At 42.6% G+C, this 54,024-nt stretch overlaps 3 protein-coding genes across 5 annotated transcripts; 2 read left to right on the top strand and 1 right to left on the bottom strand.

Moving 5' to 3' along the window:
* The first annotated feature begins 2,834 nt into the window (after positions 1-2,834).
* Positions 2,835-6,598, top strand: donson (DNA replication fork stabilization factor DONSON). Its single transcript, XM_079185418.1, has 12 exons — positions 2,835-3,367; positions 3,554-3,628; positions 3,747-3,947; positions 4,101-4,279; positions 4,430-4,505; positions 4,674-4,776; positions 4,902-4,995; positions 5,175-5,315; positions 5,446-5,644; positions 5,732-5,801; positions 5,910-6,040; positions 6,299-6,598. Exons 1-12 carry the CDS (start codon positions 2,918-2,920, stop codon positions 6,437-6,439), a joined length of 1,860 nt encoding a protein of 619 aa, XP_079041544.1. The 5' UTR covers positions 2,835-2,917; the 3' UTR covers positions 6,440-6,598.
* An 8,793-nt stretch (positions 6,599-15,391) lies between these two features.
* Positions 15,392-24,067, bottom strand: LOC306715514 (caspase recruitment domain-containing protein 8-like). Its single transcript, XM_079185914.1, has 9 exons — positions 24,015-24,067; positions 22,840-22,952; positions 22,179-22,228; positions 21,940-22,022; positions 20,935-21,152; positions 19,517-19,782; positions 18,302-18,418; positions 17,402-17,543; positions 15,392-16,456 (listed from the first exon to the last, which is right to left on the bottom strand). The coding sequence occupies exons 3-9, from the start codon at positions 22,209-22,211 to the stop codon at positions 16,155-16,157; spliced, it is 1,161 nt and encodes a 386-aa protein (XP_079042040.1). The 5' UTR covers positions 22,212-22,228; positions 22,840-22,952; positions 24,015-24,067; the 3' UTR covers positions 15,392-16,154.
* A 2,972-nt stretch (positions 24,068-27,039) lies between these two features.
* Positions 27,040-53,656, top strand: sonb (SON DNA and RNA binding protein b). Of its 3 annotated transcripts, XM_079185464.1 has the most exons (20): positions 27,040-27,146; positions 27,978-28,193; positions 30,346-30,380; positions 30,944-31,143; positions 32,005-32,162; positions 32,579-32,784; positions 33,083-33,371; positions 33,660-33,853; positions 34,407-34,559; positions 35,132-35,301; positions 36,874-37,008; positions 38,387-38,473; positions 39,704-39,922; positions 40,791-40,901; positions 42,698-42,814; positions 48,044-48,191; positions 50,075-50,143; positions 50,594-50,709; positions 51,790-51,891; positions 52,254-53,656. In XM_079185464.1, exons 1-20 carry the CDS (start codon positions 27,064-27,066, stop codon positions 52,329-52,331), a joined length of 2,886 nt encoding a protein of 961 aa, XP_079041590.1. In that variant the 5' UTR covers positions 27,040-27,063; the 3' UTR covers positions 52,332-53,656. The 3 variants fall into 3 exon arrangements, with proteins under 3 accessions (XP_079041590.1, XP_079041591.1, XP_079041592.1); XM_079185465.1 differs by lacking the exon at positions 40,791-40,901; XM_079185466.1 differs by lacking the exons at positions 48,044-48,191; positions 50,075-50,143; positions 50,594-50,709; positions 51,790-51,891; positions 52,254-53,656 and adding an exon at positions 43,101-43,656.
* The last annotated feature ends 368 nt before the right edge of the window (positions 53,657-54,024 follow it).

The following is a 54,024-nucleotide window of genomic DNA, read 5'->3' as shown; positions in this document are numbered from 1 at the left end:
ACACACACACACACACACACAGAAGTTGCCAAATAAGGGTGAAGCGCAGCCAGGCAGTGAGTACACAGTATGAAGAGATGATGTACTGCAGGAGAAGGACAAAGTGGTAGAGCGTTGTCCTTCAATCAGAGGATCAGCGGTTCGATCCCCGGCTCCGCTAGTCGATGTGTCCTTGGGCAAGACACTGAACTCCAAATTGCTCCCGTAGCTGCTTATGGTGTATGAATGGGTATGAATGTTAGATCGTCCTGATGGCACCTTGCATGGTAGCCCCTGTCATCCCATCATCAATGGGTGTGAATGGGTGAATGACATGTCGCGTGAAAGCACTTTGAGTGGTCAGAAGAAAAGCTAATCGCTGTACAAGTTCAATTACCAGTGTGAACTTGGTAATGCCTCACAAACTCAGGTGACAAGCTCCACCAGCAGCAGTTGTGATAAACGTGTTTTGACCCTGCGGACGGCTTCACTTCTTCAGGCAGCCTTGTCAGCAAGGAACGTGAAAAAAGCCCAGGTTGATTTTCACAACTGCTCAACATCTGGAAGTGAACTCCAGTATGCCCCAAACACATCCAAAGGCAAAAGTGTTTATAGATTTTCTGATGGGCTGGACTTCATTGGAGAACAGCCGAGTGATACTCAAAGAATTGTGCAAATGGAAATTACAGTCTCTCTTCTAAGATATTTTCGGTGCTTGAGAGAGACGTTCGAACACGCCTACTTTCACACCTCCTCACAGCTGGCCAATTACCGCGAGACGTGGGCGAGAAGGTTGTCCGTTTCAGATAGTTAAAGTTACTGTGAGAAACTTTTACCGCTAACAAGACCATCAGCGAGAAGATTGCTACTACCGTAGAGTCGCTTGTCATCTGTGTTATCGATGCCACCGCGTAAGATTCTGGTGGAATCAGATGACATCACACAGTTCAGACCCCAGGGGGGCCTTTGACCTGCAGCAGAGCTGTGGTGGGAGGTGGAGAGCTCGTAGCTCGGCAGCAGTGGCTCCTCCGCTGGCCAGGAGCAGAGCTGCGCCTCGCTGGCCCGCTGGGAGCCAACCACGACGGCACACTGCTCAATCACAATCAGCTTTATCGGCCAAGTATGCATGCACACATGCAAGGAATTTTACTCCATTTGTTTTCATCTCTCTCAATGTATTTGCTAGAAACAAGGACAACAAAGCTGCACAGACGAAGGTAATGAGTAGACAAGACTGTTATGTAATCCTGTTATGTATAAAAGTCGAGAAAAAATAGATGTATATAAATAATAAAAAAATGATACAAGTACTGTATTTGAGATTCATAAAGACAACATTCACATCCAGCTTCCTCCTAGGATCAGTGACTCTATGGGGCTGTTAATAAAATACACAGCCTCGCCCTGAGCTGCTTGTTAAGATAAGAGTACCTGTCAACATACAGTCAGAGTTGGTTTGAAACACAACCATAGCTTCCTGTTAGGATAGAGTTACTCTATGCGGCTCTTATTTTTAAAAATACAAGCAGACTTAATGTTCACCATGATAGATCATCTAATTCAAGGCAGTTTCAGGTCTCTGTGCGTTGAGGTACAGTTCACTTGAACCAGAGAGTCGTTCAGCCTTGATGGACCGCTGACATCTAGTGGTCTAAATGCAGTCTGCTTCCACAGTGGATGTGGTCCCAAAAGAGGTTCACGTTCTACACTTGTTTTCTTCAAGGGGTCCCACAGTCGTCGGGACAATGGAAGGTTGTAGGTGGTGTTACTGTTCAGGGGCACATGAGGTGGTAGGGGTCGCTGGGGTTCAATAGATGCCTGAGTACAAAAATCACCATAAATTCAAAACGGACTCACCGTTTTGACGCTTAAAGCATAGTTTTCTCTCCTCTGCCTTACCAACAGATACAATAATTGATTTCTAACAGCAGCCATCATTTGGCGCCTGACTGAGCTTCAGATGTGATTGATGACCCGCAGTAATGACAAACGAGGGACAAATTAACAAGGGACACAACATTTACATAATGTCCTATTAATCACTGTGACAGAGGTGATGATGGAAATGAGAAGGGGGTGGGGGGTGGGGGGGATTTATATATTTATATTTGAGATGTAATACCAAACCATATGCTTGGTGTGCAGCTCTGCTATAACTCAGTGTGTGTGCAGTGGTTTAGTACATCCAAAGTGTGGCGCACTATATCACAAACTTATCTTTGTTAGAAAAAACATTCAAATAATCCACTGCAATAATATGACCGTTTCTGCATTTAAATTGCGTGTTTTGCAATGTCTTTTTCCATTTAGGTGTAAAATGACATAGATGTCAATAGAAAAGTAAAATTACCTATAGTAATAATTGTTATATATAAATATCATACACTTAAATACAAATATATTGAATATTATGTTTAGAGAAGTTCTAAGAGAAGCTTTGCTGTTAATGCGTTTTATTTGTATTCATTCATTGTTAGAATTAAATATTAATGAATAATTGAAATAATGAATTAATTACAAGTGATTAAGAGATACTTGAGAAAACGTTTCTTAGCTTTTCATAGTAATTCTTAACACAAACAACACATTTCTTTATAGTAAACAAGACACACGATTAATTTACATTTTCAATTACAATTCAACAATAATGTGATTTGTTGTCATGGTGTTTTATAATCAAGTCACTTGCGCGGTGAAAACTGCAAATGTCGTATTTGTCATTTGGAAAGTAATAGATTTTCCTCCTAAAAGCGGTGTACCATTTTCCGTTTTTATTTAGTCAAGCAAACGCACCACGCGAGGGAGACTTTACGTCAGCACGCTACGCGCCAAATTTGTAATGTACGGAAAGCGCAAAACGAAAACAGCTGCGGTTCCGGTCTTCTTATCGTTTTGTCGTTGACGTTCGGCTGTTTTTGAGAAACCTATCCTCCTGAGGATGTCTCAACAGGAAGGCTATTCGCCCAGTTTCAAGCGACCGGCTGAAATCATGCGAATGAGGAGGAAGAGAACTCGGAGCGAGGCCGGTGTCTTCTCGAGCCCGAGCGGACGGGGCTCCACGGGCAGCCCGGGACAAAGCGACTCACCGCGGGCATGCGTTCGGCCCTTCTCCCCGGGGCCGCTTTTCAACAACCAGAACCGCCCTGGAGGTGGGATGAAACGCAGAAACCCGTTCGCGAATATCGAGAACACTTTCAGCCCCAAAAAGAAATTTCTCATTTATAACGACGACGGGAATGCCGAAGCTGCGGACAAGATGAGGACACGGACAGAAGAGGAGGGAGACGAGGAGGACATGTCAACAAAGACGGAGTGTCATGGAGGTCTGCCTTTCAGTGCGAGGCTGGCCGAGGCAGAGAAACAGGAACACCAAGATATGTCCAGCAAGGTTGGTTTATAATAAACACATAAATACTTCGACTTTACAACTAAATACACACAGTGAATTAACGTTACGTAGTGAGTCGGGACTAGAGCGTGGTCCCATGTCCCTATAGTTCACGTGGCACATTAGACAGATGTGTCATTTTAATATTATTATCATATATTAACATGTCTCTGTCCTCTCCTGTAGGAGTGTCTCACTTTCTCTGAAGATGACTCTCTATTTGAAGAAGAGGAGGAAGATGTTAAAAGTCCACTGCTGAAGGTTTGTTGTTGTTGTTGTTGTTGTTGTTGTTGTCGTCGTTGTCGTCGTTGTCGTCATGTCCTTGTGTACCACAGCCACTCGTGTTCAACATGTCCCCTCCCGTCTTGCCTCCTCCCAGAGTCCCCAGGCCATTGCTCCGGCCTCCATAGCTCCTCCTGTCTGCACAGAGTACCCAGCGGACTGGAGCCTGAAGACCCGCCTCCTCTTCACCTCCCCGCTCACCCTGTCGTGGGCCGAGCACCCCAAAGCCCAGGAGGAGGCTTCAGGGTTCAGCCATCACTGCAGAGCTCAGTTCAGCACTCTGCCTCACAGTCTACAGGTCGATTATTACACATGACAGCAGATGTTTTGAAGAAGATCTTTTTTTATTTAACTCAGTATTGTGCCGTAAGCATGTTGATCAATAATCAAGCCAAGCAGCAGAAGTATGTACGTAGAAAGAAGTGTTTTGAGCCTCCCCGTGTCCCTGCAGGATCCCAGGTCCTGCTCTGAGCTGCGGGCGGCCTTCCAGCAGAGTCTGGTGTACTGGCAGCACCCCTCCCTGCCCTGGATCCCTCTGTTCCCCAGGATCAACGCTGAGAGGAGCTTCACTGGGAGAAGCACCCCCTGGGCACATGACCGAGCCCTGCAGCAGAGTCTCATGAGTGAATGGTGAGAGACAGAGTAGATTAAGCCACTCTATTAAGGACTCTATTTTCCCATGTTTTTGTCTCTAATTGAGACTAAACATGCACAAAAACATCCAATTCATTGCTGCTCTTGTGTAAATCTCAGCCTTCTCTCTCTGATTGTGGTCTTCAGGTCAGTCAGTCTGTCGTCTCTCTACAGTCTATTGAAGGCCCGACTGTGTCCTTACTTCTATCTCTGCTCCCATCAGGTAGGTGTTGGTGGCGTTCAGGTTTTGGTTGTTTTTGGATCTAATTATGTTTCAGAGGAGGGAGCTGAATGCATGGTGTCTTTCTTTGATACCACCACTGGGGGGGGCCACCTTCACAGCAGCACACTGCAGTCAGTTCCCTTCATGTGACGGGTTCTCTTCTGTCAGTTCACAGTGTTGTTCAGGGCAGCCGGTCTCGGGGGCTCTAGCAGCATCACGGCCTTCATCTCTCCTACGACCAGGGGCCTCAGAGAGGCCATGAAGGCTGACGGTGAGTCCTCACTAAAGTACATGTTTAAATCCTACACTTTCAACTTCCTATCATCAGATACTTTAGTGTGACTGCATCATGCATGCATCACATTGGGAGCTCATTAGTCTTGTGTACCTGTTTAGGTATAGAGTTCAGTCTCCCTCTAGTGGAGGAGAGGAGGAAGAGCAGGGAGCAACAGAACCTGAGCGTGCAGCCGGGAGAGGAGGAAGAGCAGGAGTAAGTGTGTCGTCTCCTCTGTGATTGTATGGATGTGTGTGTGAAAATCATGTCTCAGGAGGATCACACTGACTGTATGGGATCGGGAAGAACACGTGTGCCATGGGTCAAACTGAATTCATTGAGCGGATGATTTTGCTGACGCGTGATGTGATTGTGGATAATAACTTGAATTGTAGGTGTTCTGAGCTGAAAGAGGGCGAGGCGAGTCCGGCGTGCGACGAAGGAGAGAATGATGATGAAGACGGCAGCTTCTCCTGGCTGAAGGAGATGGGTGTCCAGGACAAAATCAAGAAGCCAGACAGCATCACCATGCAACTGTATCCTCCTGCTTCTCTGACACCGACTGTCAGACCACTTAGCTAAACTTAAGCTTTGCTCAGGTTCACAAACACTATGTGTCCCAATGTCATGTCACAACCAGTCAGAGCTCCTTGACCACTGGTGTAGTCGTAAGGAAGGTCCCACTGTGTCTCTGGACCACAAGCCGGAGTCTGTGGTGTGTGTGGAGGGACCGCACACCTTCACCCTCATCAACTTCCTCATCAGCTGTAAGGCTCTGGTGGCTGCAGCGGGCTCCCAGGCTGGGTTACCCCCAACACTCCTGGCTCCCAGCGCCTTCAGGGGAGCTACAATGCACACACTGAAGGTGTGAACACACACACACACACACACACACACACACAGACAGTATACACAGAGTGACAGAGTAAAGGCATCTGTCTGTGTTTTTCAGGCCCGCAGTGTGAATGTGAAGAGCCAGGTTGGTTCGACCTACCAGAACATCAGCAGTCTGGAGATCACAGGTACCTCGGCTAGTGATCCGTTCTGCTATTTGAGGGCGTTGGAGTGTAGAATTTGTGGAGGCATTTTTCGATGTAACGTTGAACTCGTCGTCCCCTCCTCCCTTTTAGGACCTATCCTCCCCTCCTCCCTCCACACCGTCACAACCCTCCTCCGGCCCGCACAGAAGGGGAACTTCTCCGCTGCTCTTTACACACACACACCTACCGCTGTCATGAACACACACGCTGCCAAGCAACAGGTAAGACAGCCATGTATGAACCGATCAAACTTCGTTAATAACTCGATGCACTACAGAATAGAGCTAGTTAGCGTTAGCTGTTAGCAGCCGGTGGGCAGCACAGTCCTGCCTGACTAAATGACAGAGCTAACGGCTAACGTACGGAGGTTCCATTGAGGTTCCATTGATGCGTCCAAGCCTGTCCCGCCACAGAAAGCGTCGTCGGATTAAAGACTGCCGGGTTTCTTTCTTAGTCCAGCTGTCTCTGTGTGTCTGCAGTGTACTGGTGGGTCGGTGGACCTGTCTGCTTGTGGTCTCCATCCTGCTTCCCTCCAGCAGCTCCAGCAGCCCTCCAGCCTGGGCAAGACTGCTCTGACTCACATCAACATGAGCAACTACAGCTACATGTGGAAGAACTGATGGAGCGAAGTGTTCTCTCTAACAACGCTGCACTACTGCTGTGGTGGCAACATGGCTAAAAACATGTTCCACGGTACTTTGAAGAGACCCAACAGACACGTGAAGTTCAACCAGGACTCCATTGTCTTATACAAACATGTCCTCTCTCTTGTGATGATCATACTGTTCTCAATTTGTTTTTAATATTGATAAATACATCATTAGGGTGAAAATGTTTTGAACTACTTTGTTTTGTTTTTCTGTTTTATCAAATTAAAGTCCTGGTGCACCGTCATGTTTTGAGGTTGTAGTCTGAGACATGAGTAGACAAATTAACGCATTCTCTGGAATTTATTAAGTTTGATGAATTTCATTTTGTGTGTGTGTGTGTGTACTTCCTCACTGATGACATCATATTTGTGCTCTAGATGAAGCAGTGATATATAATCGATTCATTTACACATTCACACAGTCAGCAATTTCCTGCCAGCGGTCCTTCCTGCATTTGTCAGTTTGAACTGTTACTTACAGTCTAGATTATGTGTTTAACTTCTTCCTATTTGTCCGATTTAATAGTTTTCTCTTCGTTTTTAAAATGCGTCGCTCTGCTGACAGCAGACTTGTCCATGTGTGCGATTGGTTATATGTTGCAAACCCTTAAAGTTGGGTTGAAACCACTTTCTCTAAAACATTTGATAGTTTAGAAAACCTAAATTGGTGAAGAACAGAGGATAAGATTAGGTTTCGTGTGTTTAGACTGGAATATTAGATTTATTCAGAAACTTTTAGGATTGAAGATGGAACATAAAAGCGCATGAAAGCAGAGATTATACTCCAGATTTATTCATCAAACATTTCATTTTGTTATTGAAGCTGTTTTGACAAAAACGAGAAATAGATTATTTAAAATTTCCTCTCATCTTGTGAGGAAAGAGCCTGGAAGACGTTCAAATCAGGGAGTAAAAAATACAAAATAAATACCCACAACCAAGTCTGCATTTCTGCAGACTTTACCTAAGGGAAATACCCACAATTCATAGCAATGTGACATTAAACCCGGGGCTACAAGAAGGTGAGCAGAGGATGGCACATTGGTGTTTGGCATACATTAAATCAGAAACATTAAGGATAAAGATGGTACATAAAAACACATTCAAGCACAGGAATGCAAGCAGGGACTATATTATACAGCTTTATTCATCAAACATCTTTTAAGTTGATTATTTGACAATTACCTCATCTTGTGAGGAAAGAGCCTGGAAGACGTTCAAATCAGGGAGTGTTTTGATTAAATACAGCTGTCACCATTTAAACAGATGTAAACATTACATAACAAGACTATAGTGTGACCACAGCAATAATACATAGATAGCAGTAGTAAGAACAGCAATAAGAGAAACACAAAACTGATATGCTAAATAAATGTGTTTGATGTGTTCTATTACAGGGGACAGAAGGACTAATTGGTCCTCCAATTGGTTTTGTTGTTTTGGTTAGAAACACCGAATGTAAACTTGGCTTTTGTTTGCAAGAACCGTTGCAATGAATAGAAGAAACCAACACCGATCGAACTGATCATGAGTTTCTTTTTCAGGAAGATCCTTTACATAAATCAGTGCAGACCTGGCCTTGCTCCTCCACGCTCTGGGCAGTTTGACATGGTGTCCATGTGTCGGCTCCCATCTGCATCGAACATCTTTGTGACGTCAAACCTGTAACAACATCCCTGATTTAAATGAAGTGTAGTGGAAGTAAATTGATATTAATCCAGAGCAGTCAGGCGGAATAATTGGAACAGAAAACTGTTGTATATTGTGACATTTATTATCAGTACGAAAATAAGTGTACTGTCTATGATAAAAAAGAGGAAAAAACAACAAGGATTTAATGAAGTATGACTTTATTAGTATTTAGAGGAGGAGGTAATATGGTAATCAGAGGCCAAAAATGAAGAAAAAAACGTTTATTATTGTTCATAAAAGGGAAATGATTTGGACACCGCTGAGAAGAGTGAATTCTTTTTCTCAGCCAAACTATCTTTTCTGAACAGGTGGAGGCTCTGCTTTGTTCACACTCCTCTCCTGAACAAAAGAGATGACGGCGACCAGACTAACACGATTCAACGCTCAGGATTTCCCCTTCAAGGGCCGCTTCAAGCAACCAAATGTCAACACACCGCGTGTTAAAAAGAGGAACGGTTAGTGTGTCTGTGTGAGCCAAAGAGACACCACAAATCGGCAAGGGAAAACTGTCTGGGACGCACAAAGAGAGAATTTTGTACCAAAAAGACTGTCATTTTGGAAGATACCCACCTGATTTGTTGAAATTTCATAATTGGCTATAGAAGTCATTTTTACAAGAGCAAAAACTGTGGATTTTGTCCAATGTCGCCAACATTGTAATTGCTCTAGTAACTGAAAACATTAGACGATCATTTATATCAGTATTTTAAGATTTATATATGTATATATATATACACATATATATACATATACATATATATGGTTACATATAGTTTCATTTCTTTGCCATATTTTAAGGATCATCAGAAATCATTACATTCATAAATTCAAAGATAAACATTCAATCTGGTATCCATAGTAACGATGCCATGAAGGACTCCATGGACAGAACGGTGTCATGATGACATCACGGATTCTCTGCCTTTAATGTTGTCTTTGTGACGTCATTAAGCCCCTCCCACTGGTATTCAGCCCCTACCCTCTACTTCAAGTCTCACACATTTCACAGCAGGCAGTAGGTTGGTAAGTTGGTGCAGTAGGTTGGTAAGTTGGTTCTGAGACACATTTGACGATTCATATAGTTAGCATATAGACAGATATATATACATACGCATATACACCATAGTTAGCTCACATAGATTATTTCATAGATACATATAGACAGATATATATACATACACATATACAAGCAAATTGGTTCAGAGACACATTTGGCAATCGCAATGGAAAGCTCACTGAACAAAAAAACACGACAGGTGCTGAAGGGTCAGCAAAAGGAGATGGAATTCAATTCCAAAGAGGTCGAACCTCCAATGAACTTTTATTTAAGTTCACTGGAGGAACAAGTGAGATGTGAACTGTTGGACAACGAGGCGAGGCTCACCCCTACAAGATCTGAGGGGAGAGTCCTCCTAGAAGTTGATGAAGACTGTCTGCAACATTTTCTAGATGTTCTCCACGAAAACAAAACCACGAAATCCACCGAGTGGGAGATGGAGACATCTAAGAACGTCTGTCAGGAGAAAGCCCCTTCTAAGGCTTTCTGTCAAGTCCAGATGGACAAACAGAAAGCGGAGACAAACAAGATCGCAGCAGCTCTGAAAGAAACACAGGAGCTGCTGGAGTCTGAGCGTCTCAAGTTGAAAAATGGACATCAACAATGGCACGAGGAGAAGTCTTCCCTCGTAGCCCAGAACGAAAGAGGTCGTAAACTTTATCAAAAACAGGGGAAGATCATAGCTGATTTTGATAGAGTACAGAAGGAGGCTAAGCAAAAGCTGCAGAGATTCCAGGCCGCACATGAAGGCCAGTTGGAGGAGCAGAGGGCAGAGACCAACAAGATCAAAGCAGCTCTGAAAGAAACACAGGAGCTGCTGGAGTCTGAGCGTCTCAAGCTGAAAAATGGACATCAACAATGGCACGAGGAGAAGTCTTCCCTCGTAGCCCAGAACGAAAGAGCTCGTAAACTTTATCAAAAACAGGGGAAGATCATAGCTGATTTTGATAGAGTACAGAAGGAGGCTAAGCAAAGGCTGCAGAGATTCCAGGCCGCACATGAAGGCCAGTTGGAGGAGCAGAGGGCAGAGACCAACAAGATCAAAGCAGCTCTGAAAGAAACACAGGAGCTGCTGGAGCACGAGCGTCACGTTCAGCCTAAAACCACCACCAAGGCTGAGATGGAGTTATTTAAGAACCTCTGTCACGCTAGGATTGTTGAACTGGTAGATGTCAACAGTAAGCTCAAGGCAGCTTTTCTTAAAGCTGACCAGGAGCTGAAAAATGGACATCGACAATGGGAAGAGGAGAAGTCTTCCCTTGTAGACCAGAATAAAAAAGCTGGTGAACTTTATCATACACAGGTGAAGATCATAGCTGATATTGGAAAAGCACAGAGGGATGATAAGCAAATGCTGCAGAGATTACTCGCAGCACATAAAGGCCAGCTGGAGGAGCAGAGAGCAGAGACCAACAAGATCATGGCAGTTCTGAAAGATACTGAAGATCTGTTAGCAGCAGAGCGTCTCCGTTTCCAGGAACAGTCATCCATCACGGCACACCTGGAAAAAACCTGCACGGACCTCGAAAATGCCCAGCTGAAGAACGTAGCTACTCATCGAACATTGGAGGAGAAAGCTACGCAGATGATCATAAAAGACCAGAGGTCTCAAGCCAAGTTGGAGAAGCAGAGAGCAGAGATCGGCAACATCTTGGCAGTTCTGAAAAAGACTGAAGATCTGTTAGAAGCCGAGCATCTCCGTTTCCAGGAACAGTCATCCCTCACGGAACACCTGGAAAGCACCTGCAGGGACCTCGAACATGCCCAGCTGAAGAACGTAGCTACTCATCAAACATTGGAGGAGGAAGCTACGCAGATGTTCAAAAGAGACCAGGAGTCCCAAGCCCAGCTGGAGGAGCAGAGACTGGAGACAAACAGGATCAAAGCAGCCCGGAAAAAGACAGAAGATCTGTTAGAAACCGAGCGTCTCCTTTGGCAGCAGGAGAAGTCTTCCCTCCTTCAGGCCACTGAAAAGGATCTTCAGAACCAGAACACCGACAAGGAGAAGAAGAAAAAACGGTTCAAACTCTTCAAAAAGAGTTAATTAATGAACACAAAACCCTAAGAAAAAAATGAAGAAAAGACGAAGAAAAAACAGTTTAAACTCTTCAAAAAGAGTTAATTAATGAACACAAAACCCTAAGAAAAAATGAAGAAAAGACGAAGAAAAAACAGTTTAAACTCTTCAAAAAGAGTTAACTAATGAACACAAAACACGAAGAAAAAATGAAGAAAAGACAGTTCAAACTCTTCAAAAAGAGTTAACTAATGAACACAAAACACGAAGAAAAAATGAAGAAAAGACGAAGAAAAAACAGTTTAAACTCTTCAAAAAGAGTTAACTAATGAACACAAAACACGAAGAAAAGACGAAGAAAAGACGAAGAAAAAACAGTTTAAACTCTTCAAAAAGAGTTAACTAATGAACACAAAACACGAAGAAAAAATGAAGAAAAGACGAAGAAAAAACAGTTTAAACTCTTCAAAAAGAGTTAACTAATGAACACAAAACACGAAGAAAAGACGAAGAAAAAACAGTTTAAACTCTTCAAAAAGAGTTAACTAATGAACACAAAACCCTAATATGAAGGCAAATCACTGTCAAAATCCATAAATGAGATCCGTGCGTGTGTAGAGGTCCCACGTGTGCAAATCAAACAGCCGCGCACGTATTTTACTTTGGCGAGCTCTTTTACATCGCTCTTTTTCATCCACTAATTACTTTTAAGTGAGTTTGGCAAACAGTTCATATACAAACAGTGGGTCCTGACCCTGGCTCCAGATTCTTGACCGGTTTAAGGATCTGGAGCGAGGGTTAGATCCCACTGTTTGTATATTAACTGTTTGCCAAGTAAGTCCTTACTGTTAATATACAAACAGTCGTTCCGAACCCTGGCTCCAGATTCTTGACCGGTTTAGGGATCTGGAGCCAGGTTTAAGATCGCTGTTTGTATATTAACTGTTTGCAAAGTAAGTCCTTACTGTTAATATACAAACAGTCGTTCCGAACCCTGGCTCCAGATTCTTGACCGGTTTAGGGATTTGGAGTCAGGGTTAGGATCACTGTTTGTATATTAACTGTTTGCAAAGTAAGTTCCCAAACTCAAATAACTTACAAGTGATTAGTGGATGAAACATTTTTCAGATCCTTCACTACAGTAAAAGCAATTTTGCTCGTGTGAGCACAGATCTCGCGCACAGATCTCATTTGCGCTCTCCGATTTTGACAGTGATTTGCCCTCAATAATGCCCACTCAACCCACCCATCAACTCTGTTCATTCTGTACACATGACATCTATTGCACTTCTGTCCATCCTGGGAGAGGGATCCCTCCTCTGTTGCTTTCCCACAGGTTTCTTCCTCGTTTCTCCCTGTTAAAGGGGCTTTTGGGGGACTTTTTCCTGTTTCGATGCGAGGGTTCTGGGACAGAGGATGTCGTATGTGTACAGATTGTAAAGCCCTCTGAGACAAATCTTTAATTTGTGATTTAAATTTAAAAAAAAAAAAAAAATGTAATTGAATGTGTTTGTTTGAATTATTTCATGCTTGTAAATCGTTGTTGAAAATTCTAAGTTGTACTGCTGTCATGTTTAATATTTGAATGTGTAAAAATACATTTTGATGTATAAATTCAGGGACAATCACTGATGACTTCTCATTTGCACCCAACAGCCTGAAAATATACAGTAGGTTAGCTCAACTGATTTGACATGTTGGTCCAAATATAGTGTCTTTAGTCTGTTGGTCATCTAAAGAGAATAATTCAATTAAAAACACCTGAACATTACTTTCTGCAACATTTAGATGGTTTAGTACGAGTCTAGTGGCTTGAGAACTTAAGGCAATAAGGTTCATTTAATGTCACAGCGCCTTTCAAACACAGCTGCAATTCAAGGTTTTATGGCAAGGAAATGCATTAGAAAGGTTAATATATCCCGCATCCAGCAGCAGACGTGAGCAGAGGGCTGTAAAGACCCGCTGACGACATTATCAACTGTCTGCAGAGACCTGAGGCCCCGCCCACGCTAATGCACAGAGCGGGGTAAAGAGGCTGTTAGACAAGAATTACATGAATTGTGAACACACAACCTGAAATATACAGCCAAACAAACTAGGGCTTATATCTGTCACAGGACACACCATGTATCTGTATATAACCTTACATGGGAACAAATACAATTACCAGGACAGGACATGTTACAATGGCGCTAAACCGCTGGTGCGCGAATGGCCTCGTTTAGCTAATTATGCTAGCCTTAGTTAGCCGCCCTACGTTTCAGTCTGTCCTGACCTGTAGACTTGTAGGCCTACTATATTGAAGGCCTTTCCTTTACACTGGTGACTCTTTACAGCCATCTGCAGTTATGTTTTATCATGTTTATGAGAATTGACATGTAAATGTGGTGTTACATACATTTTTTTGACACTTCAATCCACATTCCATCTGCTGTGTCTAACTGGAGTGGTGTGGCTCACTGCCATGCCACAATTACGTGAGGCAGATGGGCTGGTTAAAGTGTGTGCAACCAGCATCAGACTGTCGTGAACAACTACAGAACCCCTCCGGGTTTATGTGCACATCAGGATTAGGACGACCTCTGCAGGCATCTTGAATTGGCCGTCTGAGAAGCAGCCAAGCAGGAACCGCACTACGCTCCCCTGCGGAAGAGGAAGGCCGATATCCGCTCGCTGAATAAGCAAGGCCGACATTGAGTTTGTGTGAAGACCCCAATCCTGATCTCCACATTCAAGGACTCACGGACTTTGAGGCGCGTTCCGGTAAAAATCTGAGGGTTTAGGGCTGTCCCACTGTCAAATAGTTTGAGGGCTCTCTCGCAGACATTTTGAAACTTTTATGAAGACTTTCCAGAAGTACACATCCCAAGGGAATTACCCACAATTCATAGCAATGTGGCGTTAAACTAGGGGTTACCAGTGGAAGCATGGAGACTTACAGAAAAGGTAAACAAAGAGGACGGCAGGTGACTTTACAAGAGGTTGGACTACGGCATGGTTAAGAGTGGATGAAATAGTTCTTATTGCTAATGAGCTATTCAAAATCTATAACATACTGGGCCCAAATGAGTCAACTTCTTTAGGAAATGTATTTAGTATATAATCAAGGCTGCGTGTGGTTGATTTCATATGGGAAATAATCTCAGTGGAGTCTGGGAAGGGCAGCAGAGCTGTATGTTAAAATCACCTAAAATGAGAAATGTAGGCTTACAATTGAATTGTGTCATACTTTGATGTAAAATGAGAAAATATGTAGTACAATTACAACTTGGGCCTTCTGTGTGCAGTCCAAGTATATAACCACAATCGTAGAAAGTTAAACGGTAGAATAAAAGTAATTAATTGACGGGTAAAAGAATAGTGGTAAAAGCCGGTGTTTAGCCAAGTGTTGGTGCCGTGTTGGGATTTCCTGAAGGGGAGTCCAGCACAGTACAAAGTGACTAAATAATGCAAGATTGATAAATACTTTACAGTCAGCAGACCTAAATTGGTAAAAATGTCCATCTTTTAGCGGGCTAATATGATGTCAACAGCTGACTGATCAAACCGGTTTAAGAAAGAGGAGCAACTCCAGCCACAGCAGCTGGAAGAGATGTGGAGACAGCAGTGGAAGCTGTTGGCTTTATGTCAGCTATGCTGCTTACAAAGATGGCTTCCCTTTCAGTGGGGGATTTTGACAAAAAGCTACTTGTCATTTTGCCACACTCTATGCTCAGTTAAGACTGTCTATATGTAACGCATAATCCATTTCTTGAGACCAAAAGAGAGAGGGTACACAATCAACCACATCGTCCCCATTCACTTAAACTGCACATGGAGGCACTGGCGAGTCTTCTTACCTAGAGACATAGAGGTGAAATCTGATTGGATAAAAGCTCTACTTGAAACAAGCTGCACTGGAAGCAGAGCAACTGAGGAACACAGTAGCTGTGCAATGAGAAAATAAGATAATGGGAAAAATATTTTTATACATTGTAGTGTATTTAAGAAAAATGATTAAATTATAAAATAGCTATAACTTTGTGATTGTGCCTAGGCCAGCAGAGAAGGCTTTGCCACTGGTACGTGGGCATGGTCCTCTCCGTCCAGTAGACTCGGGGTCACCAATGTAGGAGCGCCAGAATAAACAAGTACAGCAAACTTCTCTTTTTGGCTGCACACCACTGTCGCCGTTTATTTCAACTCCCGAAAACATGACATCCTGAAACACTGACTTCCTCTCACCTTTAACAAACAACCTGATGTTGCGTCACCATGGTTACTCCAATTCCCTTAAAGGGAACCCGTCCCCCTTAACCTGAGCAGCATCAGAGTGCTATTCCGGTGAGCCCTATTACCTAATCACTTAACCCTCCACCACCCGTCCGACTGAATTATGTCCTTAAGTCCACTACAGTGGACTAGAAGTATAAAGTAGCATAAAATGGTAATACTAAAGTAAAATAAGAGTACTTGATTAGCCTAAATGTACTTAGTTTCATTACACCACTGATGGAACAAGAGCACACAGTTCTTCATATATGTAGCTCTTAACTATACACTACAGGTGTGTTGTACTATGGGCAGTGTGGAATGTATTTGTTGGCTGGTGGCAGTCTTTTGAATGTACTGTAGGTATGTGTGTGCGGGTATGTGGACTAGCGACAGTCTGTGTATGTAATGTATGTATGCAATATGTTACTTGTATTGTTTTAACAGCAGACAGTGTATGTATGTTTCCAAGACAAATTTCTCTTCTTATCTATAAGTTCAGATTGATGCATTTTACTTTAAAAAAAACGTACAAACTTTTCTTCCACAGTCCCACACAATCCTGTGGGAAACGCTGTCACTATTATGCACTGTTAAAGACTACAATAAGTCATGTGGGACAACTTTTGAAGACATCATCATCATCATCATCACTCCACAGTTCTTGGTTCATCTTAAGTTCAGCGTTGAGTAAAGATACGGGTCCAGCTCACGGAGAGCAGTGACCACAACTGAGCAGGCTTCGGATCCCTTTTTTGCCACCATGTCCATCACGTCTCGTGCTTTATCGGCTCTGTCTTTTGCTCTGGCCGTCTGCATCTCAGCGTCAGTAATCACTCCGTGCTCAAGAAGTTTTTCCAGCAGCCTGTTCAGGACAGGATAAGACACTCTGACGATAAATTCAGCAGGAGCTGTGAGCAGCTTCTGGCCCATTGCGGCGTCATCTTTCTGTTGAATTCCCGCTCTTACACCTGAAAGATAACCAAGAAAATACTATTATGTGTTATATCATCAACAAACAGACAATATTGTAAAGTTCAAAAGAAATGAAGTCTGTTTTGGACTGCTACAGCAAGCTATTTCTCATATTTCTGCGATGTAAATCACTTAGTGGTGTTAAGGACCATTGTCGATCTTTGATCCATAGAAATGTACAATCAGAACATCAGCATTTATGCTTTCTGTTCTCTGGTAATGTTACATTGTAAACAATAAATCCATGTTGAAATTGAAATGAGGACCGCTAGTTAGCCGCACCGCTAACGGCTAACGTACAGAGGTGCCATTCAGTTATATTGTGATGCATTCAGGCTCTGTTCAGGTGAAATGATGTCGTGATCGTGATGTGTTCAAATGTCTGGATTTCCTAATCATTTGAATTGTGTGAAAGGATCAAATCATTTTTTTTTTGGATGTTTACTCTGACCTCAGAGCGGTTGAATAGATTTTTTTGGACGGTGGATTCTTGTAGACCAGCTGCTATAACAAAACAAAAACTTAAATATTGATCGGCTGCAGCAAATAAATGTGATCAGGGATCTTAAAAGTTACATTTGCTCCTTTTTTCCTGTTGTGCTGATCAGACCCGAACCGTGAGCTTTATGATCCGTTGCACCCTTACGTGTAAGGAAAGTTTATTTATTTAGCAAGAATTTAAAGCACTTAAAACAAAACATCAAAAGCCCAAAATGCAAAAGACATTTAAATATATTAAAGAGCCAAAATAAAAACAAGCTAAAATAGCATAAAACGGGTGTTTAAACAGGAAAGCCTTCAGCCTTCATTTGACAGAAGTGAGAGTTGCAGCTGTTCTGCACTTTGTTCCAGATATACGGAGCATAAACACTGCAGCCTAAATAAAGAATGATATGAGATGTTCTTCTCTCGTCCATCACTGGCTGTCTGATAGTCTTTACCTTCCAGAAACACGTCACTCTTCCAGACTACTTTCCTCTCTTTGTCTTGGACCCACAAAGTCACTTTCTCCGTGTCGGGTTTCACGAAAACTTCAAATGACGGATGGTAATTCGGTCCGTACGACGGGTCAAATTGCTCACCCTGAAAACAAGAACCAGAAGTCAAAATGTGTATCAGCCACCTCCCTGATTGTGAATCTACATGCAGCTTGTATTTGCATCGCTGGGGATCCCTTCATCCAGAAAACACTCTATTTAGTTTTGTTTCTATGACAATATCTTGACAACATTTCACCACTCTAGCCACCATTGTATGATTGACTAGCATCACTATCTATTTGGGCTTCTATCTATTGGTTTGACTTTGTTTCTCATCATGCCCTCATACTTTGTATAGATGAGCTGGAGAATGCTCAATCTGTCAGCCGGAACGTTAAGAGGCAAGGAAGACGATCCGTCGGAGACTCACAAGCTATAATCTGTGTATAAAGTTAGGACAGGCAGCCAAAACAAGCTCCTCTTTCATTTTCTACAGTGACGTCACCAGCATCACCAGTTTAGGGGAGCTGAACCCCAAGCACTCGGCGCAGCCGCACGTCAATTAAAAATGGAGGCTGGCACTATGTGGACACAGGCCACTACACGCTACTCTGAGGCCAGAGACACAGTGGAGGGATAACCGCTGACAGAACTACCAGTACACACACTGCTGAGTACCTTTTGGCTGCCTCTCTAGCTCACTGAAATAGTTTTGGACGGTGTGTTTTGGCTAACAGCTAACAGCTAACAGCTAACAGAACTACCACAGACACTAACTAATGAACAAAAAGATGCTGGCGCTCAGGAAGCAGCCTTGATGTGGACACAGACCCTCAGAAGGGTAGAAGTGACCGGACTCACCTCAGGCTGGATATGGAATCCCTTAGGTTCACAGTGGACACTGTACCTTTGACCAAAGTCCACCAGACAGTCAGGGGGGAGCTCGATGTACGTCGCACGTCGGTGTCTTTTGGAAACCTTCGGTAACGGGACATTTTTACGAGTTTAAGCTCAGATAGTCACGGTCATTTTATGTGTAGAGTACATCTAAACATGAGGATATAGTGTAAATAAATGAATAAAAGCGTAGAATAAATGTTTGGATTAAAAAAAAAACAATGCTAGAGCACTGCAAACAAACAGGTCATGTCTTCATGGTGACTGTTAAAAGGCTAAAGAAAAGAGATGAGTTATCAAATGTTCATCTTCATCATTTCAATTCAGAGTGCTGTTTCCCATTTTTATTTAACCAGAACATCATCGTTATTTAACTTTATGGAAGATTAAAAGTTTTTAATTTGCTCTGAAAGCATCCCCTTTCTTTGGCCTCTCTACAGAACCACTGAACTGTGACCAGATGGAGCACCTCAAGTGTCGGAAGGTCACTCACTAGTATTTCATCATCATACACAATACATCTGCATCTTTGAGCCCATCATTTAAAACAAAGGTTGTCTTGAATAACAACTTGTGTAAGTGGTGAGAAGGGAACGTTTTACTTCATATTTTTTGATGGACTATTATGAGCATTTTCTCACATTTCTTTTCGTCATGCAGGATTAAACAAATCATATTCAATGATGTGAAGCTCAGTTTGCATCCAGGAGGGAGATTCTCATCTTCCAAACAAAGTAAAGTACTGGTTTCAATTGGGACGCCAAATACTGCAAGCCCACAAGCCGATCTCTCTCCGTCTGTATATTCTAAATGTTTCTTTTCATTTTTGGAACAAACCTGGTCCTTTTTTCGAAAAAGGGACTGTGACACAAGCTCATTTTGATAACGTTCACTCTGCCTGTAAAGCCTCTCGGTTGAGTGTTCCATCTCAGCAAATCCTTTACTATTTCTGTGTGTGTTGTGTTTACTATTCATACCATCTGGTAGAAGTATCACGAATGTTACTGGCAGATGGAAATACATGCTGAGAGAGAATCTAAAAAAAAAACTACAAAAAACAAACAGTTCAGATAGATTCGACAGCACGAGGAGCAAAGTGTGAAGCGTCTTTGTGGAAACAGCTGTGGCTTAAAACAAGAGTTTAAGTTGCTGGTGAGCACATATGACAGAAAGCTTTACCTCATCCACATGGACGTTGCCCTGCAGCAGAAACACGTTGAGAATTTGATCCCTGGTGTGCGGGGGTCGGAGGAACAGCATAACCCGGCCCTTTATTGGCAGCGAGATGTCCCGAAACCTCCGGTAGATATTCCAGACCAGGCCACAAACGGAGAGGTTCGGGACCTTCACCACCACGTGAGTATCCGTAATCTCCAGCGGCTCCAGGATTGTCATTCCATCATCAGTGATGTGGACGACAGACATCAGGCCGTTAAAGACCAACGCTGTGGGAGCAAAGAGCTGTTAAACCTTTATTTATTATTGCTGAAACAGGTTCATTCAGTTTGCGTTGTGTTTGGCCTAAAAGGCTAACGAAACTACCAGTACACACACTGCCGAGTACCTCTCTGCAGCTGCTCTGTGGCTTAACTTTACTGTTGTGGATGGTGTATTTGGATACAAACTAAGGGAACTACCAGTACAAACATTGCTGAGTACCTCTGGGAAGCTGCTCTGTGGCTCACTTTCCTTGTTTTAGAAAGTGTGGTTGGCTAACCGTGAACCGCTAACGAAAGATTGTGGAAGATTGCCTGCTTGTTTTTGAGTTTGAATGTGTTAGCTAATTGACTCTGGAGCCTCCCACTTTGCCCCTATCAGTTACATATTATTTTTGAATTAATTATTATTTTCCTGTCCCACATGTGATCTGTCTGGATCTGTGCATTTAGTGTTACCAATCTATTACAATTTATTATTTTTAGGGCTGGGCAAGTTAACGCGTTCATTCATTAATGCCGACAATTATTATTATTATTTTGTATTATTAAGCGGACCATGTACAGCTTCTTATCACCCGCTATGTACCAAATACCACACATATTACGGTAATCAGCGTTGCATATGTGTCTGACCAAAATACCAAAAAAGCAAATAAGAAATGATTCATTTAAGTTTTTTTTGTTTGTTATATGTATAATAAGCATATCATTTAGTCATCACTACTGAGAATTTAACAAACATAAAAAAAAGAAAAAAGCATGAAGTAGATAGGTTTGCAGTTTTCAAGGTGTATATTTCAAATTGCATCTCTTACACACATGAAGTGAACACCTGAATATCTATTATCAGAATCATTATAACTGTATTATAACTGCTACTGTGTGAAGGGAATACTGCTGTTAAAAATAACCTTATTTGTATAAAGTGTTTGAAAACCAAATGTTATTGCACTTTTGTTCATATAGCAGTACTTTTAAAATATAAGTGCACAATACACTACTTTTGAATTTATTATTGAATTTTGCGCATAACAATGCGATTCAATATTTGAATCGTTGCCCAGCACTAATAATTTTGCGTGTCACCAGATGCAGCTAGTTTTACACATTAATACAACTCTTTGTATTCCTTAACACTGAAGACAGCCATGTCCTTACCGTCCTTTGTTTCACAGTGGGGGAGGTGGAGCTGACAGACTGCAGCATCCTCAGAACACTTGATTTCGAACAGCGGTCCTGCAGTCTTCTTGCTAGCTGGTTGGAGGAGGCCGTCATCCCATTGGACAGTCGTGTACAGCAGCTCTGCCTCTTGAGCCATAACAAACACCAGTCCAGTCACAGAACACTGGAACACACCTGGACCAGGACACCTGTACCTGTAGGACACGGAAAGGACAAATTAATATAAGAAGCATCTATTGGCATGTTAGTCACATGATCTGTTTTCACTCACACTTTCACACCGTGTCTGCATGTGGGTCCTAAACCACAACCATCAGCAGCATGTATTGCTTATACTCGCAAGACAAATGTTCTTGAGATGTTCCCACTTCCTTCATCCCTGCCCACCTCCTCACCTGCATCTCATTCCCTCCTCAACCTCTCTCTATTTATATACCGGCCCAGACCCTTTGTTCTTCTGTTAGTTCGTCATCGTTTCAATGTCTCCTTCTGTGTTCAAACCCCCCTGAACCGTGAATGAATGCATGCACCGTTTTATAAATCATCCATCCATCCATTTTCCTCTCTTCACCAAGACGGTCCGGTGCAGCGCCTGCTATGCTGCTGCAGCCGCACCGATCCGCCTGCTCCATCTTACCCTCACTCGTGAACAAGACCCCGAGATACTTAAACTCCTTCACTTGAGGGAGGCACTCCGTCCCCACCTGGAGGGAGCAATCCGCCGGTTTCCGGCAGGGCACCATGGCCTCAGATTTGGAGGTGCTAACTCTCATCCCTGCCGCTTCACACTCGGCTGCAAACCGCCCCAGTGAATATTTTATGAATCAGATTTTTGTTTGTTTATATGGATTCTACACACAGTTTTATAAATAAGGTCCAGGTCCTGTTTTGACTTGCTCCTCACAGACAACAGACCTTCGTTTAGAATCACAACTTGGTGAACCATGAAAGAAGCTGGAATAGTGTATTTCACAGGATTACCTGTATGAAGAGTCATCTGTGTATAAAGATTCAGCTGAGTATGCAGATTGAGGTGTGTTTTCAGGTGTGAAAGATAATGGAGCCTGGAATTAAGAAAGCACAAAGTTAGTTATTTCAATAGAAATCAAGTAACAACACAATTCTCTGCCCTTTGTTCCCCTGGTACACAATAATTACATTTACTCAGTAGTGAAACCTCAATAAATAAACTTCACGCTGTTCAACTGCTGCTCCCTCACCTCTTTGTCGGGCACATTAGTTTTCACATCCATTTTGCTGTCGGCGTCACCTGATGGAGACAAGAAGTGAAAGAGAAACATTAGCAGCCAAAATTCTTCAAACTAGGCCAGCTAGCAGGCTCTGACATGTCAAAGAATACGTCAAACTAAAGATCTGATTGGTTGAACACTATGACAATCAACGATATCTTCCCCATTCACTGGTGAGTCTGCAGGCCTTGGGCCTCTCTTCTTACCTAGAGACACAGGTGAAATCTGATTGGATAAAAGTTCTACTTAAAACAAGCTGCACTGGAAGCAGAGCAACTGAGGAAGACAGTAGCTGTGAAATGAGAAAATAAGATAATGGGAAAAATAATTAGAATACATGTAGTGTATTTATGAAAAATTATTAAATTATAAAATAGCTATAACTTTGTGATTCTGTTTAGGCCAGCAGAGAAGGCTTTGCTGGCCCTGATGTCCCACCACTGCTACCTACTTACCCGTCTATCTAACAACCTGTCTACCTGTCCACCTGTCCCTCATATATGTAAAACCGTTGTGTCTTGTAATCCCATGTGGGCCCTAAATAAAACTAATGAACTAATTAATAAAAATGGTTGAAGCCACATCTCTGAATCATTTCTTGGTGACGCCATGCAGCAGAGAGACATCTTACTTTGAATAGTGCTGGTCTCAATGGCTGTCTGCAGTCCAGATCTTTCTCCACACTGGGGACAGGAGGAGTCTCCCGATGAAGCAGACTGGTCCCAGTAAGAGGTGATGCACTGTCTGCAGAACCAGTGTCCATGAAAATAAGATTACGTATCTTTTCAGCAACCCTCAAATAAAATAATAAAGACACTTCATCTACAATTTAGTTGTATTTTCTCTTTATCTCACGAGCTGCAGGTAACATTTGTATACTTAGTGTGAATATAATTCATTTAATCTCATTTCCACATGTGCAATTTGTATATACGCCTATTTGACATCTTATTTTGAAATCCGGATGTTGTTTCGCGTTAATCTTTCCGTGAACTTTGCCAAAGTCCTTCGCTCGCTCCTGATATGTGCCGTTTGAATGCGTTTACCGTGAATTTCAGCATAAAAGTGACCTAGAATTTAAGTGTTTTCTATATAGCGCCAGATCACAACATAAGTCATTTAAGGTTACTTTCCTATAGAACAGGTATACACCTTGTTCTTTTATTAAACAAACTAAAGAGCCTTATGTTATGTATCTTATCTACACGACGGCATGTCATTTCTGTCTCTACATGGTCGCACGTTTACAATTCTCCTCTGCTCTCTGTATCGCGCACGGCGGAGTTCCGCCCCGATGTGCGAACACACACACACAGACACGTGCGCGCGCACACAGATGAGCACACTCCCACCAGCGGACAGAGAGCGCGCGTCGGAAAATATGTCGCATCAACCATTTGAAAAGAAGATAATATCTGCGTTTTTGAAACTCTCCCAGGGTGGTGAAGATGGCAACACTGACTCTCCTGCGAGTAGCAGCCGGAGTAGCTCTCCTGCTCCGGGTCCAAGTACAGAAAAAACAGAGCCCAAGTGCTGCACGCCTCGCCCTCGCCCCCCCACGCAGCTAAAGTCCAGTCACCACCGGTTGACAGGTTTTGACCCAGCTTGGCTGTCAGAGGGGAAATACTCCCCCTTGCTGACCAAGACTGATCTTGGTAAGTAAGTAAGTAAATAAATACAGAAATTACATACATAAATAAATATCAAGAGGCTCTGGAAATGTTCTTCAACAAACTCCCCCAAAAGTCCCAAAATGTTCAAACTGTCACTTAGCTCGCGTTAGGTGAGAAACTATGAAAAGTTTACCTTGTCGTGGAGCAGCGGGCTGTGTTTGTCTGTCTGTTTCCTGATTCTAACTTCCTGATGGCGGTTTCTCTGGGGGGCGGGGATTACTGCGGCGCCCACTCCACTGATTGGATGAAGGACTGATTTCTTCTTCTTCTTCTTCTTCTTCTTCTTCTTCTTCTTCTTCTTCTTCTTCTTCTTCTTCTTCTTCTTCTTCTTCTTCTTCTTCTTCTTCTTCTTCTTCTTCTTCTTCTTCTTCTTCTTCTTCTTCTTTTCTGGACATTAAAACCGTTCCATTAAAAAATTGACATAAAGCCATTTTAAACTGAACTTGTTTGTCCCCTATCTCTAACAGTTGATGCTCCACTCCCTTCCGCCACTGCGATATATATATATATATATATATATATATATATATATATATATATATATATATATATATATACTGCGATGTATATATATATTTGGCGGGCCATGTGTTTTATATATATATATATATATATATACACTATAAAAACTGAAAGCTTATCTCATGTTTTCCTCAACACTGAATGCAATTGTATGTCATGTTTTTTTGTCCAGTTTGTCACTAATGGCAGCAAAGACACAGGACTCAAAGTTTCTGCCCTGGTGTGTGGTGGATGTCGAAGTCCTCTTGCTGTCTGTACCCCCACTCTGTTGCGTCCACAGCTGTCCATGGCCTACTGATGTGCCCTCCGGTCCCACTGCAGCACATTTCACAGCCGCTCTTCTTCCTGCGCCTCTCTTTTCTCATAGTAGCTGCAGCCATCAGCGCTGCCGGGGTGGCGTGAAAGTGCGTCGGTGTTTCCATGCCCTGCCCCTGGTCTGTGGACCACAGTGAAATCATGCATCTCCCCTGGCATATCACAGTGCTAACTGCACTAGCACTTCACACAGATTTCAGCGGTAATGTCCAAATTACTCTCGTGAAAGCGTTCAGGATTTACAGCCAACAAGCCACAGAAAGCACAACTCCCACACTGCCAAATATTAGCCGTAATATTAACCGTATCATACCTTGAGTCGGGTTTTAGGGCGAAAATGGAGGAATTCTGAATTATTCTGTATTAGAAATGTGTTCGTCTGCTCACTGAGTACGTCTGGAACTTAAAATGGCGTTTCTCCGTTCATCTGAGCCAAGATGGAGGTCAAAATGCCAGCGGCGAATCATACAGGGGCTTGGGGCTTGGGGGCTGATCGCGGCACGGTTTTGGAGTTTTAGTGGCTGAAAACACGGGGGTGTTCCAAATTATCACCCGGTTCTGACGAGTGGTCACATGACAAGATGCGCGTACCACAGGCTGAGCAAGGGCTCCATACACACAGACAGAGACGAGGAAAATGCATGGAGGACAGATATGAGAGGTCAAAATGGGTCAAAATGATGCCAAAATGATGCCAAACAGCTCTGTTAGGATAGATTGTACAATATGAGTGATAAACAAAGTGAAATATAGTGAAATATATAGTTATATAGTATATACAAGTACAATGGAACAGCTGCAAATCCTGGTTCGAATGAGAATTTGGCATGTTTTCTTTTATATAAACACCTATAACTGGGGTGTGCTTCACTTTATTTACACCAGATCTCTTTGTGAGGCAGCTGCACCCTTTGTGCTATGAATTGGGAATGTTTTTAGGCTAGCCAGGGCCTCATTTAATAAATTACAGTGCTTTTTCTTCAGGCGAACCTGGGAATTTTCCCTGTTTGCTGTGTTCAGTCTTCAGCTACTATTAACCAGTAACATATACACAATATTTACTCATCTCATCAAATCTCACAATTCCTAGTGTTATTCAAGCATCAACATTTTTTAAATAGACCTTGTAGTCACAGAATTGTAGTCTCTTTAGTATGGGTTACAATTTTCGAGAAGAGGCCTAAAAAAAGGCTTAGGATTCAAGAGGTTAAGTCTCAAGTGAAAGTCTCACCAGCTTCCAAGAAGGGGAATAAACATAAAAGATTATCTTTTTCTTGTTGTATAAATTAACAAAAGTGACAACTCGTGTCCTGTCCTGACTTGATATCATACAATACACCCAAATATATGTAGCCACAAAAGTTTGACCTGAAATTGATGCATTTTTGCTCAATTTTGCATCCACTTGTTAAGAAAAATGCCTGTCTAACAAAAAAGTTGAATGAAAAACGATCGTCAAACCTCATTCCATGATCACGTTTCTTACAGTTTAATTGAAAATAAATGCAAATATTTTTGAAGCACCAACTTGTAATGCAATTCAATAATTCTATATATTTTTTTAAAGTTTTAAAAAACAATAGTATATTATACTACCATATCATTTTCATTTATTGAATCATTTATTAGATTTTATTTAACAGCCTATAAAGCAAACTGTCAATGAACAAATTTTCATTGTCAATAACAAGCATCAGTAAAAAAAAACAAGCTAGGCCTATGATAGATTATTAAACTGTTAAAAAGCACAGTATAACCGAACTGTTGAATCCACATTATTGCACAGAGGAAATATTGATATTGAACAGTTTCATTGATATTGCATCAGAGAATACACTGAAGCAGTGTTGATTGTTAAGTGTGACAGCAGCAGGAAGGAAGGAGCTCCGGTTTCTATCCTTCACACCTCGAGTGAAGCAGTCTGTCACAGAAAGAGCATTTCATACAGCCTTCATGTTATAAATAATATATTTATTTGGGTCATGTTTTAGTTGCACTTGTTGTAGTCCTTCGTTGTAGGTTTGCCGTAGCATACCTCCGTCAGTGACATACGCCGTTGCATCACAAATACGCTTAGTGAACGTGTAGTGGATTCTCTAAGCACCACGGTTGTCTTTTCCTAACTCCTCATGAATTCTCCTTCACATCTTCTCTTGAACTCATGACGTTTTCCATTGAGGTCAATGGAAAGTGGTTATGAATAGACGTTAGGAGGTAAGTTTTGGACTTTTCGACCGCAGCCACTGAGTAGCCCAGATGACGATGGGGAAACATACTGACACCCGGAACGTAGCGAAGAACGAAATAGTTCCTACCCGGACATACAATGAGGTACACACGTAAACATGGCGGCTAATATAGAGCAAATTTTCCAAGATTTTATATTGAATAAGATAAGAGAAATTGAAGACCAGAATGAAGACAAAACGTATGTGGATGTTGTGTTTTGTTTTATTTTTAGTGATAGTTAAATACTATTAGCTAGCAAGTGGATAGAAGTGAACTAACATGACAGTTTTCCAGCTAACGTTACTGCGGCCGCTTGCTGCTCGGGAATAACAAGCTAATGTCATAGTTTTTCATTTATACAGTTAACCGTAGAGATACAAATAGTAACGGTGTTATAGCTGGCGGGAGTGTATGTAAAATCCCCGTTGTCAGTTGATTCACGAATAGGTTAACGTTAAAGCGGTCCTGTTTGTATTTACGTTAACGTTATTGTGGCAATAACGGTAGTTTCTGTGGAATACACACCTTTTCAGTCGTTAGCTGGTTACATGCATCGCATAAATGCATAAAGTATTCCCGTTAGATCGCTTTCAGAGGAACAAATGCATACTCAGAAGATTCATGTAACGTCATGCTTCTGAGTCTCCACGCACCATTGTAAATAAAGTCCTTTCTCCTTGAGTTCCTGAACAATAAGCACATGATTAACTAAAACTAAATATTGAATCAGACATGGTATTGGTCCAGCATAACTTACCCATTCCTGTGAAACGTAGCTACAGGTTTTGATTCCTGGCAGCTGCATTGAAAATATCATATTTTGACTTATCTGGTAAATTCCCACCAAATGTTTAATGCACCAGAATGTCTGTTCTGGTTTTTACTCAGCAGATGTATTGAGATAACTCGTCCTCTGAATGAATGTTCTCATCGAAGCTCAGGATTCCTGAACTGACATTGAGCTGTGCTGGGCAGTAAGATGAACAAGTGAATAATAACTCTTTATGTTCTGCCTCTGTGTGTCCCTTAGTGCTGCTGAAGGAGTGGTTGATGGCATTGAAATGGTTGGAACAGAAAAAGCCACTTCAGAAAGAAACAAGCAGGAAGACTTAAGGGCCAGCGGTTCACAAAAGAAACACAGGAAGCACAAAAAACACAAAAGTAAGAAGAAGAGGAGGAACCGAGAGAAGGAGAGCAGCTCAGAGTCTGGGCCGGAGCTGGAGGGAGGAGCCAAACATCAGCCAAGGTGAAACTTTGTGAATGGCTGTCAATACTCACTAAATGGTCTTCTTCAAACTACGTAATAACACTGTGGTTCTGCTTCCATACCAGGAAGTAACCTCCTCAGTTCAGCTGATAAATAGTAACTAGTGATAGTAAGCCACATAAGAGCACTAAACTGTGCAATAAACAAAACGGACTAATACAAAAGGCTTTAAACACCACAGCCAGCTCTACGTACATACATAGGCTACTTTAAATCCTACTGCCGAGCACGTCTTATGCAACAGCAGAATACAGCATCACCAAGTCAGATAACACAAAGAAGTAGGCAATGCACACACACACTCTCACTCACTCACTCACTCACTCACTCACACACAACGCTATATTGACAGTGTAGACTATTGAAGAGATGGTTGCTGAATACCAATGGCCCTGCTGTGGCTCAGAGGTACAGCGGGGTCATCCTCGGGGTGACTAACCATCAGCAGTTCAAATGATGAATGTGGCGGCATGGTCATATCAGCGGTTGCTAATTAACGTTAAAATGTGCGAGTATGTTGATACGTTGATATTTAAACTTGCAAGTATCTGCAGTACGCCAGAGATCTTCTGTAGTTCCAAAAACTCCAACAGAGTGATAGGTCGTCCCTCTAACTCAAAGCTCTTTAACGCTACTTGTCATCATTCACCCATTCACACACTGATGACAGGGCTACCATGTAAGGTGCCACCCGCCCATCAGGACAACCTCACATTCATACTACATTCACACACCAGTGGGAGCAATTTGAAATGAAGTGTCTTGCTTAAGGACACATCGACATGGACTAGCGGAGCCGGGGATCGTACTGCTGATCCTCTGTTTGAAGGACGACCCTGCTCTACCACTGAGCCACAGTCGCCCGTTACTCAATAACATAGCACTCTTATCAGGTTTAGAGCCAAAAAAACTCCTGTAACTCTACATAACAGCTATATTTGATCAACTCTCTGTATCCAGTCATCTTTACACCTGCCTGCCCTCTAACCAGATGACTCACTCTCATACTATACTACAAATATACTATTTCATGTACTTTTTTCCTTTTCCTTTTGTTTTCTCTTAACAACAAATAACGTTCTACATATTTACTACACAGGACTTCACTGAAGCCATCTGACGTGTAGTGTTAAAGAGCGTTGAGTGGTTTGAAGACTAGAAAAGAAAGTACAGTCTATGTACCACACTCTTGTTACAGTCGCTCATTCAGTACTTTGATTGACAGAGGGGATGGGGGCAGTAATGACAGCTGTGAAATGAGTATTGGTGATGAGGGCGATAATAACAATTGATATTGTTGATTCAAGGCTCAAACATCCCCAACCATAAATGAATTAAATATGTAATATGTTAAATATGATACAAATAGATACAAATCAAATCAGAAGGTGTTGACTATCTGGATTTCTGTTGAATATATCTTTGACTTTTCTTGTTTCTTACTGGTGGACTGAGACTCTGATATGTACATAGAAACATACATGTACCTTTATGTGACACTTTTAAGATGCTTTCTGTGGTAATACATTCTGAAACATATATGATTTTAAAACTGTCACAAACTATGCATACATAAAAAAACAAACGAATACGATCCAGTAGTTCTCTGAGAGCATTGAGTCTGAACAGGTGTTAACCAGTAAAGAGGTGTAAAAGGGTAAAGATGGAGGCACTGTCACAGATCTTTAAGTGCAGGGTTCTGAACCTTTTGTAACTTCAGGCCCTCATCTGCTTGTTAACCACCTTCCCAAATAAATATGACCATTTTAAAAAGTGTTTAGGCTTATTGTTATTTGGAGCTTTTACCGATGGAGCGGTGACAACAAGTCTGTCTCTACCTGATGATGTGTCCTGATTGGCTGGTTGATCTTAACCGTAACTGATCAGTGAAATAACGCATTGTTTGAATTACTATGTTTTGCATTTATGGGAATTCATAAATTAGTAATAGTTAATAATAGCAGTTTTGTAAATGACCCCCCCAAAACGTATTTGGGGGGTAAGTTTGGCTTGTAAAGTAATGCGAGTGTTGCTTTTATTTTGAAATCTTTCTCTCACTGTTGACAGAAAAAGGTTCCTGACACTTTTCTATTGTTATCCACCTTTCAAATGTTTTATCTTGACTTCACAGAGGAGGAACGCCCACCAAGCCAAATAAGGAGCAAGGTAAGTCTGCCTGTCATTATTACACCCATGTGTTGATCAGCTGTCGGGGAGTCCCTCAGTGTCCCGCAGTGTCACTCAGTGTCCCTCAGTGTCCCTCAGTGTCCCTCAGTGTCCCGCAGTGCGGGACTTCTAAAGGATTATGTAGTTTGATCTTATCCTGTAGAGTTATATGTTCACACTATGAGCGAACAATGCGTGGCCAGCTACACTACAGCTGTTGTTATGTTGTTAAAGGCCTTTTGCATTGTGATGGGACCTGAAGGCCACCTAAAGTAGTGTTATTATGGGAAGGATTTTGTGCTCCTGGCACCGCAGTCTTAGAAAGTGAGGAGTGAGTGGAGTGCTATTCAGCAGCAGCTGGCTATGTCGCTTATAGTGTGAACATAGCAGGAGGGTGTGCTCTCTTAAGGACAGCGCTTTAAACTTCGCCAGCATGTTGTCCGTCTGTTTTTCCATCAAACCCATTTGACCGGCTCCATCACCATACTCCTTAAGATAATTGTCAATACGTCGTCTCTAGTTCTTTCTGTTGAACAAGACATGCTGCTCTGCTGTGTGTCCAGGTGTGGAGGACGAGAGTAAGTCCAGATGCCACAAGCGGCATTCCACAGGAAAGAGGAAGAAGAAGAAGAGAAGGAGGAAAGGCGACGAGAACTCATCAGATTGCGACTCAGAGTTTGTGTCAAAGCAGAGGGAAAGTACGAGCGGTCAGAGCATTTCACCAAGGCGACGAGAGGAGCTGCCTGACATCATCCCAAAACAGGTAAATACACCAAACAGCTAACTGGGACAGAAAGTCAAGGTATGAGGTCTTGATAATGTTGAGTGCATAGTTGACTTTACTTTATTCAGCTGTGTTTCCCTCAATTCTAAGTAAGAGCAACATGTAATCTGGATGTGACGCCGACAGGCTATACGTGGTATTGTCCAATGAGAGATCCGACCTCAAGGATTGTCCTCTTTATTGAACCAAAATGTGCAATGTCGACATCTAATGAATTTGTCTATATGCCTATGAGCAAATTAATAAAATGTCAGACTGTAGCCTATGACAACATATACAATAGAAGAAAGCAGTAACTCACAAAATCAATTGTATTCAAAGTGAAGTGGGATTACTAGTCCTTATTTCATTTGCTATTTTTGGGGTTAATATAATGATAATTAAAAAAATGCTGCATTTGAATACTAATTTGTACATGGACTACCATGGCAGCAGTCAGGGCAGTGCTGTTTGCACAAGCTAACTGCAAACCAGGGCTACGAGGGGAGCCGTGGAGGATGTGTGCACACTGACCCTGCATGTGTTCTTGACAAGTCCTCGGTGCAGCTCTACTTCTGTAACAGTTCACTTTTCGGGGGGGAGGATTGATAACCACAAACTACAATGCATGAAACAATGTGCATCAACACAACATGTTACTAACCTGTAAAGTAACCTCGACATGATGCCTTCTCCATGAACCTGTGGGCTCCATCATGTTAGTGGAAGGTGACCATGTGAACAGACGGGTTGAATGCAAACACCATCATGTACACTGACACAATGATGCCACATATTGCAGCAATGGCATCAAAGACTGTAATACAATGAGGCTTCTCTTTCTTTTTCACTCCCTAACAGGACAGCTCCAATAAAGGAAGAGGAGATGAGCAAAGACTCGGCAGGAGGAGGTTTCGTTCCCGTTCACGGTCACATTCCCATTCTCGTTCACATTCCTGTCTAGTGAGGAGGAACTCTCGGCCTAGACACCACCACCGAAGATCCATGACCCGGTCCAGGTATGAGGGAAAGCATCAGTTGATTGGTTGATTCTTGAGAGAAATGCGCGGCTCAGTGGGGAGAGCGGGTCGCCCTTTAACCACCGGGTTGGCAGTTTGATCCCCGGCTCCTGCTGTCTGCATGTTGAAGTGTCCTTGAGCACTGAGCAGAGGTCAGATTTCATGTATGTACCTGTCAGTAATAGACAATTCAAAAAGCTAAACACTAAAAACCTAGAACACACATTGGTCACACATTAAAACAGTTCTGTAAAGGTGGGTTTTGATAACTGTCATGGCACAACAGACATGGACATGTAGATAATCATGGTGCCCCTTCACATACTGTGAGCGAAGAGTCGGGCTGCTTACATGCTACATAAACGTCACAGTCGTGCCTTTTCTCACTGTGATGGTGCGTTATCCTGCCATGACAGCTCTTCAGAGAAAAGGGGAGCTTTGGATGAATCCACACAGTCCACCCAAAGTCCTTCAAAGGGCCTCCAGCCCCCTCTGCTGGCCTGCAGCCCGACCCGAAGTCACATCGCAGCAGAGGAGCGGCCAGAGTCCAGCACAGAGCCACAGAGCCACGGCCAGAGAGGAAAGCCCCCAGAGAACAAAGAGGACTCAACACAAAGACTAGGTAGGACCTGTTTCATAACCATGCATGTGTGGTAGTAATTCTCTAAGTCTATTGGAAATAATCACATGCTAAAGGCTATTTTTGTGTGAATTAAGTAATTGACAAGTGAAAAGTATTTTCTTAAGTGCAAAACAAACGGTTTCAAGTTCAAATGATGGAGAAAATTCTCATCAATTCAGATTTTGAAAGATGATAAATGATCATATTGAATAATTGCCCAGCCTTACCTTACACACAGTCTTTAAATGTGTTGTCTTCAGGGTGTCCAAGTAATATGTCTTGTGGTCTAATGCCAAAGCTGCAGGTTGTGGCGCACCCCAGTCCATGCTGGATCAGTCCATATCTACTGAACCAGACCAGACCGCTGAGCCCAGCCCCCCTCAGCTCAAAGCATCAAACTGCCCCAGGTCGTCTGACTCTAATGTTAAATCACCAGCAAAGAAGAAGAGGAAATCATCCAAGTCCCCACAGAGGAAAAAAGAAACAAAGTCATCAAAGAGGCCGAAAAGATCCAAGTCACCATGTCGGAGCCACAGGAGGGGATCAAGATCCAGGAGTCCTTCAAAGAAGAAGAGGTCACGGTCCAGGTAGAGTGCGGGTTTTTGTCTTTATTAAGATCTAGTTGGATCTAAATTAACCAATGTTATTGTGAATAATAATAATAATAACAATAACTCTGGGCCATTGTGTTCTTCTGTTTACTGAGTAAAGTTTACAGTTGAGGATTGAGCTGTGAAATACTCTCAAGCTCTTCTGATTCTCTTTACCAAACTCTTCCCAACGAGCAAGTGCAGCGCCAATGATGCCTTCCAGGAGACGCTGTCTGAAAGTGTGCGCTGCTCTGCCCATGATGATGATAGATGTTGTCTGTGCAGGTCAGGGGGCCGTCGCTCGCGGCGATCACGCTCACGGTCGGCGTCACATGGTCGGAGGAGGGCCACATACAGCCAGAGGGACCGCTGGAAACGAGAGCCGAGTCACTCCCCTGTACTCATCCTCCGCAAAAACAGATCCCCTACTCGGAAACTCTGCAGTTTGAGTAACAGCCCTCAACGCATCAGTGAACTGGGTCAGATAATATAAAATCACTCTTCTGAATGTCGTGCACCAGCTCTTTTTCTATTTGCATTATTATATATGAAGACGTTTTTAGTGTCATGAAGTCAATGTGCGCCACAGTCTCAAACTCCACACCTGCTTTTATGTAGTTGTTGTGTTAGGTTGTCTAGTCAGGTACCAGCAACAGTTGCTCAACCTCCCAAAAACAATGCCGGCTATAAACTGATTATGTTGGTTTGTGAACATCGCATCAACACATCCAGTTAAAGAGTAACTGCACACTGACACACTGTAAACTAAATGACATGACGGTACTGTGATACATCACTGCTGGTGTTAATATGAAAAGGCTCAACACAACATCTACTGTTTACACCTGAGCCAATGCTGACATGGAGCCTCCCGGTTGGGACTAATCCATGTCATGAAATGTAGCTAACAGTAAGCACGCATACATCCAAATGATGCTGTGGGTGGAGTTAGGCTCAGAGCCGGGGGTGAAGTTCCACTTTAATTAGTTGATACCGTCATCGTGTTCATGTTTATTCTTTGTGTTTCCTCAGATAAAGACCAGTTGCTGGAAATTGCCAAGGCCAATGCTGCTGCCATGTGTGCCAAAGCAGGTATGCCCATCCCTGCCAGCCTGAGGTCCACAGCGCTTCCCCTGGCTCTGCCAAGTATGGCCATGAATGCTGCTATGGCCAGTATGACGGCTGGTATGATTTTGACTTCTTATGTCCTTTCTGCATGGTTTCGTTTTCTAAAATGTGTCCATCTATCCAGTAATTGGACATCCCGTCTGATTTAGTGATGAATTAGATATAGTATAACATATAGTATATTTTAGAGGTCATCTTAATGGTCCTTCTGAAGGCTGTAGTTTGTGTTAGGCCTGCTAATTAGTCTAGCTCCATTGATTTAATGGACTGGGAAGTCTTGGCAATTGGGCGTGACTATATATATATATTGAGTTTACAGTGGAATACACAGAACCCCAACATACAGAAATACCAGTTCAGTATGATGAGTTTAATATATGATTTTCAGTTGAATTATTATTTGCATGCCCCCTCTAACAGGCTGAGCCATGGGCACGCAGCTTTTCTTGGGTATTACAGATTTTTGTCATGTCGTCGTAGCCTTTGAGTTAAGAATTTGGGGAACTTATATCGTTCAAATAGGCTATTTTCAGTTGTCATGTAGCTCCGCCTCTGAGACAGTTGGAACGAACACTGCTGTCATTGTTTTTCATTTGTTGTCGTTCTCTGCGTCTCTTTCTTCCTTAAAGCCACCATGACAGCGGCATTGTCTAACATGGGCATGTCTTCACTGCTCCCACTGCCATCCATTACCAACAAGCCGCCTCCTGCCTCCTCCCAGCCCAACATTGCTTTGGAGGAAGTCAAGAGGAAAGTAGCGAAGCAGGCCAACAGCATCAGCATCAAGGAGTTTACAGATGTAAGGAAAAGAGCAGTGCATGTGTTATTTACAGTTTCACTGCACATGGAAAGGAATCAAATGATTGTAATAACAATGAATGTGAAAACTCTAATATCTCATCTGTAAAGATACAGGTACAGATACATACACAAATGCAACACAGTCTAGAACAATAATTAGTCTGGGGCGAGTGCTGAGGAGGCCAAACTCAACCCGGGGTTTGCAGCATGTAACCAATCACAAACATGCACAAGTCTGCCGTCAGCAGAGCGGCGCATTTTAGAAACGAAGAGAAAACTATAATATCTGACAAATATGAAGAAGTTAAACACATAATCTAGACTGTAAGTAACAGTTTAAACGGACAAATGCAGGAAGGATCGCTGGCAGGAAATTGCTGACTGTGTGAATGTGTAAATGAATCGATTTATAATATCACTGCTTCATCTCGAGCACGATAGATCTGACTATACGTGTGTGTTCTGTTAAATGAATGTGTTGCTTTAGTGTACTCTTATTTTGAAGCAGTTTGAAACAGACTTTAAAAGACATAAAAACACAATTCTCACTTTGGCTCATAGCAACTCATCCTCCCACAGTAGACTAGATGGGCAAACGGCCCAGCACGGGTTAAGACCTTATCCACTGTTCCATGGCCAGGACGGAATCCACATTGCTCCTTCTGGATATGAGGTGCGACAGTCTGAGAGCCTCCTTTCCAGCACCTAAGAATCCGTTTTCCCAAGGAGGCTGAGCAGTGTGATACCCCGATAATTGGAGCACACCCCGGTCTGCTACTCCACAGGTGCTGTCCCTGACCTCCATGTGACACTGAAGATGTGTGTCAGCCAAGACAGCCCCACAATGTCCACACCTGGTGCCTTAGTGCTGAGGAGCTTCTGACTACCTTAGAGCCCTATGCCAGGGATATGGATGAGGCTTCCCCTGAGACTTCAAACTCTGCCTCCTCTACAGAGGACATGTTGGTCGGGTTCAGGAGTTCCTCAAAGTGCTCTTCCCACGTTCGACAAGATCAGTTGCTCAAAGCCAGTTTCAGATACCATTGCCTTTTGATTGGATGTGAGGACTATGTAAGGGGACAGCGATTGGATGGATTCACATGTTATTTGTCATGATGACATAATAAAGATTGATTGATAAGAACCTCTGTTTAGCTGTGTTGTGGGATTGGCTCTGCGAAGTACCAGCTTTTTTGAGGAGGTCCATGGTGGAGTAGAGTGTTGCCATGGTCCAGTTGGCGAACGCTGGTTCAGACCAAGCGTTAGCGTTTTACCTGGAGCTGTGTTCCTGGGGAAGGAGAATAGATATGAGTTTCATGCAACAAACCTCGACTGACTTGTTGGAAAACACGGACTGGACTTGAATGGACTCGACTGGACTAATGTAACTTGCAGGTAGTTCCTCTGCTCCGTCAGTGCATTGAAATGAATGAGCGGGCAGTGTTTATTCACGTGCTGCTAAAAGACAGGAAGAATTATTATCATGTACTTTTTAAATGCAATTATTTTCCTCGTTTGTGTAAATGCCCGAACTTGACGATTGTACTTCATTTGCTGTGTGTGTTTGTAGAAATGCAAGATGATTGTGGACAGTAAAGGAGAGCTGCCGGTGGCGATGCCTCATGTGTCGGACGAAGAGGATGATGGGAAACCTTTCGGAGGATCAGCTCTTCGGGAGCAAAAAGCCATCAGCTTCAGCATCAACGTAACATCCACACACGGGCTACACGTCTTATATGAGTTCACATTTTACCATGAATGACAGAGAATGCGTGGTAAACCCTACCAAGAATACAGTGCCGTTTATGGGATAGCACTTTACATTACAACTGTAATGTTCCCTTTCTTCACATAACCCCCATTACTACCCCTAACGATGCTTGAGGTATGGTAGATAGAACAAACATTAATGCCATGTTTCCATCACATTTTCCACAATGTTTCCACCAAGGTTTGTCCGGCTCGTTTAATTACATAATCTCTTCTTTTGCAATGGTTTAATGGCAGATGCCTGGAGAATTCACAACCCCCAACCAACTGTTTATCTTGATGCGTTCAAAGTTGGGCCACATATCGTGGATGGAAACCTGGATAAGAAAGATGGAATGCAAATTAGGTGTGTTTCCATCAGCTGGGTTGAGGCAAAGGAAGTGTCTACCTGAGCAAAAGGTTCTAATGTCGGGAAGAAAACGTGGGGACAGAAGAGCTTGGCGGTCTAGACCTTGCAGCCATTGGGTCGTTCTGTTTCAGCTCATATGAGATAATAGCACTTGCTTTCCAAAGCAAGCTGATGCCAGAGAGGAGCCGTCTCTTTATATGTCTTCTCTATAGTGCAGCAGTGTATTAACAGCTCTGGGGGACGTCTGGCTGGAGATCATTTACAGAGTCCTTTTCTGCACAGATTACAATCGTTGTGCAATGTAATGGGACCAAACTGCTGACCTGTCATCTAATATTCCTTATGTATTTGGCAAATGCATTCGCATTACCTATTTGTCATATAAACTCTTCAAAAACACCTGAAGCGAGTGTAAAACGTTTTTTAGAGATCTTGTGGAAGTTTTGTTGAATTTCTTGCTTCAATCCAACTTTTATAATTTGATCATTTGCATAAAATCCTTGGATGGAAACATGGTTTTGTATTTCACCGTTGCATATTTACTTAAAATCAAGTGTCCTCCATGAATTGACTGTCTTGACCCACTTTATAGAGGTACACTATTAGGTCCACAGCACCGCTGTGTGGTATAAAATGAACCACAAAGCATAATTCAATCGTTAATCACAATTATTTGTCAACTATAATTTCATTTTTTACTTTACATACCAATGGGCTTTCCCATGGAAAGTTTCCACCTTGAATATCCCCGGATCTAGGTTGTTGTCTGTTAAGACGACATCATTATTGTGACGGCACAGTCATACGCTGGATACCTACCAAAAGAAGTGTGTAATAGATCTGTTTGGTGCTTTTCAGTCAAGTGAATGAATGAATACCGTATTCATTAAATGTACGTTTCGTACTTGAGCAACCCATTGGATGAAAAGCAGAATAATGAACACGATCCCATCTTCCCCATCAGAACACCACGGTTCGTCCAGCAGTGCGTAGTGACGCAGGCATGGCCAAAGAGTTCCCCGTGTCTTCAGGATGCCAACATCGCAAAAAGGTCTGAATAGCTCTGTGGGGGGTCCAGGGGCATGTTTAGATTCTTAATACAAAGCATTCATCAACTAATAAACTATGATGTATAATTAAGTAGTATATAGCCTGATTGATAGATAGGAGCTACGCCTGAACCAGCTGCAACATTAAAGGTACAATATACTACATTCAAAGCATTAATATCTCATCAATAACTATCATCTATGTTAAGAAGCAGAGGAGTAATGTCTACATGAGCAGAGAAAGAAGTCTCTCTCCCTCTGTGTGCGTTGGTATCAGAGTTTCTCCTCTCTTTGTTCACAAAGCCGGCCCGGCTGTGTGACTTTTAGTGCATGTTAGTGCACGTGAGCGTGCCACGCACGGCTCTCATACGATGGTTACAGCCTGTCGTCATGGACGCATAGCACCCACCCTCCAGTTCCCCCTCAGGGAAACACTGTTAGCTCCGTTAGCTGTAAGCCGCCGGCTCAGGCTTCGCCATGCTGAGAGCCATTGAGCCATTTAAAATGCTCCCAATCTCATATTATGCACATTTAAAGTCATTTTAATCCAAGATATATAATCCGTAAATATATTATTTCAAATGAGCCATTCTGCATAATGAGTATACTTTTGCTTTTTGTACTTTTAAGTCTATTTTGATACTTTTATTGAAGTAACATTTTGAATGCGTCCCAGCACGCTTGCTTTGAAGTGATCCTAACAGACATGGACAGGTGTAATCATGGAAAAGAAGTTATTTTCCCCAGTCATGTGGACATCCATGTTTATCATTTGTCCAGTTTATTAGAAACACATTGGTTGTATTAATATGAATCACACTCACAAAGCGTGGTAAACGAGAGGCTTTCACTCTCACTCTGAACACCGCTGAGGAGGAAAAGCGCCGGGAGAGGGAGTGTAAAGATATTTGTGGGTTATTAAACTGTGGCGGTACAGAATAGACTTTGGCAGGCCGCAACAGTCTAAGTAATAGAAAAGAAAACTACTGTAGAAGTGGCCACTTGATGGAACCAAAGGCCAAATAACTAGAAATGAACTTCCTCACTGAAGCACATGAAGAACTGTCTTTTTGGTCAACCAGTTATGTTCCAAATTACAACCAATGAATCAACTGTTCACAGAGGTGCATCTGTGCAACTGTTACACATGTTACAAATGACATATTTGAAAATACTGTCACGCAATTACATCATAATGCTTTGTTATTAATGGGATGTATTATACTGTCCAGGAGGGCGAGGCTCTGGGTGCCTATGGAGAATGGGTTCCGGTTGACAAAACAGCAGACAAAGCTGCAGCTGCCTCCAGAAAGGCCCTGACCACTGTTCCCATAGCAACAGCCACCTCATCATCAGGTGAAACGATGACGACACCAGTGGTACCAGAGGTCGTTGAACAGCCAGAGGTAGAGCCAGACAATGACAGCGTGTTTCCTGACCCACTACTGCAGGTGAGAAGTGGAGGTACTGTAAGCACTGTGATATCCACTGGTGCCTCTGTAATCCGGAACATCCCGGTAATGCCGATGCAGTGTGAATGTTGCATGTGTACTGTTCCCGACTCTTTAAAGGAAGACATTATGCAGCTATTCGCATGAATGCTGCGCGATATTCTGTAACTTTATCCTGAGTGGAGGCCAAGTAAATGAAACTGCGCCGTAAGAGCAATTCATTATTGAGTCATCACAGTTCATGAGAACATTGTTGGTTGTGACAGATACAAATGATCATTTATGCAAAGCTGACAAAAAGTGCAAGGGTGCAAAAGACCTTGATTTCTGTTTTTCATTTGCATCCTGTTAAAGTCAGTCACAAAACAGCTCCTAGTCCTAAAAGTATGACCAAATATGCCTTTCCACTGATTTTCTACTCTGACATGGGGCAACTGTAGAGCAGGGTCATCCTTCCATCAGAGGATGGGCGGTTCGATCGGCCGTTTGATCCCCGGCGCCGCTAGTCCATGTCGATGTGTCCTTGGGCAAAACACTTAACCCCAGATTGCTCCCGTAGCTGTGCCTGCGGTGTGTGAATGTGTGTGAATGGTTAGTTAGTCCTGATGGGCAGGTGGCACCTTGCCTGGTAGCTCCTGTCATCAGTGAGTGAATGGGTGAATGATGACATGTAGTGTTAAAGAGCTTTGCATTCACTTCACAATCAAAGACAAGTGCTTATATCTGTTGTTTTATTTAGTGAGCTTAATAAATGTGCTTGTGTTTTAAGACGTTTGTCCTGACACATACCTGACTGACTGAAATGTTTAATTGACGGCCTCTCCTCATGTCTGTTTCTCTGTCTCCTGTGTCGTCTCTGTCTCTGCAGCCAGTCGATATCTCTCAGGCCGTAACTGAGAGGATCAAAGCTCAGAGGCGATTGGCTGAGAACCCCTATGACGTTAATGCCATCTGCATGCTCAGCCGGGCACAGGAGCAGGTATAATACACAAGTTTGACGGATTGTTTACACACTCCGAAAAGTGCGTCTCGCTAAATTCTCAGATGTCGCAAAGCTAATGTTGAAGAAATCATTTGGTTAGTACGTCTGGCCACAATGTGTATTCTTCATTACTAACATGCTCACAATGAAAACAACGTGGTCATAAACCAACAGTGGTGGACGTATTCAGATATTTAATTCATTATATTTCCTACCATCCTATCATATATATATAGAATCTACATTTAAGTAAGTAGTTACTACTTACTACGAAGCACTTTTCAGAAACGAATAAAATAATGTTACACACATATTTTATATACTCAGTTAAAGAAAAAAGTCTGGGCAACATAATCATGTAAACCATTTTACAGACTGCAAACACAATTATACACAAACTAATATGATGTACAAGAAGATGTACCACAATATCACGTATTTTTCGCCATGACTCGGCGAGCTCTACTGCCAAAAAGCTAATGGCTAACATGGCCAACCAACATACCAGAAAGCGTGGGGATTCAACAACGAATCCAGAGATATCTTCAGAATTTCTCTCCTTGAAACTAGTACAACGCTGTGAGCAAGAAGAACAAACCGCGCTTCACCGAAGAAAATCTTAGTAGCACCTCACCTTTACGAAGAATCACGAAAAGAACTGCATAATTCCCCGGTTCCCGGATAAAAACACTGTTCTTACGTATATCCTGTGTGTTTTTCATCCGTTCCCTGTAGAATGGGGGGTCAACCTAACGTGTGGGACCCCGGGGGGAGGGGGTCAGACTTTTGGCGAATGGAATTTTAGGCTCGGGGATGCGCTGCGCTTTTTAGATTTTTACTGGCTCAAAGTTCTGTCAATCAACACCAGGCTAATACTACCGCATTGCTGAGACTCTGACGCGTCGAAGGAGGGCTCATAGACTGAAATCGACGATGATAGGCTGAGCTAGACCTCCATAGCAAGTGAAATTCAGACGAGAAAATCCCATGGATGAGAGACAGAAACAGGCTCAGAGAGGACCCAGGCTCTCAAAATCATGCCAAACTGCTGTATTTGGATGTATTGAACACTATTAGTGATAAAACAACTGATGTATATAGTTTTATAGTATATAAAAGTACAATGGAACAGCTGGTTCCAAAATGATGACCTCGCCTGACCTCTCTGTACTGAAACCTCTCTAACCTTTTTATTCTTCACTTTATCAAAGTAAAAAAAATGTTTAGAGACTGCTGACATGTTGTGCTATGATTTAGGAGAGTTTTTCAGCTGCATTATTTCTCAATAATCTCAATAAAAGTGCTTTTTTTTTCAGGCGAACCTGAAACTTTTCAGTTTGAGCTGTGTGCCATCTTCATTTACTATTAACCAGTAACATATATACAATATGTACACATCTGAACAAATCTCACAAGTGTTCCCCTTAATATAACAAAAAATGTATTAAAATAGACCTTGTAGTTACAGAATTACAGTCTTTTAAGTATGGGAATGCAATTTTCGAGCAGAGGCCTCAAAATGGGGTCCAATGGTTAACCAAAGTATTGGACAGGGGAGTTAAATGTGTGAACCAAAAGTTCATGGTAACCCATGTGGGAACAGCTCTGCTGTGAGCACATTGTGAACCCGGTTTGGTATCTTGATGACCTGCCGTGTGCCCCAGTGAGAGGAGTAGTATGCTGTGCATACTACTAATTGTATGTACAGCACTCCATTGCTTAATGTTTCCAGACTTGATTCAACTATTAGATTTTTGACTGTCTGATCTAATGGAAATGTCCTCTTTTGATAGGTGGATGCGTGGGCCCAATCCAACACTGTTCCTGGCCTTTTTACTGGTTCGACCGGAGCCCAGGTCCTCACCTCGGAGGAGCTTTCCACCGGTGGACCACAAGCATGGCTGAAGAAGGTAAGACACAAAAGTACAACGTACACAAACAAGATTACAAAGTCATTGAGACAGATGTTCCAAAAGAGCATAAACATGTATGTAACACACAGACACAGACCTCCACCTTTTGACATATTGAGGTTTCTGCATCACATGTCACATTAGCTTTAGCATGCTAAAATGTAGTTCATCAATAGAGTGAAATGGAGGTCATCAAAATGACCGTCAGCTATCTCACTGTCTCACACATTTCAGCAAAGTAGGGATCAAAAAGTGTGAAAATATGTTGTTCTAACTCACACAGGCTCCGCCCTCTACTGGACTCTATGGGAATTAGTGTTGCAACGGATCATAAAAATCACGGTTCGGATCGGATCACGGATCAGAGTCACGGATCGGATCAGCACAAAAGAAAAAAGGGAGCGAATACAGATCTCTTTGTTGATTGACTATAGCAGCTGGTCTATTTACTTTTTTTGCCACCGTCCCAAAAATAATTTCAACCATTTTGAAGTCAGTGTAAACCATCAAAAATGTTAAATGTTATCCTTTTACTTTGTTACAATAATTAATAGTATTTCTTTCTTCATAAAAACACAATTCAAATGATTAGAAAATGAAATATTGTATTTTTATTGATTAAAACAAATCTTGTCATCAGTAGTTTTAATGATGTATTATAATGTGCTTAGAGCTCGTGTTAGGAAGTTAAACGGCTCATAATTCATCTCTAATATCTATTTTATATTCATGTGAAAACGTCTCCCTCAAACTCCTGGATTCTCACCAACACTACATTTTACCAGATTACATGTGAACACATCATGGTAATGTTATAAGTTACATTACATTACATTACATTACAGTCATTTAGCAGACGCTTTTATCCAAAGCGACTTACAAGCGAGTTACCTTCAACCAATACTCATTTTCACTGAACAGAGCCTTCGTTCTCCTCTAATTGATTTAAATACTGATTTGTCGTTCACTATGTAACATTATCAGAGATCAGCGACTAGAAAAGCAGAAATGATGTCCTGATAACCTATTTTACTGAATATTAGCGAATAACGATCCTCAGTAAAAACTTTATTTCACACTGAGATAGTTAACTTTGAACTGTGTAATTAATGCATGCTGAACGGTGAGGGGGGGGATCCCTGAGGATCACGGATCGACAGTGGTCCGTTACACCACTACTGAGAATACTCTCCTACAATTACCAGCATGCATTCGCCCACTGACATTTTGCATAAGTGTAGCTGGCCAAACAGGACGTGCCCACCCAAAAATGTGTTGACCCCACAGTATTTAATGCAGCACGCACTGCTGCTCGACAGCATTTTTTCTATAGCGAACACTGAATGCCTCCATGAATGGAGTTGCCCCTTTAAGAACCTCGTCAGTGCCCGTCATGTCCCAGGCTCACAGCACCTCGGCACAGAGCACTCAGAGAGCGTTCAGCAGTGTTCAGCAGCCTAGGAACAGACGGCAGCAGCGGTGGGATTACTTCCAACGACGCCTCCGCCATGGTTTCTACGGCTCGGCCAGCCCATCTCAGGGAGCGTTCGTCTCGCCCACTCTACCAGACATTCGGCAGTGTGTCGAGGTGTCCTGTTAGCAGCCAATGATGATGAGAGGTTGCCGGTCTGATGGATTTTCTCAGGGTGCAGGGTTGCACGGAGACATCTTATCCTGGTGTGTACCCCCTTGACAAAGGCCTTGCGGGCCACCTGCTTTCACAGTCAGCTGGTTGGTCAGAAAGCAGGATGCCTTTTATCAGAATCAGAACCGTTTATTGCCAAGTACGTTACACATACATGGAATTTGACTAGCTGAATAACAATAAACACAGTGCAATAATATAAAAAATAATTTACAAATATTAAAATTTACAATAAAATATGTTAAACAAACAAACAAATAACAGTAAAGTGTCAAGTGTATTAACATTTTTAATTTAAGGGTGTGTAACGGTAACAAATTGTATGGGGATGTAAGAGTAAGAGTCAGTGGGGGTCCTGGGCTTTATTTATGAACCCAACTGCAGAAGGGAAGAAACTGTTCTTGTGGAGTGAGGTCTTGGTCCTGATGGACCTCAGCCTCCTGCCAGATGGAAGGGACTGAAACAGTTTATGTCCAGAGTGAGAGGGGTCGGCTACAATCGTTCTTGTTCGCTTCAGGGTTCTTGAAGCGAACAAGTCCTGGAGGGATGGCAGATTGCAGCCAATCAGCAGAGCGAATGATGCGCTGCAGTCTGCCCCTGTCCTTGGCAGTGGCTGCAGCGTACCAGACGCTGATGGAGGAGCAGAGGATGGACTCAATGATGGCTGTGTAGAAGTGCACCATCATTGTCTTTGGCAGGTTGAACTTCTTCAGCTGTCATCCTCTGCTGAGCCTTCTTGGTGATGGAGCTAATGAGGTCCTGGGTTATGGTGGAGCCCAGGAAGCGGAAGGACTCCACAGCGTCGACGGGGTATTCACACAGGGTGATAGGGGGAGGTGGGGCTACGTTCTTCCTGAAATCCACAACCATCTCCACTTCTTTAGAGCGTTGAGCTCTAGGTTGTTCAGACCACCTGTAGACGGACTCATCCCCACCAGATGTCCAATGAGGGTGGTGTCATCCGTAAACTTCAGGAGCTTGACGGACTGGTGACTGGAGGTGCAGCTGTTTGTATTCAGGGAGAACTGAAAGCAGAGCTAGCAATGTGCACTGAGTACTTCCTGGTTCAAATCACTTTTAGACGTAAAGCATCGGCTTCAAATATATTTTCATGTTAGGTTGGCTGACATGAGAGTTTCCTCAGTCTAGAGAATGGGCTATGTTTCACACGGCCTGATTAATCTCCTAACCAAGTTGGGGTTGATGATCAACTGGGAGAAGAGCAGCCTCTTCCACACCAACAGGTGGAGTATGATGCATGCAGGCTGCGGGCCACTCTGTCAAAACAGGCAGCACTGCGTCAACCGTCATGCAGGCTCTGGGGTTCATGGCAGCTGCCGGAGCTGCTGCACTTGGATGCCAGGAAGCACAAGCAACACTTGGTTACCATTCCCCCCTCGGTAACAGGACTGGAGCATAAGGACATCCCGACACCCAAGGACAAAAAATTCATATTCATTTTGAGACGACTTTGGGACGAGAGTTGAAAGAGAAAAATAAACTGCTACGTTACAATGAACGGTGATGAAAATGACTGCACGTTTTCTGTAGCACACTGTTCTTATTAAATCTCTTTTGACAACAAAAGGTACACACACACAGCACATACCGCCGCTCTCTGACCTCACAACAGCAGCAGCGGCAATGGGGAATTGAACTCAAGTCAAGTTAAAAAAGTAAACTTTCTATTATTATGTTAGCTAACCTCAGACAGTGTGACGGTAACGGATCGATTATGTTACAGTCAATGCTAGCTAACCTTACAATAACGCTGCAATGAGATCTCTCCATCACATTTTGTCCTTGGCAACATGCTGTACCTCTGCCCATGACAAGTGCATCTAGTCATCAAGTGCAGCTCCTCTAACTTTAAGACGCACCAGCTAGTATTGTGCATTTTCAATGATATAGAAAAAGAAAGAATTTAGTTAGTTTGTATATGAGGACGGTTCCAAGAGTATTGTGAAAATAGTCATTTGAGAACCCTGCTCGGTACCTTGTTATGCAGAAATGACTCAGATGATGGCAGCCCAGCCCTGGACCATCAGCCCTGGGGGACTGTGTCTTAAGAGGTCCGTACGATAGGCGTGTTGCCCACTCCGGACCATTCTCTCCATGCTTGGCTCCTGAGAGGGACAGGCTGAGGAGGGCTGGACTATTTTTACAGGTTGTGCAGACCATCCACCATTTCCTGTTTCAAGGGTGTGGTGGAAAATATTCCTATACCCGCTTTGCGTGAGTCTTTTACTGCTGAAATAAATAATACCGAAAACCAGGTTGTCTTTTAAGTATTTATTCTCTGCGCAGAGAAGGTTCAATCATCACAACAGAATGCGTACAGTCTCAGTGAGGAAGAACCAAGAAAAAAGTGAACAAGCTTTCTTTATACAGAATGAGCAAAGGTGGGGGCCGGTGGCCAATGTTACAGACATGTTGGTCTCAGACTTTTGGTCTCAGACTGATAGGAACAACAATGAACAACAAACGACCAGCAACCAAAACCAGCGGCCCAAAGGCCTTGGTGCTGGAACATTCTCATACAACACAGTTAGTTATCTTTGTGAACAGGCAAGGGAGAAGTCTTCTTCTGCACAACAGAGACACAGTGAAGTTCAACAAAGTTCAGAGCAAAATTACTTATGCGTGAATACAATATACTGAGTAATTAGCCTTGTAATTACCATTAGAAGGGTACGTGTTAGGGTTCTGACACTGGTGTGAGGAAAGGAGGCTTGATCCCCTGTCTTGTGCAGTTGGGTCTTCGGGAATGGTCCCTTTGAGCCTCTAGAGCCTTAGCTAAGAGAGTGTGTGAAGTAACAACCCTACAACCCTATCGGTGCACCCCAGTTGCTTTCTGCTTCCTGGTCAACGTATCGAGGCTACCCTCAGACATTCACAGGGGCTGTCATCCTAAAGCATGACATTTGGTTTGGCGGGGGGGTTAAAGGCCGTAACCTGGTCGGCACAGTCCAAGCTGTGTCTGATCTGCTTAAAGGTGCGCAATATGGAATTCAGAGCATATCTATTGCCTCCACGCGGCTCTCAACAATGGACTGACAGAGCTAGCAGTGTTTACCTGAGGGGGGAAAGGAGGTTGGGCGCTACACTTCCACCAAGACACTGTGGATCGGGACAGCGTTATCAGTTGTAAACGCCAAAAAGATGCACAAAAAGCATGCTCAGGTGGACATTACTCCACTATATCTTTACATAGATAATAGTTTGCTGCTTTATTGATGCTATGAATCCTGTGTATAGAACCTATAAGTGTGCTCTGATATGTTTTATTGTGGTGTTTGTGGGGAACTTGAGGGGTGGGAGTTCCACTATGTATTAGGGTTGGGGTCCTCGTCATGTGCTCCGGCTCATAGGAGTTTGGTAGTTACCAACACTGTATTTTGTGTTTGACATAACAGTCAAAAGGGTGGGTGTTTTCTTCCTGTTTCTCTGCCAATGCATGTCGTCCTTATTTCTCAGTATTATTACTCACTATTTGTCACCTCTCGCTGATAATCTCTCTTTTTGTCTGTCTTTCCTCCTCTTCCCCTTTGTCTCACTGTGTCTGTTTGTGTCTTGGTTAGGACCAGTTCCTCAGAGCAGCTCCAGTATCAGGGGGTGTCGGGGAGTTCCTGATGAGAAAGATGGGCTGGAAGACAGGAGAGGGCCTAGGGAGGAACCGCGAGGGTACCGTGGAGCCAATCATTATTGACTTCAAGGTTGACCGCAAAGGTATGAGGCAATTGATTTGAATAATGGGCCTTGACAATGTATGCTTTACAAGGAGAGGACAATGAAGTGAAACTGATCTCAGATGAAGGAAAAGACACATGGGGTCTTTCTCATTTCCTGATTTCCTGCCTCCTTGATTCCTCACTCCATGATCCTCTGACTTGTGATCCAGAAATCGATATCAGTGCTCCATCTTGAAGGACTTACCTATTCCTTAAATGCATCTCGAGGATCAAGGATGGAGGAGGCTTGCCGGAGGAAATATTAGGAAGGAAACAGCGGCGTATTCTTTGTAGAAGTCTTTTTGACACCCGTAAACAAATAAAAGAGGTGTGACACAAAACTGAATTAATCTTAAACCATGGCAGGACTCTACAAACTTTATTTAAGACAAACAAACTTTCTGCCCTTCACCGTTTTTGCAGCTCCTCATAAGCTTTGTATTGTACCTTCTATACAAACATTTAGCGCTTCATGAACACTGTTTAGCTCAATGGACAGAGATCATAAAATATGACAGTTTGATAAATGAATGAACAGCTGTGCCATACGTCGTATTTAATTGCCGTCTCTTTAAAATGACGCTCTGAGGCAACAATGTCTCATTTCTTTAATTCCTGTTGCTTCGACTTTTCTCTTCTTGCGTCTCTTGATCGCCTCCTACGCTCGCGTGTGTGAGATTAAGACGCAAGGAGAGGAAAGGAATCGAGGAAGCACAAAATGAGGAAATGAGAAAGACCCGTTGCTCCTCATGGAGACTCGGAATACTGGCGGTCTTAGCTCATCCAGAACGGGCCCAGTGCCTGTTGGAATTAGGGAAAGGTGGAGCAGAAGTAAGCATTGTGGGTGTTGATCTGACGATGGAAATTCTCTTGAAGAGCCCCTCATCCTCTGAACTTGAAATGCTACAGTGTCATCTTGCTTCAGATTACATTTTGGTGGTGGGCATTGCAAAGAGATTTGGCCTCATTAAAACCTGAAACTCTTTAACATCTCTTCCCCACCGGCCAATAGAAGAGTGTATTTACCGTGGGCCAAACAATTCAACCCTATTAGGTGGTAAATATTGCGTATACAGTGCATCCGGAAAGTATTCACAGCGCTTCACCTTTTATGTTACAACCTTATTCCAAAATAGATTAAATTCATATTTTTCCTCAAAATTCTACACATAATGACAAAGTGAAAAAGGTTTGTTTAAAATAAAGAAGAAAAAATATAACCGGTACATAAGTATTCACAGCCTTTACAGCCTCAAGTCTTTTTGAGTATGATGCTACGAGCTTGGCACAACTATTTTTGGGCAGTTTCTCCCATTCTTCTTTGCAGGACCTCTCAAGCTCCATCAGGTTGGATGGGTAGTGTCGGTGCACAGCCATTTTCAGATCTCTCCAGAGGTGTTCATTCGGGTTCAAGTCGGGGCTCTGTACATTGCTGCATTGCAAGTTGTAGAAACATCTCAAGGATGAACAGTGGAGACAGGATGCACCTGAGCTCAATTTTGAGTGTCATGGCAAAGGCTGTGAATACTTATGTACGTATGATTCTTTCGTTTTATATTTTTAATAGATTTGCAAAAATTTCAGAGAACCCTTTTTCACCTTATCATTATGGGGTATTGTGTGTAGGATTTTCAGGGAAAAAATGAATTGAATCCATTTTGGAATAGGGCTGTAACATAACAAAATGTGGAAAAAGTGAAGCGCTGTGAACACTTTCTGGATGCACTGTACAAGTTCACAGTAGTACCCTCGGTACCACACTGATGCCACTGACAGTTCGGACTGATACACATTGCTCTTACAGACATGGTGTTATATTGATGATGAGAGGAATGATGGGAATGCTCATGGTGATGGAGATGATGTTTTTATGTGTTTCAGGACTAGTAGCTGAAGGAGAGAAGCCACAGAAGCAGACAGGAGGACTAGTGGTCACCAAAGATCTGATGGGTAAAAGATACATCAACAAAGAAAGATTAAACAATAGCATGAAAGTATTACAAACTAACTCATTAAAGCACAGGCTTTTTCAACAACTTGCAGGCATCTGTGGAATCTCATAGTAGAGTTTCTTCTCCTATCTGTTATCTGACAGTACCGGGTCGTGTAAGAACCCGATTTAAAGGCTGAATTCATCTGCAGTCCAGCAGAACAAAGAGGTTACTTCTTCAGTTATGTGAAAGGATATGTCAGCTTTCAGTTCGTTCAGATGTAAACTCTTTTTAGTGTAATGAGCTCCCCTAGCTCAAACTAACACTGACCCAAATCAATGTATATATAATGTGTAAATATATATAGGAGAACACGTGTCACTTTAGTATGATAGCAAAAAAGACACAGAAATTGATCAATTTCACTTCTTCAGACTATCTCGAAGCTATTGTGCTCTTTTATCTGCAGGAAAGCACCCGGTGTCTGCTCTCATCGAGTTGTGTAACAAGAGACGGATAATGCAGCCAGACTTTGTCATGGTCCATCACAGTGGTCCTGACCACCGCAAGAACTTCCTCTTCAAGGTGGGTCCTCTTGAGTCTGTGTGTCAGTCGTTCTCCTTTTGAGCTGGTTACATGAGCTGGTTACATGTGGGACCTGTGTGGTTGGTCCACACTGGTGAGAGTTCTGTGATATCAGATTTGAAGATATTCTCAAAGCTTTAAGTTTGATTAACAACATCAGTGAGTGTGAGTGTGCAGCCATGCTGTACAGTCATGCTTTGAACTAAATGCTAGGCAATCAGCATGATGACATCAATAAGACAGTGCTAACATGCTAATGCTAAGCAGATATAAGGTTTCCCATGTTTCACCTGTTTGGTTAGCGTGTGAATATCTTTGAGATCCTCGTTTTAAAGGTAATATATTTTATAAAGTATTGGACACATTCAGAATTTGACTTGATGGTGGCACTATGGGAAAAGTCAGGAGATCACCAAACGTGAATGTCAAATGTCATGGTAATCCATCAAATCCGGGATTGATCCTCTCTGCAACATCAAACAGTTGTAGAGATATTTCTGTCCAATCAGAGGAGTCATCCTCTGGGCACCACGTCTGGGCAGACTTTCATGGAAATGCATCCGATCGCTGTTGAGATCAGTTTGAACCAAAGTGGTGGACGGAACAGCTGACAGACCAACGTTACCAAATCATTCCATGTGGTGGACAAAACCAAGCTATAAGTTCTTTCTGTCTTTGTGGTGACTTGTTGTTCCTTTCTCTGTAAGCCTGAAGGATTGAAGTTGAATGTGTTTTACTCACACCATCCCACAACAGCAAAAAGAGTCGGCCGCAACAAAAGACCATGCTGCATTTGCAAATATATTTTCTGTCGTTGCAGTTATAAATGTGTATTTATTGACCACCATTAAAGTCCATGTGATCAGGTTCAAGACGCACTTCTTGGCTCTTCTTAGAGTGCCCAGCTCACTGTGTGGGATTGGATTTAAAACAGCAACAGTTTTGAATAGATGTATGACGTTTCCTTCCCTCCTCTACACTACTCTGTGTTCTCATTCACATGCTGTATGTATTGATTGTACCCTATGAGGGTTGAATTCTAATATTGAATCATTTATCCGTATGTTGTGTTGTCTCCAGGTCACAGTGAACGGCGTGGACTACCAACCCCAGACAGCTAGTCCCAACAAGAAACATGCCAAGGCCATGGCAGCTACAGTTGCACTGCAGGCTCTGGGAGAGGTAATACTGAAGATAATAATACAAGCAGTTGGCAATTTATAGGGGGGGATTTGGGTATGGTGTTTTCAAGCCAATATGATTCAATAATTTAGTGATCAGTCAAACCACACCATTAATATTGATTTCTGTCTGAGTCCTTAACCTCCATCAGGATAGTCAGAAGTTGTGTTATAAGCAACAGATGCCCATTAACTTTGATGTTTTTTATTATTCTTAATGGCTTTACTAAACACAGATTTAGTTGTTCATTATTTAAAATATTGGTGTACATTTACAAAGTGTTTTTGATGTGCTAATCATGAAATATCAAGATGAATTCAATGCTCATTTCCATTCAACTGCTCTTAATTTGTCCCGTTTAGGTTCCTGTTGACGGACCAGGACTCTACACTGGCCCCGTCTTCACTGCTGCTTCTACTGGCCCCCTGTTCTCTACATAGACATCCACACTATAGTGGGACTGACACGTTCTACATGTTCAACCGGCGGAAAGAGTCCCTCTGACTAACACTCTGGTGACTTATGAATACAGTATACTGAACAACGAGAAACGGCTCTAGTTACAGGACAGAGAGCAGATCTCTGTGTGGAAGCCACCTGTGACCAAATGTATACCCAGAAAATCACATTTTCTGTTAAAGTCACACTCATGACAGGGTGTTTAGGATTGGGCGAAAAGTGTCTCCATCATATTAGGTGGATGGCATGTATGTATGTATGTATGTATGATGATGACATGTATGATATAGTAGCATTTCAGCCTGGTATACTGTATATTAGCTGACCAATTCTTGCATCTAACCCGAGACCAGGCAGTGGTGTGTTGTTGGTAACAGCATAGCAGGGCTAAGTTGTGGTGTTCAACGAACAGTTTGTCTGTAAATGACTGTCTTGTGGGTTAACGTCTCTGTTGGTCCTGATGTTACATTTGTGACCTGGCCTCCTCTAACAAAGAGTTTCTCATACAAGAGGCTTTCATGGAACTAAAATGTGTAAACTGAATAAAGATTATATTTATGTTATGTAGTAGAGGAAGCCACGTTATGTTTTCTGGCAACAATGCCCTATGTTGAATGTTATTTAAGTTCCTTTGGAGTGTCGGCAAAGCCCCCATCCCCATTTATAAGACTGGAGGGTGCAGACCACCATCTCTGCCCTCCAAGAGTTGTGGCAGCTGGCAGCATATGCAAGTACCCAACCCACCAGCAGCAGTCCCTGATGACATCCTCCCTCACCGTCTTCCCATTTTCAAACACTGCCAGATGGGTTTGATCTTGCACAGGGCAAGGCAGGAGCACTGCTGCTGAGCATCGACTCTGGGTCTCTGCTGGATCCCAGTCTTCTGCTTGTGTAAAATCGTCATTTGCTTTTTTATTTTGATGGGAAATCAATCGGATAAATTCCTGCACATATATGCTAATGGAGGGGGTCCATTTTGACCTTCATTTTTGAAGAATTGTCATATCCCAAATGGATATAACGATGACCACTGACTCTAAATGTGAAGAAAATCTGATTGACATTCTGAATATAGTAATGCAGATGTGGCGATTATTCCTAATCTGCCCACTCATAAACTTGTATATCTGACCAAGTTAAGATATCTACTGTAAGTCATGTTAAAGGGTCTTTGGTGTTTTTCCACCTGGATCCTATTCTTGTGTCTTAGTGACTAATGGGCACAACCATTTGTGAAACTGGTCCAGTATTGAGGGAGAAAACGGGCAGTGATGTAATCAATGTACGTCCACTAAAGGTGCTTGTTGTTGCCACTGTCAGATTATTATTAGAAGAGTCAAGATTATGGAAAGAACCTTACGGAGAAATAAAACCTTTTCTTTACCTTTTGCTTGATCCGTATGTTATTGTGTCTAACCAAGTCTTGCTCAAGGAGATTTCTGTAAACTATTGTCATCGTCAGTCACTAAGACACAAAAACATGAGGAAATAGGACCCTGGTTAAAAAATACATAAATTACCCTTCATGGATAAGTGATACTATTCTATTTCTTATTGTCAATAAATCCCATGAAAAGACCAAAGCCAACAAAAGGTACATGAGTGAGTGTATCAAAGGCTGACAGACCTTCCTCTGTGCCGTACAGCTCCATTCTTGTCCAAAGCCGTTACAAA

Source organism: Pholis gunnellus (assembly GCF_910591455.1).
Source record: "Pholis gunnellus genome assembly, chromosome: 24".
NCBI classification, from domain to species: domain Eukaryota; kingdom Metazoa; phylum Chordata; class Actinopteri; order Perciformes; family Pholidae; genus Pholis; species Pholis gunnellus.
Note: the sequence above shows the minus strand (reverse complement) of the source record. Positions and strands in the feature narration are given on the sequence as shown.

What these genes read in the sequence shown, in the direction of transcription:
- sonb (XM_079185464.1), top strand. Translation starts at nt 27,064, where the DNA reads ATGGCGGCTAATATAGAGCAAATTTTCCAAGATTTTATATTGAATAAG. An exon ending in TTCCTGACCCACTACTGCAG is followed by an intron (nt 39,923 to 40,790) that starts GTGAGAAGTGGA and finishes CTGTCTCTGCAG; the next exon opens with CCAGTCGATATCTCTCAGGC. An exon ending in GCAAGAACTTCCTCTTCAAG is followed by an intron (nt 50,710 to 51,789) that starts GTGGGTCCTCTT and finishes TGTTGTCTCCAG; the next exon opens with GTCACAGTGAACGGCGTGGA.
- LOC306715514 (XM_079185914.1), bottom strand. Translation starts at nt 22,211, where the DNA reads ATGGATGTGAAAACTAATGTGCCCGACAAAGAG. An exon ending in CCACTGTGAAACAAAGGACG is followed by an intron (nt 19,783 to 20,934) that starts GTAAGGACATGG and finishes TTGCTCCCACAG; the next exon opens with CGTTGGTCTTTAACGGCCTG. An exon ending in GCAACGTCCATGTGGATGAG is followed by an intron (nt 18,419 to 19,516) that starts GTAAAGCTTTCT and finishes CCGTTACCGAAG; the next exon opens with GTTTCCAAAAGACACCGACG.
- donson (XM_079185418.1), top strand. Translation starts at nt 2,918, where the DNA reads ATGTCTCAACAGGAAGGCTATTCGCCCAGTTTCAAGCGACCGGCTGAA. An exon ending in TCTATCTCTGCTCCCATCAG is followed by an intron (nt 4,506 to 4,673) that starts GTAGGTGTTGGT and finishes CTCTTCTGTCAG; the next exon opens with TTCACAGTGTTGTTCAGGGC. An exon ending in GACAGCATCACCATGCAACT is followed by an intron (nt 5,316 to 5,445) that starts GTATCCTCCTGC and finishes CCACTGGTGTAG; the next exon opens with TCGTAAGGAAGGTCCCACTG.